Below are 72,089 nucleotides of genomic sequence, written 5' to 3'. Positions count from 1 at the left end.
ACGAGATAAGAACGGAGTCAGAAAAAGAGAGATTCTATTGGAGAGTAGTAAATATGAAACTAAAGAAAGTCGACATACAAGAGAAAAACAAAAGGGAAACAGAGAACACAATGGAAGTGACAGAAAACTAAGAGTCTATTACACAAATATAGATGGATTAATAACAGGATTGAATGAGCTGAATGAAATTTGAAAGAAAAAGAACCAGACATAATGGGAATTGTAGAAACAAAATTAAAAGGTCCACTACCACCCAACAGTGTAGGACATGATGCATATAATTATTGGATTAGAAACAGAGTGAAAAAGGAAGGGGGTGCAGTTATGTTCCTGACTAAAAGACAGAGATAAGAAGAGCAGAAAGTTTGTGATCAATTATGTGCCCCCGAAAACAGCCTCATGGGAAGAGAGTGAACATAAAAGTATGTTAGAGGACACAAAGATAACATTAAACAAGATAATAGAAGAGGGAGGAAAAATAGTTATGATGGCCGACTTTAATTGCAAAGAAATCTGCTGGGAAGAAATGACAGTAAAGGGTGGAGACGGCTCATGGGGAAACGCTCTACTCGAGATGGTTACTGACCATACAATGACACAATGGATACAGGAGAACACTAGGTATAGAAATGAAGAAGAGCCATCGAGACTAGACCTAGTAATTACATCCGAACCTAGAATAGTGGACAAGATTGAATATAAAACACCAATAAGTAAAAGTGACCACATATTGATTGAACTGGAACTTAATGACGCAAAATATAGGAAAAGAAATGAACAATATAGAAAAGGAAGAATGATGTATGAAAAAACAAACTTTGATAAAATAAGAGAATTCTTTCAAAAGGAAAACTGGGAAGAAATATACAAAGAAGAAACAACAGTAGAAGAGAAATGGAATATTTTGACAAAAATTTACAAAAAAGGAGTGGAAAAGTATGTCCCAAGACAAAAACAAGAAAAAGAATATGTAAAATGCTGGTACAACAAAAGCTGTAGGGAGTTAAAAGACAAAAGAGACAAAGCCTGGACCAGATGGAAAAAAGACAGAAGATCCGAAAAATGGAAAATATATACCTGTTATAGAAATGAATATGTACAAATGTGCAGAGAGGAAAAGAGAAAATATGAAAAAGATATCATAGAAAAGTGTAAAGATCAATCAAAACTATTCTACAGATTTGTAAACAATAAACTGAAAAACAAACAAGACTTGGAGAAATTAGGACAGGAGGGAGTTGAATACACTGAGGAAATGGAAATGGCGGAAATTATGAACAAACATTTTAAATCAGTGTTTACAAGGGAGAACATACAACCTGAAGAGAACGAATGGAAAGAGAAAGTCCCCCCCTATGGAAGAAATAGAAGAAACAAAGAATGAAATATTAACACACTTGAGTAATCTTGATGTCAGAAAATCGCATGGACCAGATGAAAAAGCAAATTGGATACTGAAAACATGCAGGAATAAACTGGCAGACGAAATACATAGCATACTAAATTGTCCTTAAAAGAAGGAAAAGTTCCAGAAGATTGGAAAAAAGCAAATATAGTACCTATATACAAAGGAGGAAATAAAGAAGAACCTACCAACTATAGACCAGTCTCTCTAACAAGTATAATAGCAAAAATATGTGAAAGAATTATCAAAAGTAGATGGGTAAAATATTTAGAAAAAAAACAAAGTGTTAAATCCAAGGCAATTTGGATTCAGACAAGGACGATCATGCGTCACCAATTTAATATGTTTCTATTCAAGGCTAATAGATATAATACAAGAAAGAGATAGATGGGCGGACTGTGCATTTTTAGATCTAAAGAAAGCTTTTGACAAAGTACCACATAAGAAGTTGCTTAAGAAATTAGAGACTGAAGGAGGAATACAGGGCAGACTACTAAATTGGATGGAGGACTTTTTGCAAGAAAGAAAAATGAGAGTAGTGATAAGAAACCAGCACTCAAAATGGGATGAAGTAATAAGCGGTGTCCCGCAGGGAACAGTTCTGGCCCTAATAATGTTTGCTATATATATTAATTATATGGATGAAGGAATTGAAAGCTATATGAGCTTCTTTGCAGATGATGCAAAACTACTGAAAAAAGTGAAAACTGAAGAAGATTGTGAATCACTACAGAGAGATCTAAATAAAGTACAAGAATGGAGTAGGAAGTGGGAGATGGAGTTCAATACAAAAAAGTGTAGTATAATGGAATTTGGAAAAAGCAAAAAACAGAATAACAGGAGCATATAAATTGGGAGAAGAAGGAATAAAAAAAGTAGAAAAGGAGAAGGACCTGGGAGTCATTGTTATGAATAATATGTCACCTGAGAAACATATAAATAAGATTTTTGGAGAAACTTATAATTTAATAAGAACAATCAAAGTTGCATTTACATACCTGGATGAAGAAATGGTGAAGAAAATCCTAATCACCCTGATAAGACCAAGATTGGAATATGCAGCAACGATATGGTCACCAAGTACAAAAAAATGTATAAAAAAACTTGAAAGAATACAAAGAGCAATTACAAAATTGGCACCAACACTCTCAAAACTATCATATGAAGAGAGACTACAAAAACTTAAACTATAGACACTAGAGCAAAGAAGAGAGAGAGGAGATTTGATAGCTATATACTGTACAGAATCATGAAAGGCAAAGAAATTACTGATAGAGAGAATCTGATAAAATGGGATGACAGAAATACAAGAGGACACGGAAAGAAAATAAAAAAAGACAGCTATAGAAGAGATTTGAAAAAGAACAGCTTTCCTCACAGAGTAATAGACAGTTGGAACAAGTTAAATGAGAAAGTGGTGTGTGCAAAAACAATACATGAATTTAAAAATAGTTTAGATAAAATGAGATATGAAGACGGGACCCCACGAGCATAGCTCCCCTTCCCGTAAAATACAACTAGGTAAATACAACTAGGTAAATACACACACACACACACACTAAGATTTTATAAGTGTACTTGATATAGAGCGGAAAGGTTCTTGTGCCCATGCGTGCCACCTACTTTAAAGTAGCGAGTTAATTAGTTTAAAATTGCTGTTCGTGTTGGACCATTGGTCCTGCCACCTGACCCAACAATATGAACTAATAAAAAAAAATTAGGTCTTCGCAGGGAACCTTTATAGAGCGGAAACCCGGGGTGGAAGCTGCCTGTTTGGCAGCTGTATCAGCTTGCTCATTTCCTCGAATTCCCACGTGTGAAGGAACCCAGCGGAACTTTGTCAACTTGTTTTCGAGAGTGCAGGAGGACCAGCCAATTCTGCACCTCTTGGATAAGTTGATTAGGGGGTATCAATCCTTGTAGCGCTGTCAATGCACTTTGGGAATCGAAATAAATAATATATGAATCCTCATTTCTGCTTGTGTTAAAAATAAGTTTTAGACAGCTATAGATAGCATAAATTTCTGCATTAAAAATTGAGAATTGATTGGGAAGGCTCCTTTTAATTATTTTTTCTCCAAGGATGATAGCACATCCAGTTCCAGTAGCCGTTTTTGACCCATCTGTGTATACAGTAATCGAGTTTTTTGTGTTCAGAAATACGGGCTAAGAAGTTACTTTTCAATTGAGCACTTGAGTTGATCTTTTTGCTCTCTTTCAATTGGCAAATGTTTATAGGTGGCCTACACCACGGAGGGTGTTTTGCAAAAGTGATTTTCATAACTAGAGGAGGAATAAGGCCTACCTCTTGTACTATTGTTTAATCTCACTTCAAGGGGCTTAGGCAAAGTAGGTTTAATGGGTGCTCTGTCGATAGGTTGTTTTATATACTTGTAGTTTGGATTAGAATGTGTAGTTAGTGCTCTTGACATATATCTGAGACCCTGTTCTTCCCTTCGAATGGAAAGAGGGAAAACCAGAGTCCACATAAAGACTTTCTTAAAAGCCTCAGTACAAATGCGTAGCGCCATGTTGTGTACTACATCCAGTTTTTTCAATAGTGTCTTACATGCTGAGAGCCATAATCAATCTTACTTAGGCATATGGCTTGATATAATCTTGATAGTGTAGTACGGTCAGCTCCAAAATTCATGCAGCTAACAACTTTAAGAATGTTACATCGTTGTTCGACATTAACTGTTGTCTCATTTATATGGTCAGCAAAAGTTTTTTTTTCAAAAACAATTCCTGAATATTTATCTTTGTCTTCATATATTATAATTGAGTCTTCTAAAAATAATGTTGGGATTACTTTCCTTTTTTGTGTTCTACAAAAGCGTATAGCTTTACTTTTTTTCGGTAGAGAATTTAAATTCTTTATTATTTGCCCATTTAGTAGCAGCATTAATTGCATTCTGAATTTTGATACAGGCTTCAACTGCAGTAGATTTACTACATATAAAAACAATATCATCTGCGAATGCTTGGCCAATTACTCCGACAGGGAGTTGTTGCCATTAATGGCAACACTAAAGAAGGTTGGGCTAAGGACACTTCCTTGTGGAATATCTTCTTCCTGTAGATATTCTGATGATAGGCTAGAGCCTATTCGCACTTTTAACAATAGATTTGATCAAAATTTTTTGGCAAAGTTAAACATATTGCCACCGATATTCCAATCTGCTAGCTGTTTTAAAATACCGGCTCTCCAGGTAGTGTCAAAAGCTTTTTCCAAATCGAAGAACACTGCAGTGGTCTGATTTCGGATTGCGAAAGCATTTTGTATCTCACGTGTGAGATATAATAGGGGATCCAAAGTACTTCTGTTTTTGCGGAAGCCATATTGCCTCTCTGATAATCAATTCTTTGATTCTAGGAGCCACACCAAACGAATATTCACCATTCGTTCATAGATTTTAAAAATACAGCTGGTAAGAGCTATAGGTCTGTAACTTTTGGGATCACTAGGGTCTTTTCCAGGTTTCAAAAATGGAACTATAACAGAGTTTTTCCACAACTTATAAGAGGTTCCTGAACACCAAAATTCATTAAAAACATCAATAAAGAATTTTTTAGACTCCCGAGGTAGATGGGAAATCATTGCATATGTGATATCATCTTCTCCAGGTGCTGTTGGTGAAGATAAAGATAAGGCATGTTCAAATTCGATGATCTTAAATGGAGTGTTATATGCCTCAGCATTAGTGCAAGCAGGCGGAGTAACTACTGTTGTGTTCCTTATACTGTGGAATTCAGGGGAGTAGTGACTGGCACTTGAGATATTTGAGTAGTGCTGTGCAAATGCCTCTGCCACTTCTCTTGTATCTGATATAACAACTAAGTTGATTTTTAGAATGGGCAGGGGGGAGGGGGAAAATTTCCCTGATAGTTTGCGTATTCTGTCCCAAACTAAAATAAGTGGGGAATTATACTTTAATTCTGATATGTATCTTATGAACGTCTCTCTCCTTGCTTCTTTGAAATTTTGTTTTTGTTTGTTTCTCTTGTATATCAACCTGTTTATCAGGATTGGACGTCTTCGATAACGTTTGTAACAGGCTCTAGTAATTTTTCTGCTCAAGGCACAATTACTATTCCACCAAGGTATCAGTGGACGTCGAGGTTTCCCTGTTGTTTTGGAAATTGATAGCATAGCTCCTCCAGTCATTATACTAGTTAGATATTCGTATGCACCTGAAGGACAAGGGAAATCATTAGTTTTACGAGTGAGCTTTCTCTATAGCTGCTTTTTCCTTTTTAAATGACTCACATTCTTTATATCTAGCACTATGATTTCCCTTACATTTTATACATAATGTAGGATTAGAACAATCATCTTCATGTTTTTGTAATGAACAGGTTGCACATAGCTGATCTTTTGTGCATACCTTTGATGAGTGACCATAGCCAAAACACTAGAAGCATTGTAGTGGTCTATGCTTAAAAGTTCTGACATGAAATCTTTCTCTGTCAATGTATATATATTCTGGAATTTGATCATTTTTAAATGTAAAAATAATCATTTTTGACTATGGTACCTTGAAAAAAATTCCAAATTTTATCATCACACATTTCAAGTAGTTCCTCATCAGACAGGTCATATAAATCTTGACTGAAAACTACTCCCTTGGCATAACTAATATTATAGTGTGGTTTGACCTCTTTTATTATATCTGTGTTTTTAAGTTTAGAAATCATGTGCCCTTGTCTATAAGACCTTGTAGAAAACAAAAATCTGTTCTTTCCGAATCTGATAATATCAGAGTTATTAATTGTTCCTACCACTGATCTCAAATATTTTTTGAAATGGAAGATATTACGAAATTCTGAATTTGTTGAAACAATTAGCCACCTGGCAGGTAGAGGTGTCCTCTCAGCACTTCTTTCTGTTGTTTCCTCATTAACTCTATCTGGACAAAATAAATTCACATTAATATTGTGGGGAACTTTTTGAATTAAATTGCATTTTAAGCACTCCGAAGATGTATGCTTAAAAGCATTAACAGCATCCTTATGAGAAGCAAATTCTATCCATATTCTCCAAGATTCAAAATTTCTAGTTTCACAATACTTTATAACTTTCATTTCTCCGAACTTTCCAAACATCTCCAAAAATTTGTAACAATTCAAGTCTGAGGGGAGAGAATTAATATAAAGAATTCTCTCGTCTCCATTTGGTACAGTACATAGCAGGATATCTTCGGGGTTTTTTGGAGCTCCTACTCCTGGGGTGGCAATGTTAGGAGAGGGATCGGGGGGTTTAGGAGGAGGATCAGGTAGTGGTGGGGGTTTAGAATGTGTAGCGTCAACAGCCGCCATGATCGTATATATTTATAAGCCACACCATATATTGAGAAGGAAGGATCAGTACATAGAAGATACTGTAGTTGCCTGATGCCTCAAGCAATAAAAGAAAAGTCTCTGCAGAGTCGGGATGTTCCAGAAACGACTATTTACACATGCAGGGTCTCGGAGGCGAGTTAGAGACTTTGTCAACCCGGAAGTTTGTCCTCTTTTGTTTTGTCCCATTTAGGATGGGTCCGGCGTAGTCACTCTGCATGTGTACTGGCTAGGGAGAAAGGAAGTCGGTAGCCTAGTACCTGCCTCGCAAACATGCATTTCCCAGTCGGTGAGCTTTCGGCCCTCGCAGGGAGTAGTGACCTCGCGGTATCCATCCCCACTTGACTGGGTTCAGACATGTAGCTTGGGAGGCACCAAGATACCAGAACCTTCCTTAACAAGTATTAGAGAAAGATGGTGAAAAAGAGAGTAGGGTAGCAAATATGAAGGATAGGGATAGGGGAGTTCACAAAGGAAAAAGTTGAGGGACCCCCTATCCATTCACTACCCCCATATAAATATATATATATATATATATATATATATATATATATATATATATCTATATATATATATATATATATATATATCTGCCTATGTATCTATTTGCCTGTCTATCTCACTATCTCTCTCTCTCTCTCTCTCTCTCTCTCTCTCTCTCTCTCTCTTCTTTTCGTCTCCTAGACACAGACCGTATCAGAAACATGCAAATACATCTTAAGTTGTTGTTATTGTATTAATACAATTCTACTTACGAAGCATTATCTTCCTTGTCAGCGTACTATTGTATGTAGAAATACAATAGGCAACAACAAGTTATACATCTGCAACGGTTGGTTGTATGGAAGTGAAGGAGGAGAAGGAGAAGAAGAAGAAGAAGAAAGAGGAAGTGGAGAAGGAAGAGAAGGAGGAGGAGGAGGAGGAAGAAGAGGAGGAGGAGGAAGACGAGAAGGAAAAGAAGGAGGAGGAGGCGAAGAAGAGGTAGGAAAAGGAGGAGGTGGAGAAGGAGGAGGAAGAGGAGGAAGAGGAGGAGAAGGAGGAGGAGAAGGAAGAGGAGGTTGAGGAGAAGGATGAAGAGGAGGATAAGGAGATAGAGGAGGGAAAGGAGGAGTGGGAGAAGGAGGAGAAGGAGGAAGAGAAGGAAGATGCGAGGGAATAGGAAGAGGAGAAGGAAGAGAGGGAGGACAAGGAAAAAGAGGAGGAAGAGAAGGAGGAGGAGGAGGAGGAGGAGGAGGAGGAGGAGGAGGAGGAGGAGGGGGAGAAAATGTAAAAGAAGGGAAATAAAATGTAAAAAAAAAAAAAAAAAAAAACTTAAACGTGAATTTAGAAAGCAGACAAGAACCTAAAGATGTGGTACGTGAAGGTAGATGGAATGGACGAAGAAAACCAAACGAATGAAAAGAAGAGGTATATATATATATATATATATATATATATATATATATATATATATATATATATATATATATATATATATATTATATATGTGTGTGTGTGTGTGTGTGTGTGTGCTTGAATTATTGTCCATTTTTTCATTTTAAACAAATGGGTATTTTTTGAAAAATACCCAGACTATGATATATAATACAATAAAATTACCCATTCTAAGATGTGCGCTGTAATAGATATCACATATGTAATATACATATATATATATATATACATATATATATATATATATATATATATATATATATTACAAAATAGAAATAGATAATGATGGAGGCAAAACTACAAAAGATGGGGTTGGAGAAGATACATGGGAATAGATAGAAGAGAGGAGGACGAGGAAGAGAGGAGAAGAGGAGGAAGAAGAGGCGAGGGTAGAAGGAGGAAGACCAAAGAAAGAGTATTGGAAGCTTAAATGAATGGTGTTCCTAAAGACATGAGATTACAAAGGAGGATTATGCCAACAGTAAACCTTTTGGTCCATAAGTAGGTCGGGTGAGGAAAAAGTTATTATAATAAATAAATAAAAGAAAAATAAATACAAATTGTAATAATATGAAAAATAATAAATAAAGTAAATAAATACACAGGTGTAGTTAAATAGTAAACAAACAAGTAAATAGTAAATAATAATAAATTAACAGATAACAGTTTGAGACCCTTATTTTTTTTATCGGATTCTCATTCAGTGTGAAAATTTTGTCACTTTTGATGTTTTCAATTCCCTTCAGAATCTTAAAGACCTTTATCAAGTCACCTCTGAGTCTACGCTCTTTTAGGGAAAACAGATTCATATGCTTTAATCGATTTTCGTATGATTTATTTTTCATATCTGGAATCAGTTTTGTGGCTCGCCGTTGTATTTCTTCCAATCTGACAATGTGATTTAGACGAGATTAACCTGTTCTTCGACGATTTTCATATTACGATTATTTTTGTCTTTAACTAAAGACTTTATTTAAAAGAAAACTTTCCCTTAGAGAATTAAATGTTTTTCAATTACATCTTCATTCTGTTATTTTCCTGCTCCCATCAAACGATTCCATTCAACGTAGAAATGTCCTTCCTGAAGTAAAGTGATCAATTTGAATTCCGAGTAAGATTACAAAAAAAAATACAAATCTAACCTCTTAACACTCAGTACCAACTTCTAGTGCTCAGCCACTGCTGATCTCCAGAGGTTGAGCTCCACTGGCTGAGCTCCACAGGCCGAGCTCCACAGGCCGAGCTCCAGAGGCCGAGCTCGAGAGGCCGAGCTCCAGAGGACGAGCTCCAGAGGCCGAGCTCCAGAGGCCGAGCTCCCGAGGCCGAGCTCCTGAGGCCGAGATCCCGAGGCCGAGCTCCCGAGGCCGAGCTCCAAAGGCCGAGCTCCCGAGGCCGAGCTCCAGAGGCCGAGCTCCCTAGGCTGAGCTCCACAGGCCGAGCTCCACAGGCCGAGCTCCCGATGACGAGCTACAGAGGCCGAGCTCCACAGGCCGAGCTCCAGAGGCCGAGCTACAGAGGCCAAGCTCCAGAGGCCGAGCTCCCGAGTCCGGGCTTCAAAGGCCGACCTCCAGAGGCAGAGCTCCACAGGCCGAGCTCCCGAGGACAAGCTACAGAGGCCGAGCTCCACAGGCCGAGCTCCCAAGGCCGAGACCTTCAAAGGCAGAGCTCCACAGGTCAAGCTCCACAGGCCGAGCTCCCGAGGACGAGCTACAGAGGCCGAGCTCAACAGGCCGAGCTCCACAGGCCGAGCTCCCGAGGCCGAGCTCCCGAGGCCGAGCTCCACAGGCCGAGATCCCGAGGCCGAGCTACAAAGGCCGCGATCCACAGCCCGAGCTCTACAGGCCGAACACCATAGGCTGAGCTCCTAAGGCCGAGCTTCAAAGGCTGAGCTCCACAGACCAAGCTCCACAGGCCGATCTCCATAGGCCGAACTCCAAAGGCCTAGCTCCACAGGCCGAGTTCCCGAGGCCGAGTTCCCCAGGCCGAAGTCCAGAAGTCGAGCTCCAGAGGCCAAGCTCCCGAGGTCGAGCTCCCGAGGCCGAGCTCCTGAGGCCGAGCTATCAAGGCCGAGCTCCCTAGGCCGAGCTCCCGAGTTCGAGCTCCCGAGGTCGAGCTACAGAGGCCGAGCTCCAGAGACCGAGCTCCACAGGCCGAGCTCCCGAGGATGAGCTCCCTAGGCCGAGTTCCGTAGGCGGAGCTCCACAGGCCGAGTTCCACAGGCCGAGCTCCCGAGAACGAGCTAGAGAGGCCGAACTCCAGAGGCCGAGCTCCAGAGGCCGAGCAACAGAGGCCGAGCTACACAGGCCGAGCTCCAGAGGCCGAGCTTTAAAGGCCGAGCTCCACAGGCCGAGCTCCACAGACCGAGCTCACGAGGACGAGCTACAGAGGCCGAGCTCCACAGGCCGAGCTCCCAAGGCCGAGCTCCCGAGGCCGACCTTCAAAGGCCGAGCTCCACAGGCCGAGCTTCCGAGGACGAGCTACAGAGGCCGAGCTCTACAGGCCGAGCGGTACAGGCCGAGCTACAGAGGCCGAGCTCCCGAGGCCGAGCTCCCGAGGCCGAGCTCCACAGGCCGAGATCCCGAGGCCGAGTTACAAAGGCCGAGCTCCACAGCCCGAGCTCCACAGGCCGAACACCATAGGCCGAGCTTCGAATGCTGAGCTCCACAGGCCAAGCTCCATGGGGCGATCTACAGAGGCCAACTCCACAGGCCGAGATCCACAGGCCGAACTCCACAGGCCTAGCAGGCCGAGTTCCCGAGGCCGAAGTCCACAGGCCGAGCTCCTGAGGCCAAGCCCCCCCAGGTCGAGCCTCAAAGGCCAAACTTCACAGACCGAGCTCCAAAGGCTGAGCTCCACAGGCCGAGCTTCACAGGCCGAGCTCCCGAGGCCGAGCTCCACAGGCCGAGCTCAAAAAGGCGAGCCCCCGAGACAGAGCTCAAAAGGGCGAGCTCCAGAGGCCGAGCTCCCGTAACCGAGCTCCAAAAGCCGAGCTCCATATGCCGAACTCCATAGGCCGAGCTCCATAGGCCGAGCTTCTCAAGCTGAGCTCTCGAGGCCGAACTCTAGAGGCCGAGCTCCACAGGACGAGCTCCCGAGGCCAAGCTCCACATGCCGAGCTCCCGAGCCCGATCTCCCGAGGCCAAGCTCCCGAGGCCAAGCTACAGAGGCCGAGCTCCACAGGCCGAGCTACAGAGGCCAAGCTCCCGAGGCCGAGCTCCCGAGGCCGAGCTCCCGAGGCCGAGCTCCCGAAGCTGAGCTCACAAGGCCGAGCTCACGAGGCCGAGCTTCCGAGTCCGAGCTCGAGAGTCCGAGCTCGAGAGTCCGAGCTCCATAGGCCAAGCTCCATAGGCCGAGCTCCAGAAACCGAGCTCCACAGGCCGAGCTCCACAGGCCGAGCTCCACAGGCCGAGCTCCACAGGCCGAGCTCCACAGGCCGAGCTCTACAGGCCGAGCTCCATAGGACGAGCTCCAGAGGCAGAGCTCCCAAGGCCGAGCTCCCGAGGTCAAACTCCCGAAGCCGAGCTCACGAGGCCGAGCTCCACAGTCCGAGCTCCACAGGCCGTGCTCCACAGGCCAAGCTCCAGAGGCGGAACTCCACAGGCCGAGCTCCACAGGCCGAGCTCCACAGGCCGAGCTTCACAAGCCGAGGTCTAGAGGCCGAGCTCCACAGGACGAGCTCCACAGGCAGAGCTCCATAGGCGGAGCTCCACAGGCCGAGCTCCACAGGCCGAGCTCCACAGGCCGAGCTACACAGGCCGAGCTCTCGAGGCCGAGCTCCAGAGTATGAGCTAACGAGGCCGAACTCCACAGGCTGAGCTACATAGGCCGAGCGCCAAAGGCCGAGATCCATGGGCCGAGCTCCAGATTCGGAGCTCCCAAAGCCGAGCTCAAGAGGCCAAGCTCCATAGGCTTAGTTCCCGAGGCCTAGCTCCACAGGCCGAGCTCTTCATACCGATCTCCCGAGGCCGAGCTCTTCATACCGATCTCCCGAGGCCGAGCTACAGAGGCCAAGCTCCACAGGCCGAGCTATAGAGGCCGAGCTCTCTAGGCCGAGCTCTCGAGGCCGAGCTCCTGAGGCCGAGCTCCCGAAGTTGAGCTCCCGAGGCCGAGCTCACGAGGCTTAGCTACAGAGGCTAAGCCCCTCAGGCCGAGCTCCTGAGTATGAGCTCACGAGGCCGAGCTCCACAGCCTGAGCTCCATAGGCCGAGCGCCAAAGGCCGAGCTCCATAGGCCGAGCTCCAGATTCCGAGCTCCAAAAGCCGAGCTCAAGAGGCCAAGCTCCACAGGCCGAGCTCCCGAGGCCAAGCTACACAGGCCGAGCTCCTGAGCCCGATCTCCCGAGGCCGAGCTAAAGAGGCCGAGATACAGAGGCCAAGCTCCACAGGCCGAGCTACAGAGGCCAAGCTCCCGAGGCAGAGCTCCCGAGGCAGAGCTCCCGAGGCCGAGCTCCCGAAGCCGAGCTCCCGAGGTCGAACTCACCAGGCCGAGCTCCCGAGGCCGAGCTCCACAGTCCGAGCTCAACAGGCCAAGCTCCACAGGCCGAGCTCCAGAGACCGAGCTCTAGAGGCCTCTTTTGTTTTGTCCCATTTAGGATGGGTCCGGCGTAGTCACTCTGCATGTGTACTGGCTAGGGAGAAAGGAAGTCGGTAGCCTAGTACCTGCCTCGCAAACATGCATTTCCCAGTCGGTGAGCTTTCGGCCCTCGCAGGGAGTAGTGACCTCGCGGTATCCATCCCCACTTGACTGGGTTCAGACATATAGCTTGGGAGGCACCAAGATACCAGAACCTTCCTTAACAAGTATTAGAGAAAGATGGTGTAAAAGGAGAGTAGGGTAGCAAATATGAAGGATAGGGATAGAGGAATTCACAAAGGAAAAATGTGAGGGACCCCCTATCCATTCACTACCCCCCCCATATATATGTATATATGTATATATATATATATATATATATACATATATATATACATATATATATATATATATACATATATATATACATATACTTATATATATAATACTTATGTATATATACATATATATTTATCTATATATATACATACATATATATATATATATATATGTATATCTGCCTATGTATCTATTTACCTGTCTATCTCACTATCTCTCGCTCTCTCTCTCTCTCTCTCTCTCTCTCTCTATCTCTATCTCTCTCTCTATCTCTCTCTCTCTTCTTTTCGTCTCCTAGACACAGACCGTATCAGAAACATGCAAATACATCTTTAGTTGTTGTTATTGTATTAATACAATTCTACTTACGAAGCATCATCTTCCTTGTCAGCGTACTATTGTATGTAGAAATACAATAGGCAACAATAAGTTATACATCTGCAACGGTTGGTTGCACGGAAGTGAAGGAGGAGAAGAAGAAGAAGGAAGAGGAGGTGGAGAAGGAAGAGAAGGAGGAGGAGGAGGAGAAAGAAGAGGAGGAGGAGGAAGACGAGAAGGAAAAGAAGGAGGAGGAGGCGAAGAAGAGGAAGGAAAAGGAGGAGGTGGAGAAGGAGGAGGAAGAGGAGGAAGAGAAGGAGAAGGAGGAGGAGAAGGAAGAGGAGGTTGAGGAGAAGGATGAAGAGGAGAAGAAGGAGATAGAGGAGGGAAAGGAGGAGTGGGAGAAGGAGGAGGAGGAAGAGAAGGAAGAGGGGAGGGAATAGGAAGAGGAGAAGGAAGAGAGGGAGGACAAGGAAAAAGAGGAGGAAGAGAAGGACGAGGAGGAGGAGGGGGAGAAAATGTAAAAGAAGGGAAAGAAAATGTAAAAAAAAAAAAAAAAAACTTAAACGTGAATTCAGAAAGTAGACAAGAACCTAAAGATGTGGTACGGGAAGGTAGATGGAATGGACGAAGAAAACCAAACGAATGAAAAGAAGAGGTATATATATATATATATATATATATATATATATATATATATATATATATATATATATATATATATATGTGTGTGTGTGTGTGTGTGTGTGTGTGTGTGTGTGTGTGTGTGTGCTTGTATTATTGTCCTTTTTTAATTTTAAACAAATGGGTATTTTTGAAAAATACCCAGACTATGATATATAATACAATAAAATTACCCATTCTAAGATGTGCGCTGTAATAGATATCACATATGTAATATATATATACATATATATATATATATATATATATATATATATATATATATATATATATATATATATATATATATATATATATGCAAAATAACCACAGGAGAAAGGAAACTTGTAGACAGTAAGTACTTTCGTATATTACATCTTCAGACTAAATGACAGATACAGAGTAGGGGTTTTAAATAGATGCATCAGGTGGCAACCATAGGGGGGGGGGAGGGGGGAGACAATACAATGTGAGGATGGGGGGATGACCTTACCCCTATCGACCTGACCCACACATAAGGGTCAATCTGGTGGAAAGATCTCGGTGACCATTTGGGTTATCAATTTATCACATTTAAAATGACCATAGCTTAAGTTTACATTTTTGTCAAACGTGCCTGATATTAATCAAGATTTTAATATGTTTCTTTCTTGCAAGCTTTTTCCTTTAGCTAAAATTGTTGCCTTAGACCAATCAATATGATGGTTGTACTGTATAATGATTTATGTTGGAATAACGCATTGTTTTCCTGGGCAGATCTCACACTATATTTATGTTGGGAAATCCTTGTTTCCAAGTTTTTTCCCAGTTTGTCCAATATAAAATTTGTTAGAATCTTGGCAAGGAACCTTATAGACCACACTGTTCTTAATTAAAGTTTTCTTAATGGTGTGGTCATATTTAAAGGCTACTTTGATATTCAATTTTTTGAGTAGGTTAACAATACTATGAAAATTTTCATGAAAAGGAAGGACAAGTGTATTTAGTTGTTCATGGTTTCCTAGTTCATGATTGCAGGTTATGTGAAAGCGTTTCTTGGCCGAGCTCACGGGGCCGAGCTCACGGGGCCGAGCTCCAAGGGCCGAACTCCACAGGCCTAGCTACACAGGCCGAGTTCCCGAGGCCGAGTTCGCGAGGCCGAAGTCTAGAGGCCGATCTCCCGAGGTCGAGCCTCAAAGGCTGAGCTCCACAGGCCGAGCTCCACAGGCCAAGCTCCCGAGGCCGAGCTCCACAGGCCGAGCTCAAAAGGGCGAGCCCCCGAGGCAGAGCTCCAGAGGCCGAGCTCCAAAGGCCGAGCTCCCGAGGCCGAGCTACCGAGAACGAGCTCCAGAGGCCGAGCTCCCGAAACCGAGCTCCAATGGCCGAGCTCCATAACCCGAGCTCCATAGGCTGAGCTCCATAGGCCGAGCTCTTCAGGCCGAGCTCCCGAGGCCGAACTCCAGAGGCCGAGCTCCCGAGGCCAAGCTCCACATGCCAAGCTCCCGAGCCCGATCTCCCGAGGCCGAGCTCCTGTGGCCAAGCTACAGAGGCCGAGCTCCACAGGCCGAGCTACAGAGGGAAAGGTCCCGAGGCCGACCTCCCGAGGCAGAGCTCCCGAGGCCAAGCTCTACAGTACAAGCTCCACACGCCGAGCTCCACAGGCCGAGCTCCACAGGCCAAGCTCCAGAAACCGAGCTCCACAGGCCGAGTTCCACAGGCCGAGATCTACAGGCCGAGCTCTACAGGACGAGCTCCACAGGCAGAGCTCCATAGGCCGAGCTCCCAAGGCCGAGCTCACGAGGCCGAGCTCCCGAGGCAGGGCTGCACAGGCTAAGCTCAAAAGGCCGAGCTCCGGAGGTCGAGCTCCAGAGGCCGAGATCTACAGGCCGAGCTCCACAGGCCGAGCTCCACAGGCAGAGCTCTGTAGGCCGAGCTCCATAGGCCGAGCTCCACAGCCCGAGCTCCAAAGGCCGAGTTCCACAGGCCCAGCTCCACAGGCCCAGCTCCAGAGGCCGAGCTTCAGAGGTCGAGATCCAAAGGCCGAGCTCCAGAGGCCATGCTCCAGAGGCCGAGATCTACAGGACGAACTCTACTAGCCGAGCTCCCGAGCCCAAGCTCCCGAGGCCAAGCTCCCTAGGGCGAGCTACAGAGGCCGAGCACCCGAGGACTAGCTATAGAGGCCGAGCTCCCGAGGCCGAGCTCCACAGGCCTAGCTCCACAGGCCGAGCTCCACAGGCCGAACTGCACAGGCCCACATCCACAGGCCTAGTTCCAAAGGCCGAGCTCCACGGTTCGAGCTCCACAGGCCGAGCTCCAAAGGCCGGGCTCCAAAGGCCGAGCTCCACAGATCGAGTTCCAGAGGCCGAGCTCCACAGGCCGAGCTCCACAGGCCGAGCTCCCGAGGCCGATCTCCAGAGTATGAGCTCACGAGGCCGAGCTCCATAGGCTGAGCTCAATAGGCCGAGCGCCAAAGGCCGAGCTCCATAGGCCGAGCTCCAGATTCCGAGCTCCCAAAGCCGAGCTCCCGAGGCCAAGCTCCACAGGCCGAGCTCCCGAGGCCGAGCTACAGAGGCCGAGCTACAGAGGCCGAGCTCCCGAGGCCGAGCTCCCGAGGCAGAGCTCCCGAGGCCGAGCTCCCGAAACCGAGCTCCCGAGGTCGAACTCACCAGACCGAGCTCCCGAGGCCGAGCTCCTCAGTCCGAGCTCCACAGGCCGAGCTCCAGAGGCCGATCTCCCGAGGCCGAGCTCCAGAGTATGAGCTCACGAGGCCGAGCTCCATAGGCTGAGCTCCATAGGCCGAGCGCCAAAGGACGACATCCATAGGCCGAGCTCCAGATTCCGAGCTCCAAAAGCCGAGCTCAAGAGGCCAAGATCCACAGGCCGAGCTCAAGAGGCCAAGCTCCACAGGCTGAGCTCAAGAGGCCAAGCTCCACAGGCCGAGCTACCGAGCCCGATCTCCCGAGGCCGAGCTCGCGAGGCCGAACTACAGAGGCCAAGCTCCATAGGCCGAGCTACAGAGGCCGAGCTCCCGAGGCCGAGCTCCCGAGAAAGAGCTGCCGAGGCCGAGCTCCCGAAACCGAGCTCCTGAGGTCGAACTCACCAGGCCGAGCTCTCGAGGCCGAGCTCCACAGTCCGAGCTCAACAGGCCGAGCTCCACCGGCCGAGTTCCAGAGACCGAGCTCTAGAGGCCAAGCTCGAGAGACCGAGCTCCACAGGCCGAGCTCCACAGGCCAAGGTCCACAGGCCGAGCTCCACAGGCCAAGCTCCACAGGCCTAGCTCCAGAGGCCGAGCTACACAAGCCGGGCTCTACAGGCCAAGCTCTACAGGCCGAGCTCTACAGGACGAGCTCCAGAGGCCGAGCTCCATAGGCTGAGCTCCCAAGGCCGAGCTCACGTGGCCGAGCTCCTGAGGCAGGGCTACACAGGCAGAGCTCAACAGGCCGAGCTCCAGAGGCCGAGCTCTAGAGCCCGAGCTCCACAGGCTGAACTCCAAAGGCCGAGCTCCACAGGCCAAGCTCTACAGGCTGAGCTCCACAAGCCTGGCTCCACAGGCCGAGCTCCAAGGGCCGAGCTCCAAAGGCTGAGCTCCAGAAGCCGAGGCCGATCTCAAGAGGCCGAGATCACGAGGCCAAGCTCATGAGGCCAAGCTCACGAGATCTCCCGAGTTTGACCTCCGAGGCCGAGCTACAGAGGCCGAGCTCCACAGGCCGAGCTACAGATGCCGAGCTCCCGAGGCAGAGCTCCCGAGACCGAGCTCCCGAGGCCGAGCTCTCGAAACCCAGCTCCCGAGGTCGAACTCACCAGGCCGAGCTTCCGAGGCCGGGCTCCACAGTCCGAGCTCCACAGGCCGAGCTCCTCAAGCCGAGCTCCAGAGACCGAGCTCCAGAGGCCAAGCTCCAGAGACCGAGCTCCACAGGCCGAGCTCGACAGGCCAAGCTCCACAGGCCTAGCTCCAGAGGCCGAGCTCCAAAGGCCGAGCTCTACAGGCCGAGCTCTACAGGCCGAGCTCCAGAGGCCGAGCTCCAGAGGCCGAGATCCAAAGGCCGAGCTCCCAAGCCCGACCTCAAGAGGCCGAGCTCCCGAGGCAGGGCTGCACAGGCCGAGCTTAACAGACCAAGCTCCAGAGGCGGAGCTCCACAGGCTGAGCTCCACAGGCCGAGCTCCACAGGCTGAGCTCCACAGGCCGAGCTCCACAGGCCGAGCTCCACAAGCCAAGCTCCACAGGCAGAGCTCCACAGGCAGAGCTCCAAAGGCCGAGCTCCAAAGGCCAAGCTCCAGAAGCCGAGGCCGAGCTCATGAGGCCGAGCTCACGAGGCCAAGCTCAAGAGACCGAGCTATAGAGGCCGAGCTCCAGATTCCAAGATCTAGAGGCCGAGCTCCAGAGGCCAAGTTCCAGAGCCCGAGTTCCACAAGCCAAGCTCTACTACCGGGGCTCCCGAGGCTAAGCTCCCGAGACCGAGCTCCCGAGGCCGAGCTTCAGAGTCCGAGCTCCACAGGACGAGCTCCACAGGCCGAGCTCCATAGGCCGAGCTCCACAGGCCGAGCTCCACTGGCCGAACTCTACAGGCCCACCTCCACAGGCCTAGTTCCAAAGGCCGAGCTCCACGGTTCGAGCTCCACAAGCCGAGCTCCAAAGGCCGAGCTCCAAAGGCCGAGCTCCAAAGGCCGAGCTCCACAGGCCGAGTTCCAGAGGCCGAGCTCCAGAGGCCGAGCTCTAGATCCCGAGCTCCACAGGCCGAGCTCCAGTGTATGAGCTCACGAGGCCGAGCTTCACAGGCTGAGCTCAATAGGCCGAGCGCCAAAGGCCGAGCTCCATAGGCCGAGCTCCAGAGGCCAAGTTCCACGGGCCGAGCTCCCGCAGCCAAGCCCCACAGGCCCGGCTCCCGAGGCCGAGATACAGAGGCCGAGCTCCACAGGCCGAGCTACAGAGGCCGAGCTCCAGAGGCCGAGCTCCAGAGGTCGAGCTCCCGAGGCCGAGTTCCCGAGGCCGAGCTCTACAGGCCGAGCTCCTGAGTCCGAGCTCCAGAGGCCGAGCTCCCGAGACCGAGCTTCACAGTCCGAGCTCCAAAGGCCGAGCTCCACAAGCCGAGCTGCACAGGCCGAGCTCCACAGGCCGAGGTCTACAGGCCGAGCTCTACAGGTCGAGCTCCACAGGACGAGCTCCAGAGGCCGAGCACCAGGTCCCGAGATCCAGATGCCAAGCTCCAGAGGCCAGGCTCCAGAGGCCGAGTTCCATCGGCCGAACTCTACTAGCCGAGCTCCCGAGGCCAAGCTCCGAAGGCCGAGCTCCCAAGGCCGAGCTTCAGAGGCCGAGCTCCCGAGGACGAGCTACAGAGGCCGAGGTAGAGAGGCCGAGCTCCCGAGGCCGAGCTCCACAAGCCCACCTCCACAGGCCTCGTTCCACAGGCCCACCTCCACACCCCTCTTTCCACAGGCCGAGCTCCACGGTTCGAGCTCCACAGGCTGCGTTCCAAAGGCCAAGCTCCAAAGGCCGAACTCCAAAAACCGAACTCCAGAGTCCGAGCTCCCAAGGCCGAGCTCACGAGGCCGAGCTCTTGAGGCCGAATTCTCGAAGCCGAGCTCCAAAGGCTGAGCTCCATAGGCCGAGCTCCAAAAGCCGAGCTCCAGAGGCCGATCTCCAAAGGCAGAGTTCCCGAGGCCGAGCTCCAGAGGCCTAGCTCCAGAGGCCGAGCTCAAGAGGCCTAACTCCCGAAGCCGAGCTCCCGAGGCCGACCTCTCGAGGCCGACCTCCCGAGGCCGAGGTCCACAGGCGGAGCTCCATAGGCCGATGTCCGTAGTCCGAGCTCCACAGGCCGAGCTCCACAGGCCCACCTCCACAGGCTGAGCTCCAGAGGCCGAGCTCCAGATCCCGAGATCAAGAGGTCGGGCTCCCAAAGCCGAGCTCCAGAGGCCGAGTTCCACAGGCCGAGCTCTACTAGCCGAGCTCCCAAGGCCAAACTCCCGAGGCCGAGCTCCCGAGGCCGAGCTTCAGAGGCCGAGCTCCCGAGGACGAGCTACAGAGGTCAAGCTGCAGAGGCCGAGCTCCCGAGGCCGAGCTCCACAGACCCACCTCCAAAGGCCTCATTCCACAGGCCGAGCTCCACTGTTCGAGCTCCACAGGCTGAGCTCCATAGTCCAAGCTCCTAAGGCCGAGCTCCAAAGGCCGAACTCCAGAGTCCGAGCTCCCGAGGCCAAGCTCCCGAGGCCGAGCTGTTGAGGCCGAGCTCTCGAAGCCGAGCTCGGCCTCGGGGGCTCGCCCTTTTGAGCTCGGGCTGTTGAGCTCGGCCTCGGGAGCTCGGCCTGTGAAGCTCGGCCTGTGGAGCTCAGCCTTTGGAGCTCGGTCTGTGGAGTTGGGCCTTTGAGGCTCGACCTCGGGGGCTTGGCCCCGGGAGCTCGTTCTCTGGACTTCGGCCTCGGGAACTCGGCCTGCTAGGCCTGTGGAGTTCGGCCTGTGGATCTCGGCCTGTGGAGTTGGCCTCTGTAGGTCGCCCCATGGAGCATGGCCTGTGGAGCTCAGCATTTGAAGCTCGGCCTCGGGAGCTCGACCTATGGTGTTCGGCCTGTGGAGCTCGGCTTGTGGAGCTCGGCCTTTATACCTCGGCCTCGGGATCTCGGCCTGTGGAGCTCGGCCTCGGGAGCTCGGCCTCGGGAGCTCGGCCTCTGTAGCTCGGCCTGTAGAGCTCGGCCTGTGGAGCTCGGCCTCTGTAGCTCGTCCTCGGAAGCTCGACCTGTGGAGCTCGGCCTTTGAAGGCCGGCCTCGGGAGCTCGGCCTTGGGAGCTCGGCCTGTGGAGCTCGCCCTCTGTAGCTCGTCCTCGTGAGCTCGGTCTGTGGAGCTCGGCCTTTAAAGCTCGGCCTCTGGAGCTCGGCCTGTGGAGCTCGGCTTCTGTTGCTTGGCCTCTCTAGGTCGGCCTCTGGAGCTCGGCCTCTGTAGCTCGTCATCGGGAGCTCGGCCTGTGGAGCTCGGCCTGTGGAGCTCGGCCTAGGGAGCTCGGCCACTGGAGCTCATCCTCGGGAGCTCGGCCTGTGGAGCTCGGCCTCGGGAGCTCGGCCTCGGGAGCTCGACCTCGGGAGCTTGGCCTCAGGAGCTCGGCCTCTGGACTTCGGCCTGGGGAACTCGGCCTCGGGAACTCGGCCTGTGGAGCTAGGCCTTTGGAGTTCGGCCTGTGGAGATCGGCCTGTGGAGCTCGGCCTATGGAGGTCGGCCTGTGGAGCTTGGTCTGTGGAGCTCAGCCTTTGAAGCTCGGCCTCGGGAGCTCGGCCTATGGTGTTCGGCCTGTAGAGCTCGGGCTGTGGATCGCGGACTTTGTAGCTCGGCCTCGGGATCTCGGCCTGTGGAGCTCGGCCTCGTGAGCTCGGCCTCGGGAGCTCGGCCTGTGGAGCTCGGCCTGTTGAGCTCGACCTCTGTAGCTCGTCCTCGGGAGCTCGGCCTGTGGAGCTTGACCTGTGGAGCTCTGCCTTTGAAGGTCGGCCTCGGGAGCTCAGCCTTGGGAGCTCGGCCTCTGGAGCTCGGCTTCTGTAGCTTGTCCTCGGGAGCTCGGCCTGTGGAGCTCTGCCTCTGGAGGTCGGCCTTTGAAGCCCGGACTCGGGAGCTCGGCCTGTGGAGCTCGGCCTCTGTAGCTCGGCCTCTGGAGCTCGGCCTGTCGAGCTCGGCCTCTGTAGCTCGTCATCGGGAGCTCGGCCTGTGGAGCTCGGCCTGTGGAGCTTGGCCTAGGGAGCTCGGCCACTGGATCTCATCCTCGGGAGCTCGGCCTGTGGAGCTCGGCCTCTGGAGCTCGGCCTGTGGAGCTCGGCCTCGGGAGCTCGGCCTCGGGAGCTCGGCCTGTGGAGCTCGGCCTCGCGAGCTCGGCCTTGGTAGCTCGGCCTTTGGAGCTCGGCCTCGCCAGCTCGGCCTTGGTAGCTCGGCCTTTGGAGCTCGGCCTCGGGAGCTCGGCCTCGGGATCTCGGCCTCAGGAGCTCGGCCTCGGGAGCTCGGCCTCTGGAGCTCGGCCTCTGGAGCTCGGCCTCTGGAGCTCGTCCTCTGGAGCTCGGCCTCTGGAGCTCGGCCTGTGGAGCTCGGCCTGTGGAGCTCAGCCAGTGGAGCTCAACCTCTGGAGATCAGCAGTGGCTGAGCACTAGAAGTTGGTACTGAGTGTTAAGAGGTTAGATATGTATTTTTTTTTTTTTTTGTAATCCTACTTGGAATTCAAATTGATCACTTTACTTCAGGAAGGACATTTCTACGTTGAATGGAATCGTTTGATGGGAGCAGGAAAATAACAGAATGAAGATGTAATTGAAAAACATTTAATTCTCTAAGGGAAAGTTTTCTTTTAAATAAAGTCTTTAGTTAAAGACAAAAATAATCGTAATATGAAAATCGTCGAAGAACAGGTTAATCTCGTCTAAATCACATTGTCAGATTGGAAGAAATACAACGGCGAGCCACAAAACTGATTCCAGATATGAAAAATAAATCATACGAAAATCGATTAAAGCATATGAATCTGTTTTCCCTAAAAGAGCGTAGACTCAGAGGTGACTTGATAAAGGTCTTTAAGATTCTGAAGGGAATTGAAAACATCAAAAGTGACAAAATTTTCACACTGAATGAGAATCCGATAAAAAAAATAAGGGTCTCAAACTGTTATCTGTTAATTTATTATTATTTACTATTTACCTGTTTGTTTACTACTTAACTACACCTGTGTATTTATTTACTTTATTTTTTATTTTTCATATTATTACAATTTTTATTTATTTTTCTTTTATTTATTTATTATAATAACTTTTTCCGCACCCGACCTACTTATGGACCAAAAGGTTTCCTGTTGGGATAGTACTCCTTTGTAATCTCATGTCTTTAGGAACACCATTCATTTAAGCTTCCAATACTCTTTCTTTGGTCTTCCTCCTTCTACCCTCGCCTCTTCTTCCTCCTCTTCTCCTCTCTTCTTCGTCCTCCTCTCTTCTCTCTATTCCCATGTATCTTCTCCAACCCCATCTCTTTTAGTTTTGCCTCCATCATTATCTATTTCTATTTTGCAATATATATATATATATATATATATATATATATATTACATATGTGATATCTATTACAGCGCACATCTTAGAATGGGTAATTTTATTGTATTATATATCATAGTCTGGGTATTTTTCAAAAATACCCATTTGTTTAAAATGAAAAAATGGACAATAATACAAGCACACACACACACACACACACATATATATATATATATATATATATATATATATATATATCTATATATATATATATATATATATATATATATATACCTCTTCTTTTCATTCGTTTGGTTTTCTTCGTCCATTCCATCTACCTTCACGTACCACATCTTTAGGTTCTTGTCTGCTTTCTAAATTCACGTTTAAGTTTTTTTTTTTTTTTTTTTACATTTTATTTCCCTTCTTTTACATTTTCTCCCCCTCCTCCTCCTCCTCCTCCTCCTCCTCCTCCTCCTCCTCCTCCTCCTCCTTCTCTTCCTCCTCTTTTTCCTTGTCCTCCCTCTCTTCCTTCTCCTCTTCCTATTCCCTCGCATCTTCCTTCTCTTCCTCCTTCTCCTCCTTCTCCCACTCCTCCTTTCCCTCCTCTATCTCCTTATCCTCCTCTTCATCCTTCTCCTCAACCTCCTCTTCCTTCTCCTCCTCCTTCTCCTCCTCTTCCTCCTCTTCCTCCTCCTTCTCCACCTCCTCCTTTTCCTACCTCTTCTTCGCCTCCTCCTCCTTCTTTTCCTTCTCGTCTTCCTCCTCCTCCTCTTCTTCCTCCTCCTCCTCCTCCTTCTCTTCCTTCTCCACTTCCTCTTTCTTCTTCTTCTTCTTCTCCTTCTCCTCCTTCACTTCCATACAACCAACCGTTGCAGATGTATAACTTGTTGTTGCCTATTGTATTTCTACATACAATAGTACGCTGACAAGGAAGATAATGCTTCGTAAGTAGAATTGTATTAATACAATAACAACAACTTAAGATGTATTTGCATGTTTCTGATACGGTCTGTGTCTAGGAGACGAAAAGAAGAGAGAGAGAGAGAGAGAGAGAGAGAGAGAGAGAGAGAGAGAGAGAGATAGTGAGATAGACAGGTAAATAGATACATAGGCAGATATATATATATATATATATATATATATATATATATATATATATGTATATATATATATATATATATATATATATGGGGGGGTAGTGAATGGATAGGGGGTCCCTCACCTTTTTCCTTTGTGAACTCCCTTATCCCTATCCTTCATATTTGCTACCCTACTCTCTTTTTCACCATCTTTTTCTAATACTTGTTAAGGAAGGTCCTGGTATCTTGGTGCCTCCCAAGCTACATGTCTGAACCCAGTCAAGTGGGGATGGATACCGCGAGGTCACTACTCCCTGCGAGGGCCGAAAGCTCACCGACTGGGAAATGCATGTTTGCGAGGCAGGTACTAGTATACCTACTTCCTTTCTCCCTAGCCAGTACACATGCAGAGTGACTACGCCGGACCCATCCTAAATGGGACAAAACAAAAGAGGACAAACTTCCGGGTTGACAAAGTCTCTAACTCGCCTCCGAGACCCTGCATGTATAAATAGTCGTTTCTGGAACATCCCGACTCTGCAGAGACTTTTCTTTTATTGCTTGAGGCATCAGGCAACTGCAGTATCTTCTTCTATGTACTGATCCTTCCTTCTCAATATATGGTGTGGCTTATAAATATATACGATCATGGCGGCTGTTGACGCTACACATTCTAAACCCCCACCACTACCTGATCCTCCTCCTAAACCCCCCGATCCCTCTCCTAACATTGCCACCCCAGGAGTAGGAGCTCCAAAAAACCCCGAAGATATCCTGCTATGTACTGTACCAAATGGAGACGAGAGAATTCTTTATATTAATTCTCTCCCCTCAGACTTGAATTGTTACAAATTTTTGGAGATGTTTGGAAAGTTCGGAGAAATGAAAGTTATAAAGTATTGTGAAACTAGAAATTTTGAATCTTGGAGAATATGGATAGAATTTGCTTCTCATAAGGATGCTGTTAATGCTTTTAAGCATACATCTTCGGAGTGCTTAAAATGCAATTTAATTCAAAAAGTTCCCCACAATATTAATGTGAATTTATTTTGTCCAGATAGAGTTAATGAGGAAACAACAGAAAGAAGTGCTGAGAGGACACCTCTACCTGCCAGGTGGCTAATTGTTTCAACAAATTCAGAATTTCGTAATATCTTCCATTTCAAAAAATATTTGAGATCAGTGGTAGGAACAATTAATAACTCTGATATTATCAGATTCGGAAAGAACAGATTTTTGTTTTCTACAAGGTCTTATAGACAAGGGCACATGATTTCTAAACTTAAAAACACAGATATAATAAAAGAGGTCAAACCACACTATAATTTTAGTTATGCCAAGATTTATATGACCTGTCTGATGAGGAACTACTTGAAATGTGTGATGATAAAATTTGGACATTTGTCAAGGTACCATAGTCAAAAATGATTATATTTACATTTAAAAATGATCAAATTCCAGAATATATATACATTGACAGAGAAAGATTTCATGTCAGAACTTTTAAGCATAGACCACTACAATGCTTCAAGTGTTTTGGCTATGGTCACTCATCAAAGGTATGCACAAAAGATCAGCTATGTGCAACCTGCTCATTACAAAAACATGAAGATGATTGTTCTAATCCTACATTATGTATAAATTGTAAGGGAAATCATAGTGCTAGATATAAAGAATGTGAGTCATTTAAAAAGGAAAAAGCAGCTATAGAGAAAGCTCAAGCAGAACATCTAAGCATTGGCCAGGCAAAAAGACTTCTGTTCAGTAGACCTCAATACAGTGATGTTCTAAAAAATGGAAATTCAATTAAGAATCAATCTATAAAATTCAATCCCAATCCAAAACTTCAGACTTCCCCCTCTGAGCTTGAAGTGCATTCAACTTCTAAGACTTCATCTCGGAAAGGTTCTTCGTCCCCTCTCCAGGGGACTCCAAAGGCCTCTCAGAAGGCCTCTCAGGCAGCTATACTGCCTGATCTGGCTAATTCCCAGAATGACACCTTGATCAAAACCCCTCTCCAAGGGACTTCTCAGGCCTCACTAAAGACCTCCCAGGCAGCTTTGCCGCCTGATCTGGGTAATTCCCAGAATAACCCCTTGACCAAAACCCCTCTCCAGGGAACTTCTCAGGCCTCGCGAAAGACCTTTCAGACAGCTTTACCTCCTGATCTGGATAACTCCCAGAATGACACCTTGATCAAAGCAACTCGTACAGCTCAGGTGCAAGATGTGGAGATGGAGCCTCAAAAACTAAAGAGACCCCGTACTCCCTCACCATCAACTAAATCTTCACATCATGGTAGGACACCAAAGAAAGGAAATAGCAGAACTCTCGAAAACCTGTCATATTCCTCTACAAAACATAAACCGAATCTTCCCAAAACAAACCATTCCATACCTGGAAAACCAAATAAAAAACCATCCAATAACAAATAATGGCCCTATGTCAATGGAACATGCGAGGTTTCCATTCAAATAGAGAACAGATTCGGGTTCTTTTTAAAGAACATAATTTAGCCGCCATTTGTCTACAAGAAACTAAACTGGGCAATGTTATACCCAACAGTGGACACAACTTTACATTCTACAAATCTCCACCTCCTGTAGGTGAACGTGCTCATGGTGGCACAAGTATTATTTTGACCAAGTCATTACCACAAAACACGATACTACAAGTTTGTGCAACTCAAATTTTCATTAATAAATGGATCACTTTGTGCTCCCTATATCTAGAACCTGACTTAGAATCTCGATTAGTGGACAGAGATGGTAATCCAAGGCAATTAGAAGTTAACGATTTACAATCGCTTTTAAACCAGCTACCTCAACCTTTCATTTTAATGGGGGATTTTAATGCAAAGCATACATTATGGAGTGAAAATATATGCGACCATCGTGGACTTTAAATTGAAGAACTACTAGACTATAATGATATGGTTTTAATGAACGATGGTTCCCCCACAAGGTTTGATGTAGTCCACAACTTCAATTCTGCAATTGATCTTACAATATGCTCATCATCTCTGTTGACATGTGTACTTATTATTCTCCCCTTGGGAATTAGATTCTAGGCATTTAGTGAAAGAAAGAGAAGATGAACGTCCTCAGGTAAGTGGAAGAAGAAGAATGAGAAAAGAAGAATGGTGGAGAGGCAGTTCCATGTCCCTTCCCACCTGTTATCCCTATCTATAAAGTTATCTCATCTTCTCTTAAAACAACCGATAGTTTCAGCCCTCACTACTACATGGTTGCCGTTAGGTCTATTCCATTAGTTAACCACTCTGTTGGTAAACCAAGTCTTGCCTATTTCCTTCTTAAATCTCAATTTTTCCAATTTAAATCCATTACTAACGAGTCCTGCCCTGCTGTCTTAATATGATGGCCTTACCTGCACCCCCTTGTTAAAGCCCTTGACCCATTTGAATGCCTCTTTAGATTACCCCCACATTCTTCGTCTTTCCAGAGAGTGTAAGTTAGAGTGCCTAAGCCTATCTTCGCACGGTAAATGTCCAGCCCTTGTGTCATGTTGGTCGTTCTCCTCTGTGCTGATTCTAGTGAATTACTGTCCGCTCTATAGGACGGAAACCAAAACTGTACCGTACCGAGATGACAGATGGCAATGGACACGAAACTGCCTAATGCAGGCCTTATGGCCTCTTGCAATCTCCCCCATTCTTATGATGACGTCACGATCCGTTTCAGGAGCGTCTGGTGACGGCTGAAGTTGAGCGCACAGATTCGGGCGTTGGATCCGAGACGAGCAAACCTTCACTGGGCCTTCGTCGGGTGACTCGGACGAGCACCAGGGAGGGCGACCATGTCTGTGACGACTGTGATGTGCACGTCGACGCCACCGTTACCAGCAGGTAAGGTCAAGGTGGAAGTTCTGAGGATAAGATGGATTGGTTCTTTCTCTGTCGGGCATCAGGAAGACTTATGATCCTCAGCAGGTAAGTGATAATGATGATGGTAATAATAATGATAATAATAATAATAACAATAATAATAATAGTAATCATTATTATTATTATTATTATCATTATTATTATTACTATAATAATATTAATGATGATGATAATCATAGTAATAGTGATAATGATAAATATCATTATTATGTAATAGTTTGAATATTATTTTTGTTATACATTATGTGCAATTTTGCAATCATTAAATTTTCTGTCGTAGACCTTGGAAGTCGTTTTAATGATTTATTTTAATTGATTTATTAATTTATCATTATAATTATTATTGTTATTATCATTATCATCAGGGGCGCCCGCAGGCTGACGCACCGGACGCACATGCGTCCTGTTTGGACATTACAAGCATACAAGGTCCCCTATTAAACATTTTTCCCTTCTAAAACCCTCAACTTTCAATGAAAAATGTAGATGTTTTAAATACATTAGAAACGTGGTAAAGCATCAGTGTTAAAATTATGTATGCACTAGAATACATGTGGATCTATGTAGTATATAAATTATAAACAGAAGAAAACGCAAACGAAAAATGTGACATTGTGTGGTTTTGGTGGATATATGCATTGTTATCGGTTTCATGTGTCATAGAGACTGGTAGAGTTGCAGAGTTGTTTAGCGACAGGATTTCCGCTTCTGTGTCTGAACACCGAGTGAAATGTATGCACGTGTCATGGTTCGAGTGGTACGTATTCACATGTGCTGTATCGCGTGGTATATGTAATTTTGTCGATCCTGTCAGCGGAGTGTGTATGTTTGTGTGAGTCGTGCACTTGCGAGTGAACATTAGTGGGGTTTTGGGTTTTTGGCAGTGGATATGTGAACGGCTAGTGTGACAGCTGATTGAGTGTGTATTGTAAAGTTTGTGGATTTTATTTGAGTGAACAATTTTGGTAAACGTGTAGTGTTGAAGGTGAATTTGTATTTGTGTTTGAATTTCTCGTCTTGTGCCGTAAGTGTTTTTGATCGAGTTATGTTAATTAATATTCGGTGACAGCTGTTCGAGTGTGTATTGCAAAATTTGTCGATTTTATTTGAGTGAACTTGAATTTATATTTGTATTTCTGAAGTTACTTTGTTGCTGATTTTGTTGTATTAGTTAGTATTCATTTATTTGTTGTTACTACTTAGTTTTAGATATATTCAACCACACTTTAAAAAAACAGGAGGAAAGCCTATATTTTGTAAGCGTCCGTTTTCTTTAGTTGCCGTCAAATTCATTATTCCCTTTTCGTTTCTCAAACAATTAATATACTCTAGTCTATTATTTGAGAATCACGAATTCGGGATTATTGGATGTTGGATTAATTTAGTAGTTGTCATTGAAATTATTATAATTCTTTGCTGATGTGACTGCAGAAGTATCGAACAAGAAATAAACAATTTCTTTTATATGTGAACGACCATTGTTGATACTTGTTAGCTGAAATTCAGCGGTAAAGGCACTAGCTGCAGACTGCAGTATGTATTTACCTAGTGTGCCATAGTTGTTGTTGGTGCCGTTCCTCAGGCTGTCAGGCCGAGCAGCCCTGAGCTCCTGAGAAGAGCCACAGGTCCTTCGCTGAGTGTATATTGTGCTGGTGTCTTGAATATCAGTGTGTTGTATAATAATAATGTTCTATGATGTGTGATAGTGTGTGATGATGTGCCGCAATCTGGACAGATGTCGTTGATGGAGTCATTCAGCTTCTTCTGGTAGCTACGAAGAGCTGGGTGGTGACCACATCTCAATCTGAATTTCCTTATATGAGCTATAGTGTGAAGGATGATTGTGTTTTTTTGTACAGCATGTTCCATTTTTGCCAAGGTCATTCAGATTGGAGCAACATCATGAGGCATGCAGAACGTCACAACAAATCACCTATTCATTTAAGCGCTGTTAGTGATGCTTTGGCATTCAAACATATTTGTGATGGAAAAAATCTGTCAATAAATCAGTCTCTTTCTAAAGCCTATGCTGAACAGGTTGTAAGAAATAGAGCTGCTCTAGTGTCTATTGTGAAGATTATATGCCTATGTGGTAAGCAAGGCATAGCCTTGCGTGGCAAGACAGATAGTCGTAGTAATTTCATGGCACTCTTAGAGCTTAGATCTGAACATGATACTGTTCTCCGTGAACACTTGAAACTGGCTTCTAAGAACAGTCAATACATCAGTCATCGAATTCAAAATGAGATTATTAGCATTATTGGTAGCCAAATAAGGGAAACCACTGTAACTCCATGCAGAGAGGCAAAATACTTCAGTGTGATTGTTGATGAAGCAACTGACATCTCAGTCAAAGAACAAGTAGCCCTTGTGGTGCTGTATGTCACCTCTGATGGCAGTCGACATTAAGAGTTTGTTACATTTGAAGAGACTGCTGACACAACAGGAGAAACTTTGTACAAGTTGATCTGCAACAAACTGGAAGACTTTGGCCTGGACAAGAACAAGGTTGTGGGTTTAGGATTTGATGGAGCTTCTAACATGTCTGGGAAAATCAAAGGTGTACAGGCACGGTTTGTAAATGATGCCCCTACTGTCAAGTATGTTCACTGTAGAGCACATTGTTTAAATCTGGCAATAACACACACATGCAAAGAAACAAGTGTAAGAAACCTATATTCTGTTGTTGGGGAAATTGTGAAGTTCATTAATGCATCAGCAAAGCGGCTTCATATTTATACATCTCAAAATGAAGACGCTGATCGTTTGAAAAAGTTTTGTGTTACTAGATGGGGATGTCATGAGGAAACACTTGGAGTATTTCTGAATGATATAGAAAATATAATTGACACTTTGCACTTCAGAGAAAATGACACTGACCCAAGTACCGCAGCAAAGGCAGGGGCATTCTTTATGAGCATTCACTGCTTCCAGTTTCTTACCACACTGGTAATTGTCCACCACTACCTAAATTTGACAAAAACTCTTTCCGTGGCTCTACAAAGTAAGACTAATAACTTGATTAAAGCTACACAAGAATGCAAAGAGTTGGTGGAAATGCTGAAATCAAAATGGTCTGATGGATCATCTTTTGAGCATCTGTACAGGAAAGCAACACAGTTGGCAGCAGATTTACAGGTTGATGAGAAGCACCCTCGGTCTATTTGTCGTCAGAAAAACAGAGAAAATGACCCATCCACTACAAGTGCAGAATTCTTTGAGAGAAACCTTCACAACCCTTTTTTGGATCACCTTATTGTACAACTCAATGAATGTATCTGTGGATCTACTAACAGGGTTAGAGCAGAAATGCTTTTGCCACAGAATCTTGCGAGTCTCTCAGAAGAAGACATAGCAGTAATAAAAGAGGCATATTCTCCATTCATTAGACTTCTTGATTTGGATGCTGAAGTGGAAAGGTGGAAGTGGAGACATAAGGATGGTGGTCCTTTGAAATTAGAAGAATGTATTCAAAGTACAAGATACCTCTATCCAAACCTGAACAATATTTTTACAGTTCTCTTAACCATGCCTGTCAGCACTGCATCTGCTGAGCGCAGTTTTAGCACACTTAAATGGCTTAAGTCATACCTAAGATCCACTATGGCTTCTGATAGACTAAGCGCTTTAGCACTGTTGCATATTCATCAAGATGTTGCTATTAACTATGAGAATGTCTTACACAGCTTTGATAGTAGTGGACATAGACGTATTGCATTAGCATTTCAATAAAGATGGTTTGTGTCATTGTGTTTTAATTTATGTGGTTTGATATGAAATAAAAAAAAAAACATCCCCACTGACAAATATAATATAAATTTACGAAGTCATGCTGTGTTAAAAGTAACCCAGAGTATATTTTGGTGAAGAATTTAATGAATATTGGATACATAATACATGAAATAATAGAATATAATTTTTGTACTATCCATATGATATCTACATTCTATTGGCATTATTATTACAACTACTATATATGCATAATATTGTCATAAACAATTACTGTATGTAGTTGATAAATATATAAAATAAACTGTTTTATAACTCATTGAACCATTCATTGCATATTCAAGTCAGTGCAATAGACTACTATACACCGGTACTTATGTTTAATGAAAGATACACAATTACATTAGTTTTCCCCTCAATAAAAGGCTGCAATTCACTTCTAAAATTAATGGTCCTAAGTATGTCAAAAAGGCAACCAAAAAGTGGCAAAAACTCAAAACATTTCCGAACCCCTCAGGTGGATAAGCTTTGCTTGGTTGTCTCCCTATAGCCCTTTATACCTTGTGCGTCCACCACAAGAATGTCTGTGGGCGCCCCTGATTATCATCATTATCATTTTCTATTTTTAATATATATTTTAGCACTTGCGTCGATTTTCTCTCTTTCAGTGGTGTGATGTATGCTCCCCTCCTCTGTAGGAGATGTGGAAGGAGAAGACAAGAATGGAAGGAGATCCTAATGGAGATCATCGAGATGGAAGTGAAGTACGGACGGGACCTCAAGGTTATCGTTGAGGAGCTCTACAAGTAAGTATTGATAACTGGCACTTCTATCCTTGAAGATTTGTTTTTCTAGCATAAAAGAGCGCTGAGTAACTCTGATCCATATGTGCGTCACTTGGAGTCTTAGATTTTATGGAGAGTAGAGGAAAGGAGAAATAATAGTAGTAGTAAATATTAGATAGTTGAAGATCAGTGTTCTTCATAGTGTGGAGATAAATCATAATCGTAAAATATTGCTTGGCAACTCTGATCCATAGGGGTGTAATAAAAACTCCCCTAGTGTATTGATTACGTAGGATTATGCAGTGAATACTCCATACAGGAAAGTATGGACTTTTTGTAACCTATACATATTTGGATACTGATTGTACAAAATGTATGCACATATAATTATGTTTTGTGTGTGTATGTGTACAATGCTTTGTACAATTGAACTCTTTTTTTCTGGTTACGCCTATGGAGGTGGCAGGGTTGAGTGAAATGTATGTTCTGTGTTATCCACAGAAGCACAGTTTGAGTGTGTCAGTACTCTTATGTGCATTTTGTGGACATGTTTGTAGCTACCTGTGCACTAGGTAGGGCAATGAAAGAATTAGTCAATCAATCAGTTTCCCCTGGTCTCTCTTGCAGAAAACCCACAACCATCAGCAGTGAAAGAACATAAAGTTATCTTATCACTTATGTGTGAACACTTAGTATATGTTGCAAACACACATATGCTGTCTCGGTTATCCTATATTACCACTTTGTTTTGTTCTAACACCAGGTGATTTTATTATTTTTACTCTTTCCTATATCCATCTTTGCTGTCTATATTTCTGTTCACTTATCTTTTTTTTCATACCATAGCTTAACTTCTTAACACCTTTGATGTGATGGCATACTTTAAATTCTTCTTTGGCTTATTCCAGTTTTATTCAGCTGAGAGGGAGACCTGAGCCAGTGTGGGGTCTCAGGACCCTACTTTGGCCACAGCCTGCCCTCCAGCTAATTAAAATCATCTGGTATTAGATAGAAGGAAACTTGAAAAGAGAACATTACTATAACATGATGGGTTTAATCACTGCAAAATTTTGGTCTTATGATTATTTTATTCTGTTCAGGTGTTTTAATTTTTGAATCACTAAATTATCTTTGGTGTTCTGCAGGGTGAGGCCTCACTGCTTCTTCAGGGCCTTGAAAAAGAAAGAGAGCTGCTGTGGATCTTCTTGAAAGTCTCCCAGATGGAAAATACTCTCTTGCGCCGTATGAATCTCCACTCTTTCCTCATGGTGGGTAGTGCTGTATATTATTCTTAATGTATACTGATAATGATTGTTGTCTTGGGTTTTATTGATTGGTAATGGGCAGCTTTACAGCAGCTGTCAACAGTTCTTAGTCCATCCCATGAGAAGAAATAATAGACTGCTATTTGTGTTGTATTAGTGTGGAACTGTTTCTGTGTCCCTGGCTTATATGAGTAGGAAAAGGAGAGCATTTGTTGGTTGTCAGCTCTCCTTATGGGAAAACTGAAGGAAATAAATCATTGTTTGTGCTAGTGATCACTGGAGGCAACTGTGGTGTGATCAGTAAGTATATTTGCCTGGCAGTTGGGAGATCCGGGGTTCGATTCGCAGTTTGTGCCAACTTTGCAGTGATACTCCCTATCCAACAATGTTGATCAAGAGACTGAGGGTTCCAGTTCAGAAAATGGTTGTCAGCTACTTGTGGTTGTACCTCCAGATAGAGGTTGAACTTGAGACAACAATTATTGTTATTATGGTTATTAATATGGGAGGGTGGAGAGGTGTAGAGTGTATTCAGGTATGGAATGGGTGGGAATGATTTTATGCCTTTTCCTTTTTGGCTACCTCCCTTGTAAGGGGGAAAAAGCCTTGTTATATGTATGTATGGTTATTATTGTTATTACGGTTATTATTGTTATTATTATCATTATTGTTCGAACAATCATACTTTGAAAAAAAATCATAGCCAAGTACCACTGACCAGGGCCGGATTTACACGTTGCGGGGCCTTGTCAGGTTCACCCCTCATTAGAATATTGTCCCAGTTTTTGTGGAACATGCTGTCAGCCACCTCGGAGTTTGTTTACAATCACAGTGCTGCTCAGTGCTTCGTCAGTCAGCTGATTACATGTTTTATCATGATACACCAAAAAAAGTGTTTATACTATTGTAATGGAGTTGGCACGGGACCCCTAAATGCACGAGGCCCTATTTACCCTGTCCTAAATCCAGCCATGCCACTGGCAGTCCATCACTCACCCTGCTTGCTGTGTCCCTACCATTCTTATTTACCCACACCTTTCAACAAAGTAAGATGCTTTGAAGAACAGGCAGTAATTGTATCTATGATGATGGCTTCCATTCTGAAGGGGTCTCAATTAATCAAGACTCCATTCACTTAAGTTGCATAGATTTACCTTTCTTTAGCTGTGATGGAATTGACAAAAGACATAATTGTGTTAAAGGTGTCAGGTTTCAGCTAATGCACTTGCACATGTCCATTGCATTTCTATCTTAATAAGCCAGACTCAAATAACATATAATGATATTTTATGTCTATGTCTTAAGCATTGCATTCTTTATATCACATAGTAAATATTCTTTGTATAATGAACAGGTTCCAGTACAGCATATTACCAAATACCCATTGTTGTTGGCACACATCCTAGCCGTGAAGACTGCAGGAGAGCAAAGGATAAGATTGAGGTTCATCTTGAACACATGAATAATGTAAGTAATCCACTCTGTGTAACTGAGTGGCTTACACACAATAAACGAGAACACTCTGCCTCCAGTAATGCCTTACATATTATACATTCCTAGTATCTTGTCCATTAATGGAAAGTCCCCTTCAACACACAAATAACGGTGGATATCCAATCCAAACTCTTGACTTTCAAATAGTAAACTAGTATGTTCTGCATCCACATGACTGTAGATAATTCTTCCTCAAGTAACCTCTCATGTATTGTGATGTCCTTCAATGATATTCAAAAAAGCATTCAGAAAAACTACTACCTTTTGCACATCCCCAGTATTTTTCCAATGTTCACTACTGTCTTTCTAATTCTGTTATCAAAATTTCCCCATTAAAGGCAATAATCATTATTGCTATTACTCCCTTATCTTTGTTCACCATCCGAATCAAAACAGGATTCAGCATGAATCATGAGTATCTAAATAAATGATGTTTATCTTCCTCATTTCTGTATTGTTGAACAAATCTCATTAATATGATGCTGTTTAGCTGCAGGAAACAAAGGAGATTAGCCCAACGAAGTTATGGTGACGGATTTTGATGAGTGTGGGAAGCAGTACACCCTTGCGCCATGTGCCACCTACTGACCACACAAGTAATCTTAAGCTCCGCAAGGTCTGCACATGACAGTTCTTTTGTTTCATGTTTAAACAATATTTTGAGTCTGAATGTTTGTGTAGAATTCAGTTCAGTTGCCATGAGTTTACACTGCTACTGTGCATGGGAATGAAAAGGGTAGTCAGCAGATGATGAGGAGGTGGGGATAAACCAGCTCAGGTTGTGAGACCCTGTTATTGAAGAGCTGTATATATATATAAATATATATATATATATATAATATATATATATATATATATATGATACTGATGACCCACTTTCGGAGAAGAGTAAGCGAAGATATAGAGATCTGTATATTTTGATCACTTACTGTGATCCTCTTCAGCAGATATGAGTTACAAAGTACAGAACAATGTGTATTTATAGTGAGACAGTGAGATAGCAAGAGGGGACGAGGCTCAGGTCAACGCGCCCGGCACGCATGCTCGCATCTTGGTGGCTCAGGTCACATGACCGGCGTTGCATGGGCCTTGGTGATTTTTGTCCACCGCTAATGTTGATGGTAATATTTTATTTATGGCAAAAGAAGAAATAGTCTGGTGACCATTGACCATGGGAAATGTTGTAATTTGGGAAATTATATATTAAGGAGGATTCTACTATTTTTCTTCTGAAACTACATTTGGATTTATAAATTATTTCAGCATCGTCCCAATTTATTCGGTGGTTTTTATTGGCGACGTGCTGAAATACTGTGGAATTTTCCTGTCCGTATTTAACAGAGTTCTTGTGCTCCTTAACCCTGGTATTGAGATCTTGACCCGTCTGTCCCCAATATACATCATTGCAATCTAAACAGGGTAATTTATAAACCCCAGGAGTTGTATTACTCTTGGAACTATGATGTATATTGACAACTTTGCTGAACAAATTATTGGGATAATGGAAGATAAAATTTACCTTTTCCTTTGGTAACATGTGAGACAATTCATGGATTGATTTGTTAAAAGGCAATTTTATGCATCTATTATCCCAATTATGATTCATGGCGGAATGGGAATCTGTTTTGTGAAAACTAATTTTGGCCTTGCTAAGAGCTTTTTGTAAAAACCACAGCGGGTATCCTAATTTTGTTAGTTGATTTTTTCACTGAATTTAGTTCCAAATCTAAGTATTGGGAGCTACAATTTCTCAAAGCCCATAAGAATAGGGCTGAAGCTACACTATATTTTATTTTGTCAGGATGGTGGCTAAAGAAATGTAGGTAGCTCCCTGTGTGGGTGGGCTTCCTATAAACTGCGAAGGACAGTGACTCCACATTTCTTATTATTAAAATATCTAGAAAAGGTAATTTGTGATCTAATTCCCATTCCACCTTAAATTTAATATTGTTAGTTAGGTGATTGAGTTTGTTGTGAAATTCTTGGAATGATCCCCATTCATCATCCCAAACCGTAAAGATGTCATCGACATATCTGTGCCAGAACATGGCGGGTGGTTTAATTTCCGGTAATAGCACTGATTCAAAATATTCCGTATATAAGTTGGCTAGAACTGGCGAGAGATTAGAGCCCATGGAACATCCGAATTTCTGTTTATAATAAAGATCTTTGAATGAAAAAACATTGGTGTTGACGCAAAGTTGCGTTAAACTTAATATTTTATCTAGTGGCAGTGATAGCTGGTTCTGGTATGGTTGTAATTTTTCTTTCAAAAAATGTCATCCGGCTCGTCCTCGTTGTCGTCGTGGTGAGAGATGTTGGCAGACGACAAGATGGCGTCCCAATCCTATGCTACCGACTTCGTTCATTAGCATATTTTCTTGTAGCATGGTAATTTTTACTTTCATTTCCGCCCACAAAATTGCATATTACATTGATACATTTTAATTTACAAAATAAATAATTAATTTTCTATTGCTATATTGCACCCATGGTCGAAACTAAAAAAATACCCCGGTATTCAATATGGAATGTCAGCATACACGGATTTGGTCATATACGGTAATTTCTGGAACCTAACCACCGTAAATAAACAGTAAATAAAACTTTAATGTACTGTATAAAAGAGGTAAAATACACGAAAATAAAGATACATGTATTGCTGGACATTGTACATACAGTACATGTATGTATATGTATACACATTCGCGTAACGACCAATTCGGTTAACGACGGCGCGCTGGTCCCAATTGTCGTTTTTAAATGAAGAGTGGTTGTACATTGCACTTCATCTAAGAGATGCTGAGGTGGAAAAGTGACTAAATGGGATTTATTTGTTTATGTCATACATACATACATACATATACCAAGGCTTTTTCCCCCTTCCAAGGGAGGTAGCCAAAAAGGGAAAGGCATAAAAACACTCCCACCCATTTCATCCCTAAATACACTCCACACCCCTCCCACCCTTCCTCTCATCTGAGCACCTCCTGGATGACGGGTCATCCCTGCACCCTGCCCACTTGATTGTAAATATAATTGCATCACTTCTGTTTTATTTGTTTGGCTGACAGTACATAAATGATTTGTAATGTCGAAATAAATATTGGGTGGGGACGAAGCCTTTATTAGTATGATGCTTTGCTTGTTACAGCTTTTGCAAGTACAGTACATCCTCGTTATATGGTACATATGCGTTCCAGAAAACCTTACCGCAAATTGAAATTACCGTATACCAAACCCATTATAACATGTAATAATAGGATATAGCATATGTACCTTCTCCTTGCTCTTTCCTCTTCAAAATATCTAACAGATACCGTATCTGTGAATTTTTCTTACTGTAAATAGAATCGAGGGTAGTAATTACCAAATACCGTAACTGTGAATTTACCAGATAAAGAATCACTGTATAAGGAGGACTCACTGTACATAGTTGAAATACACATGACTGAGATTAAACAAGAGGAATGGAGGGAATTGGGGGAAGGAGGGAGGAAGGGAGATAGGGAAGGGGGAGGCGGGTCACTGAATACTAGGAAAGATTAAAGAGAAGGTGGACCAAATTTCTGGGAACAGGAAAGGTTAAAGATAAGATGAAACAATTGGCTGGGTGAAGGACATTAGCTCACAACTGAGGAACAAAATGAAAAAGGATATGTTTCTCGATTGTGAGCTAATGTCCTTCACCCAGCCAATTGTTCCATCTTATCCTTAACCTTTCCTGTTCCCAGGCATTTGGTCCACCTTCTCTTTAGTTGACAAACTTAACTATCATCACAACACAGGGGAGACTGCAGATACAGCCCTATATCTGTAGCCCTATATTTGATGCCCAACTTCTCACTCCATAATATGGCTGGATTAGACACTGAATGATTTTATCCTTCCTGTAAGAAAGGCTTACAACAGGGTAGACAGGAAGGCACTATGGGAGGTACTGCAGATATATGGGATAGGAGGAAAGCTGTTAAGAGCAGTCAAGAGTTTTTATGAGAGTAGTAGAGCTTGCGTTAAGATTAGAAATGTAGAGAGTGAATGGTTTGAGGTAAAGGTAGGACTTCATCAGGGATGTGTTATGTTGCCCTGGCTGTTCAATCTTTATATGGATGGGGTGATGCGAGAGGTGAATGCAAGGGTAGTGGGTCAGGGGTTAGAGATGATTAAAGAAAACAGAGACAAGTTGGAGGTGAGCCAGTTGTTGTTTGCTGAAGACACTGCACTTGTAGCAGGATCAGAGGAGGGATTGAGGAAGTTAGTGACAGAGTTTGAGAAGGTGTGTGAAAGAAGGAAGCTGAAGATAAATGTGGGCAAAAGTAAGGTGACGAGATGTACAAGGGGAGAGAGTGACAGCAGGCTGGAAGTGAGCATTAAGGGTGAAAGACTGGAGGAAGTAGATAGTTTTAGATACTTGGGTGCGAATGTGGCAGGAAAGGGAGGAGTGGGGGTGGAGGTAGAATGTAGATTGAGAGAAGTGAGTAAATGCCTTGGTGGATTAAAAAGTGTAATGAGAAATAGACATTGGGAATGGATGCTAAAAGGAGGTTATATGAAGGACTGATTGTGCCAACAGCACTGTACAGGGCAGAAACATGGAACATGAGAGAGGAAGAGAGGAGTTTGAATGTGTTTGAGATGAAATGTCTGAGAAGTATGATGGGGGTTACTAGGCTAGAGTGAGAAATGAGGAGGTGAACAGGGGTGGAAAGGGAGTTGAGAGATAGGGTTGATGAAAGAGTATTAGGATGGTTTGGACACATGGAAAGAATGAGTGAAGAAAGATTAGTAAAATAAGTGTGGAAGGCAGAGGTGGAAGGAGTGAATATGAGGGGGCGTCCAAGGATGAGATGGATGGATGGGGTGAAAGGGGTATTACAATAGAGAGGAATGTCTGTTGAGGAAAGACAGGAGAGGACAGAAGATAGTGGTGAATGGAGAGGGGTTGTGTATAGATGATGCTGTGATGCACGAGGGGGAGTGGGTGGGGGATGGGGGTGAGGAAGTATGTATGAGAAAAAATTTGACACAGCCCGAAGAGATGTCTCCCCATCTCCTTTTATGCATAGGGGGATGGAGAGGGGGGGTCTCCGAATTTATGAAGTGGCCTTACTGTGGATGTGCTGTGTCTTGACAATGACACTGCTTCTGATCCAGGGCAGTGGGCAGGATGCAGGGATGACCTGTAATCCAGGAGGTGCCAAGATGGGAGGGAGGGAGGAGGTTGGAGGGGTGGAATATATAGGAAATAGAATGGGTGGGAATGGTTTCTATGCCTTTTTTTTTTTTAGCTACCCTCCATGTAGGGGGAAAAAGCCTTTGGTATATGTATGTGTAAGAAAATGTGTCTTATGCGTTGGCAGATATGGTGCTTAATTCATTTCCTAATCCTGAGTTGATATAGAAAAGCAGTACTGCATTATCAACTAATTATACTCTTTTGACAGGTGGCCCTTGAAGTTCTTGAATGGTCCTCAGAGGATGTGCAGTTCTCTCGCGAAGGGCGACTGTTGTGCCTATCTCCAGACTTCAACAACTGGACACGTCGAGGGCGCTCCATCAAGATGATACCTGTTCATGTTGTACTAGTCACCCTGGGCAAGCTGAAAGGTTATGGTATTTCTTTAGCCCTTCCACAACAGTGATAGTTGTTGTTGTTGTTGTCGTTCCCTAGACTGTCTGTCCGAGCAGTCCCGTCTCCCCAAGGAATGCCACAGCCGAAACTGGGTTTTCCCACAAATCCTTTATAGAGTGTATGTTGTGTTGTTTGCGTGCATGATTGTGTATAATGCAGTCTTCCATTATGTGTTGTATGGTATGGGGTGAAGTGTTACATCCTGGGCAGCTGTTCACAACACGGTCGTCCAGCCTCTTCTGGTAGCTTAGAAGTGCTGGGTGGTGACCGCATCGCAGTCTGGCCAAGTGGACTCTGTCCTTACGTGGGAGAGAGGATTCAGAAGGGTGGATATCAGGGGGTCTGGCATGCAGCAGTGTGTTGTCTTTCAGTGTGTTAATGGAGCGGTGAGTGATATGATTATGAATATGTTTCCGGAGGCTGGTATTTGGTGGTTGTGGAGGAAGAGAAGAGAGTATCTGTGTGTAATAAAGGTCTTTGGGTGTAGTTTTAATGTTTCTTGGTGTGTGTGGGTGTTCTGCTATGTAGTGTAGCGGGTGTGATGTGTTTGTGGTGGCTGCGGCAAGTGTTTGTGTGCCTCTCATGTCGAGGTGGTCCTTGACTTTGAGGACTTTTGTTTCATGGTGTAAATGGTCTGTAGGTGATGTATTTGTGCAGCCTGTAATTGTTTTTAGGGCTTTGTTTTGTATGATTTGAAGGGTGTTGTGGTGTGTCTCACTGAGATTAGGAGCCCATGCAGGACTCGCATAATTCATCACTGAGCGTATGCATTGTTTGTATATTGTTATATTAGTTTCTTTGTTTTGTCCAAATGTTGTTCCAGTGATTGACTTAAGTGCGTTAAGTCTAGGTGTGCATTTGTTTTTTATGTTTGTGAGGTGTTGTTTGAAAGACATGGATGTATCGTATGTTACACCAAGAATTTTCGGTGTGTTTGTGTGTGGTATTAGAGTGTTGTTGATGTAGAGATGAGGTATGTATTTGTGTTCTTTTGTCCAGTTGGTGAGAAGTGTTGCTGTAGATTTGGTTGGAGCTATTTTGAGTCTGTTTGTGATGAACCATGTGTTGAGTGTGTCAAGGTAAGGCTGGATTATTTCTGCGGCTTTGTCTGTGTTACGATGTGTGCATGTGATTGTTATGTCGTCTGCGTAGGAAGAGATTTGTATTTCTGAGGTGTCTGGCGTGGGTAAGTCATGCATGTATAGATTAAATAATGTGGGGGATAGAACTGAGCCCTGTGGTACTCCGTTCTTAATGTTTCTGATGTGCGATGATTGGCCATTATATGACACATGAGCATTCCTGCCTGCCAGATAATTGGCCAGCCATCTTTTGGTGTTATTGTGCATGTCTGTGTTATATATTTTATTTGTTAGGTTGTGGCGGGGGATAGCATCAAAAGCTTTACTAATGTCCAATGTTATAAGAAGTGTTCTGTGGTGGGGCCTATCTGAATTGATGCCATCTAAAATTCTTTGTGTGAGGTTTGTCAGTAGAGTGTTTGTGGAGTGTAGTGGCCTAAAACCGTGTTGTGAGTCAGCAAGGGGAATATATGGTGTGACAAGTTTAAGTATTAGGCGTTCAATGACTTTAGAGGGGGTGCAGAGAAGTGTGATTGGGCGGTGCGATGTTGGGATTGTTGGGTCTTTGTTCGGTTTTGGAATGGTGATGATTTTACCATGCTTCCAGATGTCGGGTATAGTGTTGTGTGAATAGCTGTAGTTTGCAATGTTTGTGAGTGCGTGTATACCTTGTGGTCCAATGTGTTTTAGGTGGATGTTGCTTATGTTATCAGGGCCACAGGCAGATGAGTGCTTGAGACTATGCATTATGAGTTTTGTCTGACTGTCTATGAAGGGTGTATAGTCTGAGTCTGTGGGAAAGTCTTTCTTACGTCGAATGGTGCGTCGGTCGTCAGGGTGAGATGTAAGATGGCTCGTCTGTGCAAAATGACGTATGAGTGCGTTTGCTTGTTGTCTGTTTGAGGGTAGATTATCTGTTGTTGTGATTATTGCTGCGTGAGAGCGTGTAGTGTTAGTGTTGGATAGTGTAATGCTGTTGAGTGTTTTGTACAATACACTTGATCACAAAACAAACACCAGCAAATTGTACAGTGATAGTAGAAAGTAGAGGTAGTGGAAGTTAAAAGTGATCATCATTATTGATGGTTAAAGAAAATGGAGAAAAGTGGGAGGTGAGCCGACTGTTGTTTGCGGACGACACTGCGCATGTGGCAGGATCGGAGGAGGGATTGAGGAAGCTGGTGGCAGAGTTTGGGAGAGTATGTGATAGAAGAAAGCTAAAGATAAATGTGGGTAAAAGTAAGGTGATGAGATGTACAAGGGGTGAAAGTGGCAGTAGACTGGAAGTGAACATTAAGGGAGAGCGACTGGAGGAAGTGGATAGTTTTAGAAGGATGTGGATAGTTTTAGATACTTGGGTGCAAGTGTAGCAGGAAAAGGTAGAGTGAAGGTGGAGGTAGAATGTAGATTGAGAGAAGCGAGTAAATGCCTGGGTGGATTAAAGAGTGTAATGAGGCATAGACATTTAGGAATGGATGCGAAGAGGAGAATGTATGAAGGAGTGATTGTGCCAACAGCACTATATGGGGCAGAAACGTGGAACATAAGAGAAGAAGAGAGAAAGAGTTTGAATGTGTTTGAGATGAGGTGTCTGAGAAGTATGGTGGGGGTTACTAGGCTGGATAGAGTGAGAAATGAGGATGTGAGGAGGAGAACAGGGGTGAAAAAGGAGCTGGGAGATAGGGTTGATGAAAGAATATTAGGATGGTTTGGACACATGGAAAGAATGAGTGAAGAAAGACTAGTAAAAGAGGTATGGAAGGCAGATGTGGAGGGAGTGAACATGAGGGGACGTCCTAGGATGAGGTGGATGGATGGGGTGAAGGGGGCTTTGGGGAAGAGGGGAATGTCTGTTGAGGAAGGAAGGGAGAGGACGAAAGACAGAGGTGAGTGGAGAATGGTTGTATATGGATGATGTGGTGATTGCATGAGGAGGAATGGGCGGGGGGGTGGGGGGTGAGGTAGTATGTGTGAGTAAATTTTGACGCAGCCTGAAGGGATTTCTCCCCGTCCTCTCCTTATATGCAAGGGGGGACGGAGAGGGGAGGTCGCCGATTAAATGAAGCGGCCTTGCTGTGGATGTGCTGTGTCTTGCGACACTGCTTCTGACCCAGGGCGGTGGGCAAGGTGCAGGGATGACCCGTCACACAGGAGGTGCTCAGATGAGAGGGAGGGTGGGAGGGGTGTGGAGTGTATTTAGGGATGAAATGGGTGGGAGTGTTTTTATGCCTTTCCCTTTTTGGCTTCCTCCCTTGAAAGGGGGAAAAAGCCTTGGTATATGTATGTATGTATGTATTATTGTTTAAGGGGAGAGTCTCCAATCATAAAAAAAAAGTTTGTGACTTTGATCAGTAGGGATGCCACTAAAGTTTCTAAAACACTGACTGCATAGAATTTAACTGGTGAGATTATTGTTATGTACATATCTGTCTGTTGAGGAAGGACGGGAGAGGACAGAAGACAGGGGTGAATGGAGAATGGTTGTATATGGATGATGTTGTAATTTCATGAGGTGGAATGGGCGGGGGGATGGGGGGTGAGGTAGTATGTGTGAGCAAAATTTGACGCAGCCCAAAGGGATTTATGCAATGGGGGGACGGAGAGGGGGGGTCGCCGATTTAATGAAGCGGCCTTGCTGTGGATGTGCTGTGTCTTGCGACACTGCTTCTGACCCAGGGCAGTGGACAAGGTGCAGGGATGACCCGTCATCCAGGAGGTGCTCAGATAAGAGGGAGGGTGGAGGGGTGTGGAGTGTATTCAGGGATGGAGTGGGTGGAAATGATTTTATGCCTTTTCCTTTTTGGCTACCTCCCTTGTAAGGGGGAAATGCCTTGGTATATGTATGTATGTATGTACAGTATAAAGATGTTTATTTTATCCTTTGCATCAAATAAATATTGTTATTAAAAGTAGCAATTAATTTATATTTCAGTACTGTCGCCTGTCAAGACTAGGTGGATCAAATGTAAAAATGTCAGTAAAATTCATTATTGACATGTGTTGAATGAATGACTTGCAAAAGAAGTTCAACTGGGAGGGACAAGTTGGATGGAAGACCAAGGACAACAAATACAAGATTGGATTTAAGCCAACAAAGCTATGCACCATAATTACAAGTAGGTTTAATGTTACATAGTGATAGGGAGGGTAGCAGGTGGAGGGGAGTGGAGTGTATTAGGGATGGAATGGGCGGCAATTTTTTTTTTTTTTTTTTTTTTTTTTTTTTTTCCTCACTACCTCTCTTGTAAGGGGGAAAAAGCCTTTGGTATATGTATGTAGTGAATTTCCCTAGAGCAGGGTGAAGACTTGTAAACAAAGAATGTAGGGTTGTTTGTGGATGACAGTGCAGCTGTGACAGGTTCTTTAGAGAGACTATTTGGTGACTGAATGATTTTGACAAGGGAAGTAATAGATGGAAGATGAGAGTGAAAGAAAAGTAATTTCATGAAGTGCACATATGAGAAATGATGATGGTAGCTGAGTGAATGTGAGATTGAATGAAAGGTTGCATGAGGAAGTGGAAAGTTTCAACCATCTGAGGTCATATAACTAGAAGTGAGTGAATGTGCAAGTCCGTACTGATTGCATGGATGAATATACAGGTATTTGTTTGGGATGTAAAGAGCATTGTGGATAGCAGATATTTGAGAATGTATGCAAAGAGAAAGATTGTATGAAGATAACATACCCACAGAAATGTGGAATGTGAGAGGGACTAAAAGGAGATAACAATGTATTTTAGAAAGAGGTGCCTGAGGAGGATGCTGGTAGTTTTAATTTGGCAACATTTGAATATTTCATTGTAACAGAGTAATGACTGTGCAGGGAACGTTATTGTCTAGCAAATCAAGTCTTCAGTCAGCAAAGGGAGTAAGATCAAGGCAATTCAATTATTCAAATACAAAACTGTACTCGCAAATATTGTATGAAGAGTGTGCAGACATTGCAAGACGTTTAGCCAACTTATTCAGTTGGGTAATGACATGTGAATTTCATGAATATTGCGGCAAGTTAATGGTCTAACCTGGCCAAACCATTTAGATTCAGACAAATCCATGTTAATCATGGGACTTGCAATCACCAAGCTACCTTCATTTGTTTTTACAGTGTTGCCTATTTATGCAAACCCTTCAGCATTAATTGCAAGTAAAACAAGGGATGTTTAAAACCTGAACTTTTAGTTATTTCTCAAAACACAAATTATTCTGGGTATTCAGATTTAGTTAACCAACCAACTTCTCCCTTCACATGCCCTCCGTACCTCTTTTACTAATCTTTCTTCACTCATTCTTTCCATGTGTCCAAACCATCCCAATACTCTTTCATCCACCCTATCTCCCAACTCCCTTTCTACCCCCGTTCTTCCCGTCACCTCCTCATTTCTCACTCTATCTAGCCTAGTATCCCTATCATACTTTTCAGACACCTCATCTCAAACACATTCAAACTCTTCTCTTCCTCTCTTTATGTTCCATGTTTCTGCCCCATACAGTGCTGTTGACATGATCACTCCTTCATACAACCTCCTCTTAGCATCCATTCCTAAATGTCTGTTTATCATTACACTTTTTAATCCACCAAGGCATTTACTCACTCCTCTCAATCTACATTTTACCTCCACCCCCCACTCCTTCCTTTCCTGCCACATTCGCACCCAAGTATCTAAAACTATTCACTTCCTCCAGTCGCTCTCCCTTAATGCTCACTTCCAGCCTGTTGCCACTTTCAACCCTTGTACATCTCATCACCTTACTTTTACCCACATTTATCTTCAACTTTCTTTTTCCACACACTTTCCTAAACTCTAACTTCCTCAATCCTTCCTCTGATCCTGCCACAAGCGCAGTGTCATCCGCAAACAACAGCTGGCTTACATCCCACTTTTCTCCATTTTCTTTAACCATCTCCAATCCCTGACCCACCATTCTTGCATTTACCTCTCACACCACCCCATCCATGTATAAGTTGAACAGCCAGGGCGACATTACATATCCCTGACGAAGTCCCACCTTTACCTCGAACCACTCACTTAGCTCTCCATTTCTAATCCTGACACACGCTCTACTACTCTTAAAAATTCTTGACAGCTCCTAAAAGCTTTCCTCCTATCCTGTATATCTGCAAAACCTTCCATAGTGCCTTCCTGTCTACCAAGTCATAAGCCTTTTCCAGATCCATATAAGCCCAAAAAACATCCTTACCTTTTCCTATAGCTTTCTCACATATCTGTCTTACTATAAAAATCTGATCTATGCAACATCTACCTGTCCTAAATCCACACTGTTCCTCACCAATTACTCCCTCTATTCCTCTCCTAATCCTCTCAATCAAGACCCTCCCATAAGCCTTCCCAACTACACTTAACAAGCTAATCCCTCTCAAACTACTACACTCGCACTTGTCCCCTTTTCCCTTGTAAAGTGGAACTATAAAATAACATAAGATTTAACATTAAGGATGTGTAATGCTGTTAATAAAGACCATTAACATAAAGTTTTCCTCAATGTATTTGCAAGGGTTTTACTTGACAACAGAAACTTCCAAACCACAGAGGATGAAATTGGAAAAACCATCATGAAGTATTTAAGGAATGCATCAGACAGATGTGGTGGTCGCCAGAGGCGTTCAAATATCAATACTTCCACCAGTAGTGACACATCATAGGCCTCCTTTATGGAAATATTTGTCCAGGTGTTACATATACACTAATTGTTGCTGCCCAATGCAGAACAGCTGGATTACCATGATTAACTTACTTTCATAAGGAATGTCTGGCCTTTCTTTCATACCAAATAATGATATACATATACACTAATTGTTGCTGCCCAATGCAGAACAGCTGGATTACCATGATTAACTTACTTTCATAAGGAATATCTGGCCTTTCTTTCATACCAAATAATGATATACTTTTGTTCATACCAAAGAATATGGATTTGTTTAATTATACTTTTGTTCACACCAAAACAATATGGACTTGTTTAATTTAGGAATAATTGTGCCATGTACAATTGTACCCAGGTGTTTGTGTCCATGACCCTAATTCCAGCTAACATCAACATTTGGCATCCTTGCAGTCATGGATACAAAATGGAAATAAATATGAGATTATCCTTAGTTGTTTTCAGCTTTATATCTTACATCCATGACTGAAGGTGCCACATGTTCATATTGACTGGGCATTGGTAGAAACACCTGTAGGTGTAGTCATGTTATGTACCCTAGTTATATTGTAATGTCTACCTTGGTCTGTTATACCACTATCAAAGCATTCAATACTTCTGTGGTAGAGGGGCAGTATAACTAATGTTTTTTACTTAATATTTGTTTCCTTTGAAAACTGCACATACACTGTACTTTCACAATTATTCAATGGCTTAAATACTATATTTTGTTCAATACTGTGTGATATTCATTTGATATTTTCATGTTTGAGAATATGAAATGAGAATATTGTATATTTTTGATACTGAAAGAGCACATTAGCATATTATGTTTTATATATATATATATATATATATATATATATATATGTTTCTTTTGAAAACTGCACATACACTGTACTTTCACAATTGTGTAATGGCTTAAATACTATAATTTGTTCAACACTGATATTCATGTGATATTTTCATATTTGAGAATATTTTATATTTTTGATACTGAAAGAGTACATTAGCATATGTTTTACATATATATATGTATATATATATATGTATGTATATATATCAATGTGTATATAGTTCCTACTAGAAACTAGTCTACGTAAGGACATAAGAATGAAGGAGACTGCAAGAGACCATAAGGCCTACACTAGATTTTCATTTTTTACTGCAGTATGCATTGTAATAATTTTTTTTTTTTTTTTTTCATATTTCTCTTAATAAAGTCTACTTGTATATAATCAGGTGTGTTTCAGTTTGTGAGCTTCATCAGTATTGCATGATATTCACTTTCACATTTCACTGTATTGGTTAGATGTTTATCTGTATACTATACTGGACTAAGTCAACTGCATTGGACAAGTTGATATAGTTATTCATTTTCACATTTGACTGCCTTTGATGGAGAACTACTTTTCTGCCTACATGTCATGTGTATGATTCAGGACCAGACTAGGTGCCATGCACACTCGCCCTTTACCCCTACTCCATTAACCTTTTACCATACCTACTATATACTTCTTGGTGCATTTAACAGATCCTGGAATGCATCCAAAAATATGTATCAGGTGTGGTAATAGGTTAAAATGGGAGGGGTGAAGGGTGAGTGAGGTGGAATGATACTGAGCTATGCACATGAAGCGTAGGCATAAAAGTAGTTTTCCATCAATGGCATTGATGTCTAACCAATGCAGTCAAATGTGAAAATGAATAACTATATCAACTGGTCTAATGCATTTACCAGCATCTAGTCGACTTAGGCCAGTGTGTATGCGGATAACTTTATTAGTCGGACCAATTCTGGGAATAAGAACTAACAGATGTGGCCCAATATAGTATAGGCCCAATTTAGGGTACCCATTCATTGCCCCTACATTGGCCCAGCTTCTAGCCGACACAGTCCAGTGTACATGTGGATAACTTTATTAATCGGACCAACTCAGGACACCTGAGTTTACGTAAATGGCCCAATTTAGTATAGGCCCAATTCAGGTTACCCGTTAATTGTCCCTGCTTTGGGCCAACATCCAGCCGACATAGTCCAGTGTGCATGCGGATAACTATATAAGTCGAACCAACACCGGAAATCTGAGTTTATGTAACCGACCCGACATTTCTTAATCGGCAGTGCCTGAATAGATATGATGTTGGTCCAGTTATTTCATGTTTGTTGGGGTATGACCTACTTTGGACCCAACAGCCCCGACAGTCTCTAGAGGAATGTGTAGCCGAGGATGGTCTTGTAACACCTCGTGATTTGGGTCTTCGTGAAGTTGCTCTTCTTGTATTCAAGGACACCAAAGTTTCCAAGTCAGCTCTCATCAGGGTAAGTCGGAAAGCAGAATTCTTTGCCAATTAATATACAGACGCTCCTCTACTTACGTTCATTCATTTTACGTTTTTTTCGATTATACGTTTGAACTGACTGTAAAAAAAAAAAATTGTGATTTTTTTTTAGTTTAGCGCACTCTCCGTAGTTCAAACGATACTTGCGCATGACGTCCATTGTTTACATTGCACAAACGACAAACTGAACATGCCTTGCCTCATCCTCCTCCTTCCCCTCCTCCTCCACCATCTCAATTTATGTTGCTCGAATTTAATTTATTTGAAATCAATGTTATTATTTTACAATGTTATGTGTATAATTAATGATTTAGGGGTGTTTTATAAGATACGGTAATAGAATTTACGGATGTATAGTACAGTAACAACTTACGTTCATTTTCAACTTACGTTCGGCCGTTCGGAACGTAACTAAAACGTAATTTGAGGAGCGTCTGTACTGTATGTTTAGGCAGAGAGAGGGAAAGAGAGTGAGAATGGTGTGGCTTTAAAGGTGGAAAAGTGTTTGTAGATCAATCTCTTGCATAAAGATAGATACACAAGAAAATTATAGCAAAGGGTAGGGATGTCTTTTGAATTTACATGGATTTAGAAAAGACATATGACTGTTGATAGAGAGATGTTAAGGAATGTGTTGCTAATGGACAAAATAAGGGGAAGTCTATTGAGTATGGTAAAAAGTTTTAATATGAGTAGGAGTGCTTGACTGAGTGTTGGGAATCAAGAAGGTAAATGGCTTGAGGTGAAGGTAGGGTAGTGCCAGAGTTGTGTAATGTCTCCAGGGTTCTGTAATGTAGCCATCATGGTTGTTCAATGTGAACATGGGTGGGATGGTGAGGGAGGTAATTGTGAGAGTGCTCACCAGGGGTTTGAAGTTGGCAAGTAAGAGTGGAAGGAAGTAAGAGGTGCTTGGTTGTTGCCTGCACAAGGCTCTGCACTTGTGCTTGAGTCTGAGGATAAACCGGGGCATTTGGCAGTGGAGTTTGGGAGGACGAGAGAGAGGAGGAATATATAGTGTGGACAAAAGTAAGATAATGAGATTACTAGGAGTGATGACAATGGTGTTGTGTTTGAGGTGAGCTTAAAGGGTGAGAGGTTGGATAAAGTGGAAAGGTCACATGGCAATGAATGCAATAGTGAAAGTAGAGGTGTGAATTTTAGAGTAAAGGAAGCAAATAAATGTCTGGTGAGGAAATGAAAAGTGTCACTTAGGAAGAATGCAAAGAGAAGGTCCTTTGAGGGAGTGGTTGTGCCCATGGAGCACATGGTATATTGTACATGATATGGAACACAAGATACTGAAAAGAACGACGAATAGATTATACTTGTAGGGGTGTGGAATTATTATGCATATGTGGCCTTCTGTCAAGAGGAATTGGTCACAGGCAGACTGGCACTGTCCTGTATTTACCAGCAAAATAAGTACAAGGCAGCACGATTCTGTCTCTCAAGGTGCAAGCAATTCCTGTCACTGTGTAGCAGTTTGTTTTGTCCTGCATTACTGCATAATATCTGGATAAAAAAAAGAAAACCATCTTGTAGTAAACATCATTCTGTCATTTTCTCATAACTGTTATGCAAGATCATTGTGTTGCCAGAGGTGGTGGTAAGAAAATAGTCCCTTTCTATCTACCTTTTCATTTTTTCTTTCTTTCACATGTATTCCAACAGAGTTGTTATCTATTTGCAGGACCCTTTTTTGCTGAGCAAATGTGTCTTAGCCTGGGAGGATGGAAGGAGAAGAATGCTTTGAGATTGCTGAGCTCTCAGGAAAGGATACCTTTATTTTCAAGGTTGGTGTAGAAACATTGTTCATGTTAGTAATAACACAATGTAACACATGTTTTGTTTATTTGTATTTTTTCATGTTTACATATGTATTTCCTGTCACTGAATCCAAATATCACATTAGTTTTGACGTAACATCGATATTTATTTATTTATTCTTGATTTTATATTTTATTGTTATATACGCAACCTTTCTCTACAGTAGTTAATTGATTCAAAATACTTTAGCATTCTAAGGATAATTATACAACATCTAGTATTTTTTTCATAATATGAAGTGTATTTAAGAGCTACAATATTAGTAAGAACAAAATAAACAACACAACATTGCACTGCAAGTGTTTTGATGACTCTTCTCATGATTAGAAATGCTTTGACGATCGAGATTTTCTAGAATGCATGCTTTCGTCTTTTCTGACTAGTGACTATATGTAATCTCCCATCATAGCAGTATTCCATCGTCCTTGATATCTTCTTTCCATAGTTGCGATATCATGATGAAATCTCTCGCCATGATCCTCACTGACAGCCCCCAAGTTTTCGGGGAAGAAATCTAGGTGAGAATGCTAGAAATGTATCTTCAAGGACATACGACAACCAAGTTTCCTGAAGTTCTCAATAAGCTTTGCCACTATTTGTTTATAATTAGGGTCCTTCTGATTTCCTAGGAATCCACGAACTACATCACGAAATGAACACCAAGCTTCTCTTTCAACTTTTGTCATCGCTCTTTCCAGTTTCTCCGACTTCAACATTTTGTTTACCTGGAGTCCAACTAATATACCACCCTTGAGCTTAGCCTCAGATAGCTTGGGAAACATGAGACAAATTTCTTGGAAAGTTTCGCCTCCTAAATCCAAAGCCTTCACAAACTGTTTAATTAACCCTAGCTTGATATGAAGTGGGGGTAATAAAACTTTTTTCGAATCTACTAGAGGCTGTCTGAGAACATTTAACATTCCTGGCTGCAGTTCAACTCTTGGGGGCCAATGAACTTTATTATAATGATCATCATCAGCCCTGCTGTCCCATAAACAAAGAAAACAGGAATACTTTGTGTATCCCCCTTGTAAGCCAAGCAAAAAGGCTAGCATCTTGAAATCACCACAAACATCCCATTTGAGTTCAGCATAATTGATTTTTTCAAGAAGCTGTTTGACATTATGATAGTTTTCTTTCTTCTGTACTGAGTGTGCAAGAGGCAAAGATGGGTTTTTATTTCCATTGTGGAGCAATACTGCTTTGAGACTTCGTGTTGAGCTATCTATGAACAGTCGCCATTCTGCAGGATCATGTTCGAGTCCAAGGGCTGTAAACAAACCAGTAGCATCCTTACAATAACACATATCATCACTAAAGTCATAGTAAATTTTAAATTCTTCATGTCGTTTCTGGTACACAGATGTCCTGCAGTCTTCTCCTAGTAGATTCCATTCTTTCATCCTTGATGTAAGAAGCTCAGCTCCTGACTTAGTAAGACCTAAGTCTCTGATTAAGTCATCTAGCTCACTCTGACTTGGAAAGTGAGGCTCCGAAGTCGTTCTTGGTGCGAAATCTTTGTCTCCCATTTCATGGCTGCTGCTACCTGCTGACCCTTCAGATGAAATTTCCATTGCATCTTCCATCTGGAAAGAAATAACTAAATATAGCAACTTCAACAAAGACGAATAGCATTAGTATTCCATATATCTTTAGGAAAGTGAATGTATATGAAGTACTTAATATTGAAGTTAATTAAAAGTAAAGAGAGTATGATAAAAATAAACTTGCATTTTCTGGTGGTTGTGGTACTGGTAAGCTATCATCATGTGGGACAGGTGCTCTAGATGATGGTATATCTGGATACTGCAGAGCTTGTCTTCCTTTCACTTTCCTGTACTTCGTCACATCAATCATACAAAAGTAGCAGTTGTCGTGATGGTTCTTCGGCTCTCTCCATATTCTAGGAATGGCAAAAGGCATTGCCCTTCCTGTACCTCTCAGCCATCCTTCTAGAGTAGATCGGCAACTTCCACACATCACATTAGGTGCCCATGGCTTGTCCTGGTCACCCATGGGCATTCCGAAATAGAGTCTGTACGCTATCCACACTTTAGCACCTCTCACGATCTTATGTAGTACTTGTTTTTTCCCAATATAATAACCACACACATAGCAAAATGTATCAGGAGAATTTTCACATCCTCTAGTAGCCATCTTAACAGGTAAATAGTTCAGTCATTGATCTGAAAGAGAAAATTAGATAAACATTTAGTAGCAGACCACATAACAATTCCAAAATATACATGGTAACATTGAAATTATATGTATTTCTATAACGGTCGATGATACAGAAAAAATAATTGCATATTTGAAATCAGCAGGAAAAATGGATTAAAAACCTCTAAAAAAAATACAATAAACAAAACTTTTGAAAAAAAAAATGTTACGTTGTGTAATCAGAAGAAAATTGGACATTATGAAATTATGGATGAATGATAGAATAAAAACAATTGAAGAATGTTATGAATTTAAATGAGTGTACAGTGATCCACCGGTATTTGTGTGGGTTACGTTCCAAGACCCCTCGCGAATAGTGAAAAATCACGGATAGTGGATACGCCCCTTAAAAATGTCTTAGGATACCCATTTTATGATACAAACCATGTTTTATATTGTTTTATTATGTAAATAAACTTTAATACTCAATTTTAAACAGATATTTTGTTAATATAACAGTAACTAAAAGCAGATTCCATTCTAAAGGTGTTCTTGTCCCGAACTACAAGTGCAGTTTTAGCAAACTGTGAAGTACCTATGGAGTGAAAGTGGAGGTAGAATGTAGATTGAGAGAAGTGAGTAAATGCCTTGGTGGATTAAAGAGTGTCATGAGGAATAGACATTTGGGAATGGATGCTAAGAGGAGACTGTATGAAGGAGTGATTTTGCCAACAGCACTGTATGGGGCAGAAACATGGAACATAAGAGAAGAAGAGAGATGGAGTTTGAATGTGTTTGAGATGAGGTGTCTGAGAAGTATGATGGGGGTTACTAGGCTAGATAGAGTGAGAAATGAGGAGGTGAGGAGGAGAACAGGGGTGGAAAGGGAGTTGGGAGATAGGGTTGATGAAAGAATATTAGGATGGTTTGGACACATGGAAAGAATGAGTGAAGAAAGACTAGTAAAAGAGGTGTGGAAGGCAGATGCGGAGGAAGTGAACATGAGGGGACGTCCTAGGATGAGGTGGATGGATGGGGTGAAGGAGGCTTTGGGGAAGAGGGGAATGTCTGTTGAGGAAGGACGGGAGAGGACAGAAGACAGGGGTAAATGGAGAATGGTTGTATATGGATGATGTTGTGATTGCATGAGGTGGAATGGGCGAGTGGATGGGGGGTGAGGTAGTATGCGTGAGCAAAATTTGACGCAGCCTGAAGGGATTTCTCCCCGTCCTCTCATTTTATGCAATTGGGGGACGGAGAGGGGGGGTCGCCGATTTAATGAAGCGGCCTTGCTGTGGATGTGCTGTATCTTGCGACACTGCTTCTGACCCAGGGCAGTGGACAAGGTGCAGGGATGACCCGTCATTCAGGAGGTGCTAAGATAAGAGGGAGGGTGGAGGGATGTGGAGTGTATTCAGGGATGGAATGGGTGGGAATGATTTTATGCCTTTTTCTTTTTGGCTACCCCCCTTGTAAGGGGGAAAAAGCCTTGGAATATGTATGTATGTACTTGTGGCGATAATTCTTCTAATCACGGTCTCAGTCTTCTTTATCGACTGAATTGTGCATTCATTATCGCCGAAATGGCAGCCGATAGCAACATTACTTAGTCCCTCTTTCAGCATGCCCAGGACCTTGACTTTCTCCTGTAGTATCTAGCATCATTGCCTTCTTCACACATTTAGGCATGCTTGCAGGAGCACTAGAAGATGCAGGGCATTTGGGCGACACTGTAGGGTATTTGTAGAAAATCACAAACTTCACATACATATACAAAGCAAATGCTCGTGGTAGAGATACGCAGATAAATGGTGGGAAGAAGACAGTACACTAGCCATTTAGTGCAAATGTTAAATTAATTTTGCACCCCAATTGGTTACTCTCAACTCACCAGCCAATAGTATGGCCAAAAACATTGGTGCTGGTGATGTTAGCATCCTACAGCCCTTTTTATATTTTATATTTAAATTCAACATTAAATTATATAATGTATATTGCTATTTTGCTTGTTTTTAATTAATATCTGTATTTATAAATTCAGTAATAATAATCTTCAAGGTTTAAATGAGGAAAAAGTTTTTTATAAGGTTTAACGTACAAGTGCCGAAAGGTGTTGGCATCATGGATAGGCGAAAGAATCATGAATAAACATTAATCAGGTTTCATGGGAAAAGTCACAGATATTTGGGGTCACAAATGGCGGAGGTTCACTGTACTGTATTTTATGTCATATAAGATGCATCCTCCATTTCAGTAAAGAATATTTAGGAACATTTTATTTAGACAAAACATAGAAGAGGAGTTGAGTACACATGGAGAGGATTCGATCAGTAGTTATCTCATGTTATTTAACTTCGATATTTACAATAATTACATTTAGTTATAGAAGCAGGAAATGGCAAGTATTAGAAGGCTGTGCCACACCAATAGGTGGTACTGAGACTATGAATAAATGATCATTTATGTTGGCATTATTCATCATCATTACAATTCCATGGTTCATCTAAAGATAAAGGATGTTTCCTTATCAAATATAACAAGATAACTGTAACAGAATATGACATGAATAGAAAATATTATGTACAAAAAAATCTTGCAATGAAGCTTTATTAATGATAGTAGAGTATTTTTTTGCCCATGAACTGTATGAAAATAATTGTTTATATTTCATGCCCTCTAGAGCAACGATACAGCATGGACAGAAGGTTGGTTCCGTCACCTTCAGTTCATTGCCCTTGCTGTTGGTTCCTGGAAATGTCGCCATCCAGCTTTAGCAAATATTATGATTAATGGCATGCAGCATTCATAGAAGCAGCTGTACTGCCAACACCATCCTTTGCAACTTGGTCGCTTTCCACATGGCAGGAAGCTGAACCTATCAATCATCCTCATCGCGGACCAAGAAGTTTTCTGCTAGTGTGCTCTTCCATAGAATTTCAAAATTCACATAGTATTTTCAAATAAAAACTGCACAATTTTTCCTCCAAAGCTGAATTGTAAATCGTGTTCAGTGTGCACAGTGTTGAAATGCTAATAAAATCAAATTGTAGCAGTGAAATGTGAGCTGTATTTTTTTTTTTTTTTTTTTTTTTTAATCTTTTTAAAAGAAGGACAATGTGATTACTGCAGCTATTTTTAGGTAAATGGAATTCCTTGATCCTAAAAAGCCCTGGAACTCTTTTATAAGAAATGCGCATTACCAGCAACTCTTTTATAAAGAAAGAAATATATATTTTGCATTACATCTCTTGCAACTTTGCTGTTTTGGGAAATGCTAATTCAAACCCAGATACTACTTGTTCTCTCTGTCTTTACTAAATATTTTTTCTTATAGTCAGGCCAATCTTTATAACCAGCTAGCATAACTAGACTGTCCTCTGTCTTAACAATTTAGCCAAACCTAGTTTGTACAGCTTAGTTTTCATTTATGGCAATCTCTTAAAAGAATCACCACATAATTAACATGCTGTCTCACTTTCAACTTGCTTCTCTTCTGCTGCTGCTGTCAACAAGGAGTTTTTATTCCTGTTCCTATAATCTGAGTCAAAATAAACCAATGATTTATTGTAATTATTTTATATCATAAAAGTTCATTTTATTGTTTTTAGATCCTGTTTGATTTTAAACTAGACAGCCAGGTGCATTTTTATTCCCTTTTCACAAGGCTGGTCTAAGAACATAGATAGCATTTTGTGTTTCGAAGGACTGAGGTGGTCTTATGCCAAATTTGATGAAGCCTGTAGTGCCTTCTTAGGAGGCATTTCAATTGGCACCTCTGGATCCCTTCTATCTTTGACAGTGTCTGTCATACACACCATTACAGGGAAGCATATCCTTTCATGAAACACAAGATAGAAAATTGGATGGACATAAAAGGCATACACTGACCAGGTGTTCATTATCCAACACCAAAGGCATTCAGAACAAGAGTATGTGGCATTCAGATGTCATCCATGAAATGTTACTGAAGCTACTGCAAAGCTGAAGTATTTGCTCTCATGTAATTGATAGCAACTTAGCAAACGTCATTTCAATTCTATTGATAGCAAAATTATATTCATAGCTTAGGAAGGTATGCTTTAAAAAAATTGAACACATACACTATAAGGACAGAAATGCACACATTGTTTGTCTGTAAGATGTGTCATATACTGTAGATATATACTGTATATGTATATATATATATTCAGAGTTAAAAAAACAGTTGAGCTCAAAGTGCAAAAAGATTATATTTCCTCAACATTCACTTTTTTCTTGGGAGGCTTCATCCTTGAATATTACCCAGAAGGTAACAGAAATAACCAATACTGATGTGTATTGTAAGTTGCAATCCCAGTTGACCTAGAACTTTGTGTTGCACTCATATTGGATACAGCACCTGGCTCTCCCTAACAACATTATTCTTCACAGTTGTGAAAAAAAAGTTAAAATGTTTGCATACGCTTCCACCTTAACACTTCCAAAGAGTCACAAAATAGAAGCTCATAGAATTAACTAGATGTTATCTATATACTGGATTGTAGGAGAGTGTGATGCAAAATATGTAGTCTAGCTGGGATAATGAACTGCAGCACATCTACAAGAGTAAAAAAGGAGTGAGGTAACACTTCTCACTACAGCTGAATATCTTATAGCAAATTTCAATCACTCGAAGATAGTGTCACGTATGGAGGTTCATGCAAGTGGCATTTTTTTTTAAAAGCAGAAAATACAGACAAGGCAAATATTAAATGGAGTACAGAATCTTTCAAAAGCAAGGTACACAAGGAAAAACAAAATTAACTGATGCATACAAATATATTAAGAATATCAGTCTTAGCTTACCTGTGACCATTATAAAAAATCCCAGTATATCTCATTCTGCTCCTACCAATCTTTAGAAATCAAAGCCAGTGAACTGGGATTCTGGTATGAGTGCACAGCGTTTTGGTACTTTATTTCCGGAGGTGGGCGTGATTCAAAAAAATTTAAGTCTGATTAGCAATATCTGATTCGCCAGCTCATCAAGTCCAATTAGATTATCCAATTTGTGTGCCAAAAATCTAAATCCGATTAGCGTTTATCCAATAATCCAATTCGATCATTTTTTCAAAAGTGAATCAATATTTTTAAAAGTAATTCAAGGTATTAAAAGCAATTTTCAATGTTTCTAAAGGAAATTTAATGCTTTTTTACCCTAAGTAAGGCATTTCTAACTAATACAAAGATATAGAAAATTTGATTAAAAAACTTATTGTGAAAAAACAAAGATGACGTTGACCTGGATTAATCACAAATCGCTTTAAATTTTTGGCAGTCCAATTGTGATTATCCAATTAGTTTGGCAGGGGTTAATTCAATTCGATTATCTGATTAAAAAATACGAATCTGATTAATCAGATAATCGGACTTCCGATATTTAGTATGATGAAGCATCCTTGAAAGAAGGCAGAATGTTTGAAGAAGTATATATGTATGTACATATATATATATATATATATATATTTTTTTTTGCTTCAAGGCTCATCTATCATTTCACCGTTTGGTATGTTCCTTGAGCTGTAGATCTTTTTTCAAATAGGCATATACCTACATAAACTATAGGTAATGTTATGACCTAACATACACACACACCTAACTCCTTGCCCACCAGAGATGGAGTACCAGCTCGCAGTGCAGAGATGCTGAATTTTTTTCATCCCTGAGCTGGACTCAAATAATTGTATTTCTTCTACTTTTCACATAATTGGTAACATGGTCTTTACTAAACATAAAATATTGGGCTCCTTAGCCATCAGGTAATCATTGATTTTATCTATGTACCAAGGGCTTCTTCCCCTTTATAAGGGTGGTAGCCAAATTAAAGGCACGCTCCCACTCACACCTATTCCACTTCCATCCACCACCCTTTCTTCTCTCTCATCTCAGCTCCTCTTGGATGAAGAGTCATCCCTATCTCCTGCCCACTGCCTGGGTCAGAAGCAATGCAGCAAGACAACCTGGCTGAGTATAAACTATCTATAATCTATTAGCATATCCCATTTTTAATTTCCTATACTGACTTGTTTTTTTCTTTCATTTTCTTTATACCATGTCTTTACTTTCTGATTTAAAATTCTTTAAAAAAAAAACTTCTCTTGCTCTATTCTTTTATCATTCTTTTCCTTGATTTCAGTGACAAGTTCCCTTTTGCTTATTCTCCCTCCATTGCATCTTTCCTTACTCAAATATTCTTGAACTTTTCCTAATCTGCTACTTGTCCTATTGATTACCTCGGTTGGTGTGGCTTGTCACTTAAACTCTATTTTCACTGGACATGTACCTTATGTACCTTCAATTGTGTGTATGTATACATATGTTTCATATGTCTATTATTATTTCCTGTATGAGATTAGAGATGACGAAGACTTTGGTCTGATATCATTTTAGATTGTCAAGGTAAACTAAACCAGTTCTACTTATTTGCATAACTTCCACCCAACATGACTTAAATAACATCATCTGTGCCTTAAATCCTCCACACAACTGATTATGAAAATGTTAAATAGTTTTGAAATGAAATGTATAATGATGTAAATAGGTTGGTGATATGTCAGATTAGATATGTAAATATTGAAAAAAGTATGAATTTTTTCAATGTACGACTTAATATAAAGATATTTAAGCTGTATCGTTTCATTACTAAGAATTCACTGCATGCCAGTTTATGCCTCGTATGGAAATATACTTTGTTCCTGAGAGAGAAGCTGAAGTTCTCGCCTCTGCAGAGGAAGAGAAAAATGTTGCCACATCATTTTGTTGTGGTGGACTGGACTATGGACTACCTGGGACAGACGACCCGCTCGCGCGGGATCGGTAGTTGTATGAAGGGAAGAGATGTCTGTATGGAAATGAAAAGATATTGTGTATATAAGAGGGGTCTTGCCACCGAGTGGTTTTAGGGATATTCATTTCGTGGGGTCCTGGCTTAGGAGGGGGTGGGCAGGAGACTTGGAGGCTAAAATCAATGCATGTAACCGTGACTCCCACCAGGAAAGTCAATGTTAAATGGAGGATAGCAACCAGGTCACCAGTATTATAATTGGTCCCTCCCTTTCCTCATCTGCCTTCATTATCAACCAACCCTGTGATTCCCTTAGTTTTCACTTTCCTTCCTATGGTAGGGAATAGTGGACTATGTGGTTTTTGTGGGGAGGTGAAGAGAAGTCGGTAGAAAAATAAAATGATAGTCGTGTAAAGAAAAAAGGTGGGGGTGGCTATTGCCACTGAGCATTCATTTGTCATGAATTCAGTAAATAACTGCCCTCTGGCTCCTCCCCCTCCTGGATGGTTCTGTCATCTGATTGGAAGCTGTTCCCTATGACTGGAGTTGGTGTTTCGCCATTGGTTCGTTGAAGGCTTTTGATTGGTCGGTTTCTCTGCCGTATTGTGTTGTGACCTGCCCCCGTGTGGGTGGAATCCACTGCGTGGGCGGAATCCACTGATCAGTTCCACCACCCATGATGCCCTCATTCATCTCTGCATCTGTTTTACGTTGTTCGTATAAATGCCGTTTCAAAGAGTTTGCTTGTCCATATTTCATACCGTCCCCAGTCTACCAAGAGTAACGCGCGGTCCATATGGACGTGAAGTGGTGTCTGAAGATAATTCTGTTACTTTCCGAACAAAGGTTCCTTCAGAGTCCCGTGTTTCCCTCTCCTTCTTTTCCCATACCTGTCTCTGCAAAGTTTCGCAAAAAAAAAAAAAAATCTTTATTGCTCGCGTAAGATTATGAAATTAAAATGCAAGAACATTCGACTCATTCTGAAATACGTCGGTACCTCTGTTGTCAGATCACACCGGCGGCAGTCGAGTAGGTTGCTTGTTCGAGGTGGAACAGTGTAATTGACGGTTCTTTCCGTAAGTACCAGGTTTTACTTTAGTTTAGGGACAACCTCAGATCCCTATATTATGATTATTATTTCAAGTTCTTTACTACTTACTAGCTTCAGATATTAACCTTGTTTAGCTGTTGTTACATTGGGCAAGCAGCCAGATCACACCGAGGTAAAATTCCAGAATCTCTCAAACGGATTTAACACGAAATTTATGTTGTTTAATATATCCTGTAGTGATTCCTCTTCACCCATGATTCCTTATTTTGCAACCGTAGCCTATTCCCTTACTGAGCTTCTTAAACAATATCCTTCTTCAAAGTGTCTCTCCTGGACTGACGCAGCAAAGGACTCCTTCAATCCTAACCTAACCTAACGTAGCAATGCCATAGAAACAACAGATCTTTGAAGTGAGAAAAAAAAAACGAAAGAAATGGTAAATGTGTTCACGTGATACTAGAACAATACCTAAAGTGACTGAGCTCAAAATATTACCGGTTCTCTGTACAAGACAATCCTTATGTGGACTGTACGCACGCAGGGCTTTGGGTCCATCTTGGCCCATCGCCATCTCGGCCCATTACCAACTCTGCCCATAACCAACTCGGCCCATTGTTAACGAAAAGCAAGATCTATATACACCAAGTTTAACCGCTTGAGCCGTTCTGCGCAGCTTCTGACGTCATTTAGATGTTTCCACTTTCTCTTTGTGAAACACCGAAGAAAACTGTGAAACGCTAAGGCAGACTGGAATTATTATATTTCCCTCCGTTATCTCTCTCTCTCTAGCTCATTGCTATTATCAGTGTGTATTTACCTAGTTGTATTTTACGGGAAGGGGAGCTATGCTCGTGATGTCCCGTCTTCATATCTCATTTTATCTAAACTGTTTTTAAATTCATGTATTGTTTCCACTTTCCATTGTGTTGTTCTTATCTATATTTTAACCTTAATGCTTTTACTGATATTTTCGATTTCCCCTGTGTCATTAGCAGACCTCTTGTGTATATTTTTCTGCTGTCAGGGGGAGACCGTTCGTCTCCCTCCTCATTTCCTTCCATTTCCCTCCCCTTCTCCCCTTTCGACACCACGAGCTTTCCCCTTTCCTACTAATACAAAAAGGTACTTCCACGTAGTTGAAATCCATGAAAACTGTGTTTTTTTTTCCAGAGTTCCAATCTTCGCCGTCAATCCGAAGATTGTGTGTGTGTGTTATATCTACACCTGTCGCTGCTGGGACTCATAAAAAAATTGTGATGCATTAGTATGTATTTACCTAGTTGCATTTTACGGGAAGGGGAGCTATGCTCGTGGGGTCCCGTCTTCATATCTCATTTTATCTAAACTATTTTTAAATTCATGTATTGTTTTTGCACACACCACTTTCTCATCTAACTTGTTCCAACTGTCTATTACTCTGTGAGGAAAGCTGTTCTTTTTCAAATCTCTTCTATAGCTGTCTTTTTTTTATTTTCTTTCCGTGTCCTCTTGTATTTCTGTCATCCCATTTTATCAGATTCTCTCTATCAGTAATTTCTATGCCTTTCATGATTCTGTAAATAGCTATCAAATCTCCTCTCTCTCTTCTTTGCTCTAGTGTCTGTAGTTCAAGTTTCTAGTCTCTCTTCATATGATAGTTTTGAGAGTGTTGGTGCCAATTTTGTAATTGCTCTTTGTATTCTTTCAATTTTTTTTTATACATTTGTTTGTACTTGGTGACCATATCATTGCTGCATATTCCAATCTTGGTCTTATCAGGGTGATTAGGATTTTCTTCACCATTTCTTCATCCAGGTATGTAAATGCAACTTTGATTGTTCTTATTAGATTATAAGTTTCTCCAAAATCTTATTTATATGTTTCTCAGGTGACATATTATTCATAACAATGACTCCCAGGTCCTTCTCTTTTTCTCTTTTTTTTATTCCTTCTTCTCCCAATTTATATGCTCCTGTTATTCTGTTTTTGCTTTTTCCAAATTCCATTATACTGCACTTTTTTGTATTGAACTCCATTTCCCACTTCCTACTCCATTCCTGTACTTTATTTAGATCTCTCTGTAGTGATTCACAATCTTCTTCAGTTTTCACTCTTTTCAGTAGTTTTGCATCATCTGCAAAGAAGCTCATATAGCTCTCAATTCCTTCCTCCATATCATTAATATATATAACAAACATTATTGGGGCCAGAACTGTTCCCTGCGGAACACCGCTTATTACTTCATCCCATTTTGAGTGCTGGTCTCTTATCACTACTCTCATTTTTCTTTCTTGCAAAAAGTCTTCCATCCAATTTAGTAGTTTGCCCTGTATTCCTCCTTTAGTTTCTAATTTCTTAAGCAACTTCTTATGTGGTACTTTGTCAAAAGCTTTCTTTAGGTCTAGAAATGCGCAGTCCGCCCATCCATCTCTTGTATTATATCTATTAGCCTTGAATGGAAACATATTAAATTGGTGACGCATGATTGCCCTTGTCTGAATCCAAATTGCCTTGGATTTAACACTTTGTTTTTTTTTTCTAAATATTTTACCCATCTACTTTTGATAATTCTTTCACAAATTTTTGCTATTGTACTTGTTAGAGAGACTGGTCTATATTTTGTAGGTTCTTTATTTCCTCCTTTATATATAGGTACTATATTTGCTTTTTTCCAATCTTCTGGAACTTTTCCTTCTTTCAAGGAACTATTTATTATGCTATGTATTTTGTCTGCCAGTTCGTTCCTGCATTCTTTCAGTATCCAGTTTGCTATTTCATCTGGTCCATGCGATTTTCTAACATCAAGATTACTCAAGTGTGTTAATATTTCATTCCTTGTTACTTCTGTTTCTTCCATAGGGGGGACTTTCTCTCTCCATTCGTTCTCTTCAGGTTGTATGTTCTCCCTTGTAAACACTGATTTAAAATGTTTGTTCATAATTTCCGCCATTTCCATTTCCTCAGTGTATTCAACTCCCTCTTGTCTTAATTTCTCCAAGTCTTGTTTGTTTTTCAGTTTATTGTTTACAAATCTGTAGAATAGTTTTGGTTGATCTTTACACTTTTCTATGATATCTTTTTCATATTTTCTCTTTTCCTCTCTGCACGTTTGTACATATTCATTTCTATAACAGGTATATATTTTCCATTTTCAGGTCTTCTGTCTTTTTTCCATCTGTTCCAGGCTTTGTCTCTTTTGCCTTTTAACTCCCTACAACTTTTGTTGTACCAGCATTTTACATATTCTTTTCCTTGTATGTCTTGGGACATACTTTTCCACTCCTTTTTTGTAAATTTTTGTCAAAATATTCCATTTCTCTTCTACTGTTGTTTCTTCTTTGTATATTTCTTCCCGGTTTTTCCTTTTGAAAGAATTCTCTTATTTTATCAAAGTTTGTTTTTTCATACATCATTCTTCCTTTTCTATATTGTTCATTTCTCTTCATATATTTTTCTTCATTAAGTTCCAGTTCAATCAATATGTGGTCACTTTTACCTATTGGTGTTTTATATTCAATTTTGTCCACTATTCTAGGTTCAGATGTAATTATTAGGTCTAGTCTCGATGGCTCTTCATTTCTATACCTAGTGTTCTCCTGTATCCATTGTGTCATTGTATGGTCAGTAACCATCTCAAGTAGAGCGTTTCCCCATGAGCCGTCTCCACCCTTTACTGTCATTTCTTCCCAGCAGATTTCTTTGCAATTAAAGTCGCCCATCATAACTATTCTTCCTCCCTCTTCCATTATCTTGTTTAATGTTATCTTTGTGTCCTCTAACATACTTTTATGTTCACTCTCTTCCCATGAGGCTGTTTTCGGGGGCACATAATTTATCACAAACTTTCTGCTCTTCTTATCTCTGTCTTCTACTTCCATCATTATCATCTCTACAGTATTCTTTCCATATGTGGCACACTTCACGTTTATATCCTTCTTAGTCAGGAACATAACTCCACCCCCTTGCTTTTTCACTCTGTTTCTAATCCAATAATTATATGCATCATGTCCTACACTGTTGGGTGGTAGTGGACCTTTTAATTTTGTTTCTACAATTCCCATTATGTCTGGTTCTTTTTCCTTCAAATAATCATTCAGCTCATTCAATTCTGTAATTAATCCATCTATATTTGTGTAAGACACTCTTAGTTTTCTGCCACTTCCATTGTGTTCTCTGTTTCCCTTATGTTTTTCTCTTGTATGTCGACTTTCTTTAGTTTCATATTCACTACTCTCCAATAGAATCTCTCTTTTTCTGACTCCGTTTTTTTCTCGTTTTTTCCCTTAGCTTGAAGTCTTTTCTATTTTTCTTCCTCTCTTTCCTCTTTATTCATTTCTCTTTTTATCCATATCTTTTTGTATTCTTCACTTGTTGCTAGTTTCCCTGTTTTGGATAAGATATTCTCTGCCGTCGTTTGTGACCTGAATTTAATCTTAATTGGTCTGGTCTTATCTGTGCTATACTTTCCGAATCTAAATTTCTCTTCGATTTGCTTCATAACTTCTGGTTCATCTTCCTGAACTGATTCTAGTAATTGGCTTACTTTTTCATTTTCCTCTTTGATTCATGTGGTTCTATCTGTGTTGTGTTTTTCTTCCATTCCTAATATAATTATACATTTCTTCTTGTCTGCTAAATCTCTTACTATATTCTCCTTTTGTCTCATCACTTTAATAACCGAGTCTTCAGTATGTTCTTTCAATTGCTGTTTGACTATGTCAGTGAATGAAACTTTATTGTCTTCTTGGGTTGCTTTCCAATTCTTAGCTTTAGTTATGGCCTCTGTTTTCTTTACTATTCCTCTTCAATTCCTCATTCTCCACCTTTACTTCTCTTAACTGTCTTTTTAGGTCTTCTATTTCATCAGTTAAGTTTTTGTTCACCTTCTCTAGTTTTTCCAATTTTTCAAACCTCTCGGCGATTTTTGTCATCTTGCCAAACCTAACTTCCCAGTTGTCAGACATTTGTTGAATTTTTTCCTCCAGTTTTGTCAGCCGGGGGAGGTTGGTATCCGCCGCCCTTTCATTAAATCCTTTGAAATTATCATTCTCACCTTCCATTGTACTGTTCTTATCTATGTATCTGATCTTTACATTTTTATTAGACATTTCATCGTCACTCAGCTGGTCGGGGGGCCATTTTTTAATGTTTACATTTCGTCTGTCTGCCTGGGCCAAGTCTTCTTCCTCATTTCCTTCCATTTCCCTCTGCAATTCCTCCCTTTCTCCTCTTTCCCTACTTTCCCACTACCCCACGAGCAATTTCCCCCACCCTGCAAATACAATAGGTACTTCCTTTGCTTTGGAATCCTCTATTTTTCACTTTTTCTTCAGAACGTCTTCTAAGCCGTCCGTTCGTTGAAGTGTGCGTGTGTGGCCTAGAGGGATTTAAGAAATGCAATAATAGTACCAAACCTCACATATGCAATTGAAACATGGCTTTGGAATAAGAGTCAGAGGTGTAGAGTGCAGGCAGTGGAAATGAGTTAAGTGAGAAGTGCTTGTGGTGTAAGTAGAATGGATAGAATGAGTAATGAAAGTGAGCATGAGCTTTTTCCAATGGGTCTCAAAGGCGAGGGGAAGAAATGTAGTGGTTGAAGACAAGGTCTATATATACGACCTTGGTTGAAGAGGTAGAGATAGACGTTAAAGTGGTTTGGCCAAATGGAGCAAATGGAAGAGAGTAGGATGACCAAGAGGGTGTATGTGAGATGGGGGGGGGGAATGATAAAGGGTGACCTCCAGTAAAACGATGGAGGGATAGGGTGCGGGAGTATGCCAGTAAGAGGTGTGAAAGATCATTCAGAGATCTTGAGCAGGCAAGGAGAGTGTGTTTGGATAGAGATGGAAGCTCTTCTGCCATGGTCATCTCATTGTGGGAGCTCCTGGGAGCAGGCAACAAAGATGATGATAATGATTAGTGTGTGCTTGTACATAAACATTCTCTCTCTCTTTCTCTCTCGCACACATACAATGGAATATCAAAACCGAAATAACAGGTAATAACTTTTATTTGACTACAATGATTACAAAGGCGGAGCATGCCAACAGGAGACCTTTTGGTCCATATCTAGGTCGGATGCAAAAAAAATCATAATAAATTGATAAATAAAAACTATAATAATGTAAATAACAAATAAAGTACATAAATAAATACTATAGTTAGATGATAAACAAACAGGTAAATAGTGAATAATAATGAATTGAAATATAACTAATAATAAATGAAAATCAAAACAGACAAATGATAACAAAACAAAAACAAATAACATGAAATAAAGTATAATCATTACAGCATCTTGCTTAGGTGTTTATCTAAATGATTCTTAAAGCTTTGAACTGAACTACATTGCACTACCTGTGCAGGAAGTTTATTCCATTCATTAACTACATGGTTGGCGAAGTTGTTTCTACCTACATCCAAATTGAATCTATTTCCGGACAGTTTGAGACCATTGTTTCTTGTCTGATTCTCATTCAATGTGAAAATTTTGTCACTTTTGATGATGTCAATTCCCTTTAGAATTTTGAAGACCTGTATCAAGTCACCTCTGAGTCTACGCTTTTTCAGGGAAAACAGATTTATATGTTTTAGTCGATATTCGTATGATTTATTTTTGATAATTGGAATCACTTTTGTGGCTCACCATTGTACTTTTTCCAGTCTGTCAATGTCTTTAATGAGATTCGGTGACCATACAGAAACAGCATATTCCAAATGTGGACGAACTAACGATTTATATAGCTTGTTAATGAGTGATGGACTTTTGAAATCAAAAGATCGTGCAATGAGTCCTAGAATCTTATTTGCTTTCTTAGAGGCTGAAATACACTGCTTGGATGATTTGAGATCGTTACTGATAATTATCCTAAGATCTTTTTTCACTATCCACTTTTGTTAATGAATTTCCAAATAACTTGTAATCGTACTTACTGTTATTTTTACCTATGTGCATTACCTTGCATTTACTTGTGTTAAATTTCATTAGCCACTTTTCAGACCATTTCTGTAATTGATCTAAACCTTCTTGAATATCTAATTGATTTAAGTGATCATTTGCCATTCCGCACAGTTTTGTATCATCAGCAAACTTGGAAACAGATTTTAGTCCATGGTCTACATCATTTATATATACTATGAATAGAAGTGGCCCAAGAATCCGTTCTTGGGCCACTTCTAACATTTTTCCATCTAGAAGTTTTTCCACTTAAAACAACTCTGTTTTCGATCATTCAACCAATTTCTAGTCCTACATTCATTTTTTGTCCATTTGTTTGGGTTAACTCAATGCACAAACTATCATATGCATCCTGTTTCACTTTCACTAAAACACTAGTTTAGAATATTTCCTTTTTTTCACTCTTGTGAAGCCTTAGATTTCTATTTAGGTTACGCATTCTAAAAAACATGCGTGTCCTTACAAAAAAATGAATACCCTCTTGAGGCAATGTCACATATGTACAGATTTGCGCTGTTAATTTCTCTGTGGAGTTTGTTCCTGGTGTTAGTGATTTCTGGCCATGGTAACATAAGAACATGTGTTCCATTTTCTCAAGATCACACAAAAACTCTCACTTGGTGTCATTAAACCACCAGACTTCCAACTAGCTATAGCATTCCATGGATTATTGTGTGATGTTACATGTGATCCAAGAAATTCATATTGTGGAAATTTGAAAGCAATGTATCCACCAAAATAGCACAATCCTTCTTTTTTTATTTCACTTCCCAAATTTAAAAATGGAATGCTATCATCAGGAAAATCTAAATTTTTTCTCTCAGAAATGTATGGATCATCAATATGCAAGTTAGTTAATATCATTGCTGATAAGCTTAATTCATTTTGCAAAGAATCTGTCACACTATTCTCCTGATCAGAATTGCTTATCATGTCTTTGGTGAATAAATCACTCATCATGGGTACATTATTTTCAGGTGTTACATTGTACTTGCTCCCCATCAATTTGCTATCTTTGCCAAGAAGATGGGCTCTTATTCTATATTTAAAAGCAAGAGGTGATGGATGATCATATGTAGAACCCATTTGCCTGATGTACCCAAAGAAATGTTCCAGGCCATCTTGGTTTAGCATGTATGTCAGTATGTATGTAAGACCATACTTTTCTTTGACCATTTCATATAAGTTCTGCAAAGACTGAGATGAGACAACTAGACCTCTCTGAAACTGATAAAGGTGATTTCTTTCAGTGATTTTGATACTCTTTGCAATGGTGATCATTTCCTCTAGTACACTGTCTTGATGAGCAAGTTGAATACCATAAGCATTCCTAGAGGGCTTCCTATCATAAAGAACTCTAGAGTTCATGACATCAAACCATGCATCTACAATTGAAATAAATTTGCTTGTCTCTTTCCAGTCTTTACTTTTCAGAACCCCTTTACCTCCGAAATACTGTATGGTCTTTGCTGTTGTCTCAGACAAAAGTTGTGTTGCAAGCTTGATGCTCATTCTTTTTATACCCTGTACAGTGATGTGCCTTTCAGATAATTTATGAGCTGGTTTCAAAGCACTGATACTTTTAAATACTATTTCCTTGACACAATCACTGGTAACACAGCTTCCATTTGCCAATGTGAAACCAGAATCAAAAAAATTGTTTCTTATTAATTTGACAAGATGAGGTGCATCAGCAAAGACATGGACATTTCGATTAGGAGCATCTGGATTACAAAAAGAGGAGTTGTCCATACAAATACCTAAATCCTTCCATAACCTTATGTTTGTTGGACTAAGGTCACTGACCATTGCTAAAACAATGAAACCAGCCACTTCTATATTCTGTATATCATACAAAATTCCTTTGGTTAGACAGCAATCAAAATCATAATAGACAAGCTGCTTCCATTGTTTCACAAGACCGTGAATCATGACACACATGGATCTATTCTTAGGATCTATTAATGTATCTGTTTTCTTGTCAAATACCCACTCATATGCAACACTACACTCATCAAAGGACAAAACACATAGTCTGTCCTCTTCACGCATGTCCTTAGCCTCATGCTCTAGTAAATGAAACACAGCCTTCAAAATCCCAGGTTCTGTGTTAAATTTCGATGCCCATCTTTTTAGTGTTGTTACAGATGGTAAAGGCAACTGCCACACTTCTTTGAAATACCTATAGGCTTTTGAGCTTAAATTTCTTAATGCAATGCACTTACTTATATCATCATCACTCCAACGTCTAATACAAGTTCCATTTAACATATGCTCTACTTGAGATGGGGAAAAAAATTATTTAAGTTATATTTAACCTTGGTATAAACATTTGTCACTTCTCCTTTGAGCACAATTCTTTCCTTACTCCATTCTTCCTTTTCTTTTAGCAATGCATCCCTCTGTTTCTTCACAGCCTCTAACTCTTGTTGCACAGCAATGACGTCACATAACTTTCCCAAGAGATCCTTGCCCTGAGATGACACTGGCTGGGCAGCAGCTGCATTGTTGGGGTTGCCTGCAAATTAACAATCATTAGGGACCATATACAGTCTCTCTCTCTCTCATCTAGCTAGCTATATCTACATTACATAGTATTTGTATTGTGACACGTATTTCATCTCTGTATTAGTAATCATATTGTATATCATAATTACTAACATGATATCATATTGTATATAATGAATACTAACATATAATGTATATCATAAATACTAACATGATGAGTTTACCAAATAATACAAGACATACCTTGAATTGGCACTGCTTGCAATGACTGCCTTGCTTCATTTTCATAGAGAAGTTCTAGCCTGCTAGGTTCTTTCTCCTTGTTGTGGGACACAGCAGTTGCATTGTCAGGATCATCTGTAAAAAAAATATATATATTTTTAACCCTCTATCTGTCACGGTCATTCTTACTTAACCTTCCTGACTCTCCACCTCTCTCTCTCTCTGTATTAGTAATCATATTGTATATCATAATTACTAACATGATATCATATTGTATATAATACTAACATATAATATATATCATAAATACTAACATGATGAGTTTACCAAATAGTATCAGACATACCTTGAATTGGCATTGCTTTCGATGACTGCCTTGCTTCATTTTCATGGAAAAGTTCCAGCCTGCTTGGTTCATTCTCCTTGTTGTGGGACACAGCAGTTGCATTGTCAGGATCATCTGTAAAAAATATATTGTTAACCCTCTATCTGCCACGGTCATTCTTACTTAACCTTCCTGGCTCTCTCCACCTCTCTCTCTCTGTATTAGTAATCATATTGTATATC

At 41.8% G+C, this 72,089-nt stretch overlaps 2 protein-coding genes across 9 annotated transcripts; both read left to right on the top strand.

Moving 5' to 3' along the window:
• The first annotated feature begins 30,563 nt into the window (after positions 1-30,563).
• Positions 30,564-31,754, top strand: LOC143023889 (52 kDa repressor of the inhibitor of the protein kinase-like). The gene has a single exon (XM_076182548.1). The coding sequence runs from the start codon at positions 30,564-30,566 to the stop codon at positions 31,752-31,754; it is 1,191 nt and encodes a 396-aa protein (XP_076038663.1).
• A 158-nt stretch (positions 31,755-31,912) lies between these two features.
• On the top strand, positions 31,913-61,110 carry LOC143023896 (uncharacterized). 8 transcript variants are annotated; one of them, XR_012966232.1, is made up of 9 exons: positions 31,913-32,557; positions 33,682-33,804; positions 35,156-35,268; positions 35,786-35,911; positions 40,740-40,908; positions 44,942-45,125; positions 49,798-49,995; positions 51,706-51,808; positions 56,683-61,110. XR_012966232.1 is itself a non-coding variant. In XM_076182558.1 (6 exons), exons 4-6 carry the CDS (start codon positions 35,837-35,839, stop codon positions 49,923-49,925), a joined length of 300 nt encoding a protein of 99 aa, XP_076038673.1. In that variant the 5' UTR covers positions 31,913-32,557; positions 33,682-33,804; positions 35,156-35,268; positions 35,786-35,836; the 3' UTR covers positions 49,926-50,243. The 8 variants fall into 8 exon arrangements, 2 of the variants coding, with proteins under 2 accessions (XP_076038673.1, XP_076038671.1); XR_012966235.1 differs by having other exon boundaries at positions 31,915-32,557; positions 40,740-40,902; XR_012966236.1 differs by lacking the exon at positions 44,942-45,125 and having other exon boundaries at positions 49,870-49,995.
• Positions 61,111-72,089: the final 10,979 nt, after the last annotated feature.

The sequence above is a fragment of the Oratosquilla oratoria genome, unplaced genomic scaffold, assembly GCF_046742065.1.
Source record: "Oratosquilla oratoria isolate Oo_2021 unplaced genomic scaffold, ASM4674206v1 SCAFFOLD68, whole genome shotgun sequence".
In the NCBI taxonomy this organism is placed as follows: domain Eukaryota; kingdom Metazoa; phylum Arthropoda; class Malacostraca; order Stomatopoda; family Squillidae; genus Oratosquilla; species Oratosquilla oratoria.
The sequence above is the reverse complement of the archived record's forward strand: the minus strand, read 5'-3'. Positions and strand labels throughout refer to the sequence as shown.

Excerpts from the sequence above, each read along its gene's own strand:
- LOC143023889 (XM_076182548.1), top strand. The coding sequence starts at position 30,564 with ATGTCTGGGAAAATCAAAGGTGTACAGGCACGGTTTGTAAATGATGCC.
- LOC143023896 (XM_076182556.1), top strand. The coding sequence starts at position 35,837 with ATGAGTGTGGGAAGCAGTACACCCTTGCGCCATGTGCCACCTACTGAC. Across the intron at positions 35,912-40,739 it reads GTAATCTTAAGCTCCGCAAG|GTGGCCCTTGAAGTTCTTGA; the intron begins GTCTGCACATGA and ends CTCTTTTGACAG. Across the intron at positions 40,909-44,941 it reads GGGCAAGCTGAAAGGTTATG|TACTGTCGCCTGTCAAGACT; the intron begins GTATTTCTTTAG and ends TTTATATTTCAG.